The sequence below is a fragment of the Thalia democratica genome, chromosome 2 (assembly GCF_965202585.1).
Source record: "Thalia democratica chromosome 2, ktThaDemo2.hap1.1, whole genome shotgun sequence".
NCBI classification, from domain to species: Eukaryota; Metazoa; Chordata; class Thaliacea; order Salpida; family Salpidae; genus Thalia; species Thalia democratica.
In genome coordinates, this window is record NC_139166.1 from 45751812 (window position 1) to 45812759 (window position 60948).

At 25.8% G+C, this 60948-nt stretch overlaps 4 protein-coding genes across 4 annotated transcripts in view; all 4 read right to left on the bottom strand.

The window, feature by feature from the left end:
- Window positions 1-1304, bottom strand: part of LOC145830245 (pescadillo homolog) — a 10048-nt gene extending 8744 nt beyond the window's left edge. Inside the window, exon 1 of the mRNA XM_082938178.1 lies at window positions 1209-1304. Within this exon, the coding sequence (XP_082794304.1) occupies window positions 1209-1229 (21 nt within the window). The 5' untranslated portion in view covers window positions 1230-1304. The remainder of the gene's footprint in view (window positions 1-1208) is intronic.
- Window positions 1256-2241, bottom strand: LOC145830246 (ubiquitin carboxyl-terminal hydrolase isozyme L3-like). The gene has a single exon (XM_082938179.1). The coding sequence runs from the start codon at window positions 2225-2227 to the stop codon at window positions 1526-1528; it is 702 nt and encodes a 233-aa protein (XP_082794305.1). The 5' UTR covers window positions 2228-2241; the 3' UTR covers window positions 1256-1525.
- A 30397-nt stretch (window positions 2242-32638) lies between these two features.
- Window positions 32639-43593, bottom strand: LOC145830128 (uncharacterized). The gene is made up of 12 exons (XM_082938014.1): window positions 43489-43593; window positions 42802-42891; window positions 41074-41199; window positions 40554-40724; window positions 39065-39123; window positions 38683-38951; window positions 38119-38368; window positions 35428-35586; window positions 35043-35273; window positions 34630-34702; window positions 33964-34008; window positions 32639-33903 (listed from the first exon to the last, which is right to left on the bottom strand). The coding sequence occupies exons 1-12, from the start codon at window positions 43507-43509 to the stop codon at window positions 33553-33555; spliced, it is 1845 nt and encodes a 614-aa protein (XP_082794140.1). The 5' UTR covers window positions 43510-43593; the 3' UTR covers window positions 32639-33552.
- On the bottom strand, window positions 43534-44543 carry LOC145830130 (tetratricopeptide repeat protein 1-like). Its single transcript, XM_082938015.1, has one exon. It carries the CDS (start codon window positions 44532-44534, stop codon window positions 43746-43748), a length of 789 nt encoding a protein of 262 aa, XP_082794141.1. The 5' UTR covers window positions 44535-44543; the 3' UTR covers window positions 43534-43745.
- Window positions 44544-60948: the final 16405 nt, after the last annotated feature.

A 60948-nucleotide genomic window follows, 5' to 3' on the forward strand; every position in this document is an offset into this window, starting at 1 on the left:
AACTTGAGCTTGTCTCACGGCAAATGAAATGTTTTTGTTGATTGTAGTAATTAAGAAAGCAGCTTTAAATTACTCAAAAAAAATATTTAGGTTTATTCAGAAAAACTTAATAAAGTATGAAAAATAATTAACAACTCAAAATTTTTTTTTTAAACACACTTAATTTAATTAATTTTAATACCTCGTACATTTTACTTTTTTTTAAACTGTATTCAATGCATATTGTCTATAGCTTGAATGTACTTTATAATATACTTAATTTTAGAACATTACATAATCTTGATTAATAAAACCAGGAGCAAAATTAATTCAATGTTTGTATTTTGTTGATTTTAACAGACAACATATTGCTGAAGCTTGTTTTTTAAATTCAGTGAAAAAACTCTTGTATATATTTTTAATAAGTAATTTTTTAAAACCTATAAAAGGTTTTAGACTATCTCAAATTTTTGAATTTATGTATGTTTTCAATATTTAATTTTATCAATTTTTTTTAACTAATAAAGTTTCAGTACAAAAATTTATACATTTTTTGAATTGATAAAAAATATCATTTAAGTTTCATACATTTGAGTATAAAAAATTATTCATATCAAGGATAGACAAAAACATTTTTTATCTTTTAAATTTTTTAAAATATATTATACATATTTAAATTTGATTTAAAACAATAAACAACAAGAGTATAGGGAAGATAAGAAATTTTTTTCACATATAGATAAATTTCAAAAATATTAAAGTTAAATACAATTACAGGATACAGTTTAAAATAATATTTAAGATTTAAAAGCAGATAGTTATAAAGTTTTTTAGATTGTTTATGGTCAAATAAAAAAGACGAAAATGACTATTTCATTAAAATCAATTTTATCTGACAGTTTTTAAGAAGCTCTTATAAGTTTATCTTAACTTAGTAACAATCATATTGTGGGAACTAATTTTTTTTTGGTAATAATGTGTTTTCTTAATGATTACAATACATTTTCTATAGTGCATGGTTACCTGAAATTTTATGGTCAACACTTAAAAAATTTAAGAAAATGTATTTTGACATTCTTATTTTCCAAAAAATATGGTTCTTAAGATATATTCTATTCTGTCTAAAAATGACCTAGAGTTATATTTAAAAATTTCAAATAAGACCTTATATTAGATTTATAAAAAAAAAATATTAGACTTAAATTTAAAAATTTATAAAATAACATTACCTTTTTCTTCATCTGCCCCATTTTATTTGATTTGTGCTATATTATAACTGTAATAAATGAAGAGTTTATAAACAAACTATTATTATTATACTTTAATAATCACAATGGTATCTTAAACAATATCACAGAGCAACATATAATTTTTTCAATTCGTAATTAGGTATTTTGAAACATAGAAACAAAAAAGTTAGCTTTTTTAAACACATGGTACTAGAAACTTATGTATGAAAATTTGTGGTATGAAAACTTAAGACCACAAAATATTAACTAGCACTCATAGGAAAAACAAAAAATTATTTCAAAGGTTTATTAGCAGATTACTCTGGCTTGCTTAGAGCCAAAATTGTGAAACGAAGTTCCGAAGGATCTCTTGCCATGAACTTCTTACAAACTGCAGCAGCGTCACTGACAAAATCTACTTCTGATGTTGGTCCATGATTGATTGGAAAGTTTTTGCGGCCATCTAACTCATACAGTGAACCATCCTTGTGCACAAGTGCTACAAAGTGTAAATCAACTGGTGTTTCTGCAGACATGGCTGGAGTTTCTCCACTTTGTGCTGCATCGGTGTGTGCCTTTGTAAATGATGTGTCTGACTCAAGAGTTTTACCAATATCTTCAGGGCTTAGCCCTTTCACCTTGTCAAAAAAGTTCTTGAACACCGAATTGTCAGTCAGCAAGATTTTATCTCTAGAATTTCCTAGGGCATGGATCACACCAATTGTTCCACAAGCGTTTCCTATAGTCTGCTTCATATAAAACACATCAGAGCTTAGTGTTTGTCCATTTTTTTCTATTGTGTTATTTTCTTCAATGCAGAATGATTTATAAGTATCAGTTATAGGAAAAAGTAAAATAAAGGCACAACAAGGTTTAGGAACCATGCACAAAAGTTCAGGATCAACTCCATATACATCACTAAATGTCCAACCATTTTTCACACCAAGAGTATTTATATATGAAGTCATAGTTTCTGGATTAGACTCGAGTGGAGACCAACGAACATTTGTTGAACTCATTTTATGATTTATATACAGCTAAAAATTATTTTATTATTATAAATTTAGATAAGGGATTCCATTTATGAAAATTACCATTAATAAACTGACTTAGTAATAACATGTAATAAACATTTTGGTAGAATGTTATTGTTAAACTAATTCTTATCAAACTACATAAGTTAAATATTTATACCAAACTAATCCAGTTTAATCAAAGATGAACAAAAAGTAGAAAAGGCAGAAAAAAGGCTTATTTAAGTATAAATGCCTAAATATTAGTGCTTTACTAAATCCAAATGCCATTGCAATTATAAATTAGTTTAACCAAATCCAGACCTTTAAACTTAGTTGAAGTCCAAATAAAACCAGATAGGACTTAATTTTTAATCAAAACCAGCTCCTACAGGATTTAAATACATTGTTGAAATTAAAATCTAGTTGGATACTGATCTTGTCAAGCTAGAATCAGATCAGGCATTTGGACCTGGAAATACACAAAATTATCATACAATACTTAACTGACATAATACCTAGGAAAAATCAAAATAGCTTAATATTTACAAAAAAAGTTCGAACTAGGCTGAGTCAGCCTGAGTTTTTCAATTAAGTCCATACTAGAATGAGTTTATCAAAGATTTAAATTTTAATTAACTATTACAAGTGTGTGCCAAAAAAAATTGTCAGATGTTTACATTTTTCTGTGCTTTTTTTATATTTGGGAGTTTACCAACTTTTAAAATACTTTTTATTTAATTTTTTATGTAAAATTTCTAAAAACTTGATGGAATTCTTAATGTTGAATTTTGTTTCAAAACAACATACGTTACACAAATCTGCCAAAAGTGAAAAAAGACTGCTTTAATATAACAATTTTGATTTAAACCCATCAGCACTTGAGATCAACAACTATGGTAGAAAAATTTTCAACTTTCAAAGGTTAGATACATATTCTTTCTATACAGTTGCTACTGTTTGAAGCAAACTAGCCAGAGTAAATCTAAAGCATGTATTCTCTATAATTACCTTATTAATATTAATGGCAAACTAACTACAACTACATACAAATGAAAGCAAATTTTTTGACAAAAAAAAAATTATTTATCCAGGTAAAAGGGAATCTATCAATGTTTATTAGTATTATACACTCTAAAATTAACTTAAACACTAACGCTTTTATAACTTCATTAGTATTTACGTAAAAGTTAAAAATTATAATCAGATTTACATTTAGATTGATACCTAAAAGAGCTATAAATATTAATAAATATATATATTTTATTTTATGAAACTGTTATCATAAAAAACGCCATCATTATAACTTTGAAATATAGATTTAACACAAGTTTTTTAAATTAATTAAAAATTTAAAAAACTTGAAGACTTTATACTATAATTTTTAACAGAGTCTTAAAATATATGATCTTTTAAAAAGTACTAATAATATACACCATAAAATTAATTTTTTCTTTTGTCAAGATTAACTTTATGTTTCTTTTTATGAAAAAAAAGTGTCAGCAATACTTGATTGAGTCTAATTACTACTTCCAATTTTTTTTTTTGCAACATTAAATATATATTGTTTTTGTAACTTAAGTAATATAAATTTAACTTAAGGCCAACAGTGGGGTAAGCCATGTTATTTACAAATTGATCTTATTCTATAGAATTTTTTCTAAGCTTTAAGATGCTTTTTATGGTTTTAAAAAATTCAAGTTATTTTTTGAGATATAACCAGTAAAAGTTGGGCCGCACAATAGGTTCCCTATCCCTATGGGAAGGGAAATTAAAACAGCAAAAAAGACTATTTGGTTTAAAATCTACCTCCTTCTACATTTTTCAAGCAATCTTCTTCGAATTTTCACAGTCTAATCTTTATACAAAAACAAAAAAAAAGTTACTTGTGAATTTAAAAATATTCAAGTAAAATGTTGTTTTTTTTTTGAAAAAAAAATTTTTTTTTTAGTTTTTGTCATAAAATCTTATATTTTTTAATTTTCAAAATTCATAAGAAATATTTTTTCTTATAATGTAAGGAACATTTCCTGAAAATTTGAAGAAGATTGCTTGAAAAATGAGGGAGATAGAATTTTAGTTATTTTTTAAATTTCTGAGAAAATTGACCTGAAAAATTTACAGTCCATACATTTGTATCGGAAACTTTTTACAAACAAATTAAATATCTCATAAGTTTAATGATATTTTTTAATTGTATAAAACCTGGCTTATAGTTTGTAATTAAAGCTTTCATATAAAAGTTTAAGTTAATCTTTGTAAAAAAAAAAGTGTTTTATAGTTTAAAAGCTCTATATCACAAATCCCTTTGACTGTAAAATTTTTACAATCATCACCAAATTCGTCCACTTAGCTATTAATATGTTTTACATTTGTTGTACTCCAAAATCAAAAAAGATGCATGATTGTATTTCTGCATATTCAGAATCCATCAATTTACAGTGGACCAAGGCATTTGGTGAAGGATATGTTCTATCAAAAACCCAATTGAAACAAAACTTGATTTTAGAAGTAAATAATTATTTTTTTAAACTGTATGTGGGGCGATTCCAAAAGAAATCAAAAAAGAAAGGTGTCCTAAGAAACAATATAATTCTATAAAAAAAAAAATTGGAACAACTATCAACTCAGAAAACCTTACCATATTTTTCTTCTATGAATATAGTTTAGTTTAATATTTTTATATTCTTTAACAACAAATTAATTGATAGTTAATATCAACCCAATACCTGGTAAAATGTAAATCTACTATGTGTATGTTATAGCTGTTAGGAAGGTATAAGCTTTTATGTGCCATATACATATAAGTTTATACCCTGTTTTGAGCTAAATCTTGTAAGTAGCATTTATGTGAAGTAAATACAATAATTAACTGCTAGGAGTTTAAAACTAAAAAGGATTTAATACAGATCTTTTAAACTAAAGAATAAAACATTTAAACAAACTAACAAATTTAGCTTTGATTCATTTTTATGTAAAAACTTATAATGTGATGTGAAAATAATAACATATTTAAACCTAATTTAAAAAAAAGTGTTAGAATAAAAAACTACTTTTTAGTAAAAAAAAATTTTCACTTATTTTAATAAATTTACATGCATTTCCTCTAATCATGGTTGCCACAGATCAAGCTGAGAAAAATTTCTCGACTTTTTCTAAAACAAACTCTTAATTTAAACCTATTCTAAAATACATAACTATCTAAAGCTTTTAATATTATTTTTATACAGGTTAAAACAACAGTTTTTTGCTAAATTAAATCATCTAACTTCCATAACATCACTTAAACCATTTGTGTATGATTGATATATTTTCAATAAACAGTTCTACCAGCAAAATATAGTCAGACTTAGCATAAAAGTTGTAAAATAACCTAAAGGTAATTAAATCTAAAAATAAAAAATGTTTATATAAAACATGTGATACTTATATAAATTGTTCACTTAGCTTAATAAAATACTACCTAAACCATGTAACATAAAATCCTTAATTTAAAAATAAATTAGAAAAGAATATACTTAAGTAATTGTAAAAAAATAAGTAAAAATGTAAAGTATATACCTGTTATATAAAATATTTCCTGTTATCATTTGGTATAAAAATTGAAACAAATAAATCCACTCTATTTATCAAAAAATAAGATATTCTACAAAAAATTACAATGGAATATACCTCTTTTTTAACTTATTATTCAAGTTTAAACAACTTAAAAAAATTATAAAGAGGTAAAGTATTTACATAAACTTGTTATATAAGATACTTAACTTAGTGCTTAATTATGAAGAACTTAAATATTTACATAAAAAAAGCACTTTAATTCTAACTCTGCAATATAAACTTTTGTGTATATATCACAGTTACACTGTGGAAGTTTTTTTTTGCCACAGACGGGGTTGCCAAATTTTTTGTCAAATTTCCTCCAGGTTTTTAAAATTACATGTTTTAGGGTCTATTTTTAGTTTAAAATTAAGTTTAAGCTAAAAACTGTGCTGAATAGCAGAACAACATGGAAAAGATATCATAAAGATTCTTTAAATAAGTTTTTTAGTAAAAAAATTTTGTGGATGACAATTTTTTTTCATCTGTATGATAAATTTTTTGAGTCAAATCAAAATTTTACTACTTAACACATTTCAAAATTGTTAAAAATTTGAGGTTTTTCCAGATTTTAAGGTTTTTTGGCAACTCTGCACAGATAATCAATACCAAAATGCATACAAATCTGCTTGTTCAAGTAGGGTAGTTGTTTATTACATTAATAGAAAAATTTTGCAGTTTTATTAAGGATCTATTATTACATAATACCAGATGAAGGCATTGGAATTAAAATAATTTTTTAAACTTCTAGGAAAATTTTGGAATTTTAGTCTGACATTAGAATTTTAAATTGATTTTTACCACTTGAAGGCTTTAAAAAATAAGGAATTTTGTAAATTTGAATTGCAAATATCTAACTTTTTCCTAAATTTTGTTAAATTTCTTGACTTTTCCTGAACTTTTAACAAAAACCCCTACTTTTACCTGACTTTTGTCATTTTTTTAGTTTTTCTGACTTTTTTACTGATTTCCTGACTTTGTGGCAACCCTGTTTAACAAATATGTCTTATTCTTATACTCTTAGTCAGGTGCTCTCAAAAATCATAATATCTACTAAGTGAAAGTGATTTAAAATGTATTATATACATATATATATACCATCAACATGCAATTGAAATGACATTACATTAGTAATATCTTTATGGTTAACTGACTCCATACATTTGACATTCAAAATCAAAGAAACTAAAAATAATAACAGCAGAAGAATTTGCTTTTTATATTAAAAAAAAGTATGAATTTAGAGACAAAATTTGCATATTTTGTGTGATTATGACATCATAATATATCAAAAGCAGTTGAAATGTCTTTGAATGCATGCTTATAATTAAAAAAGATCATTTAAGATGTAAATTTAAATCTAAGACATGTACAAATAACATTATTACCATTAAAGTATTAAAAGAATATGTGAATTTTGGGGTTCAAATCATTTTTTTAACATTCAATTTTATTTTACAAAATTATTTTTTTTAATTATTTATAATGAAGCCTTAACATCTAAACCATATGTTTTAATGTGTGCAGCAAACACCACCTAAGTACTCCTTACCCCTAAATAAATACTACAATATTTTATCAAAATACTAACATAATTATGTTCATGCATCATGATTCATTTAGTAGTTTTGTATAAACTACATAAGTGTTTATATATGTATATTAAAACAAATTCTAGCACAATCATCAATATGTAAAATTTTATACCAAGTTCACAATCTTAAACTTCATAAAAAAATGATCATTTCATTTCAACAGATGAAATTTTCTTGGCCACAGTATTACTTTAAGTGACATATAATTGAAAAACTTATAATAAAATTTGAAATGAAATCATAATGAAATATCTAGGTTTTGACCCTTCAAGTTTTAGAATATCTGTAGTTTAATCCAAAACTTAAATACAAACTTCAGGTGATCTAATAATTATCATTTAAATATTTCCAGAAAACTAAACAAAGAAAAAATGTCACTATAATAAAATTTTAACATAGTTGAAATAGTGTGATCAGATTTCAGAAAATTTAAAGATCAAGAAGTTTAACTAATCAAAACTCTAAAAAATTGTTTGCCACTTTTTGACTCAAAAAAAACTGTCATGAGTGACCAAATCTGTCCAAGTCATCCTGAGTTTTTTCAAATCATTACTTAAAAATTTAACTTTCAAATTAAAAATCAAGTTCTTAATATCATATGGGGGGTAAATTTCTTTTTCACAACTTAATTTTATTTTGTTTAGTTTTAACAAGTAACTTTTTCCAGAATTTTGATATTTTAGGTAAATTTTGAGAGATAACCAGTTTAAGTCCTAGAGTAGGTTTCTTATGGGGAGCGCAAAATTAATTTTTGTTTAAACCCTAGTTATAAATAAGTTATAAACCCTATTTCACATGTAAAAATATTGTTTAACTTTCCATGTTTTTTAGTAACTTTAATTCAAAATTCCAGGTTTTCTTTTACAAAATTTCTCAAATTCCAGGTTTGTTTTTAAGATTCCAGGTTTTTTGGCCACCTTGTTGAGGGCTGCCAAAGCTTTTTTGAAATTTTTTCCAGGTGTTCTAAATTTTTTCAGATCTTTACAAGTACAAATTACTAGCCTAATTTTATAATAAAATTTAAGGTATTAAGTGGTTTTTTATTTGGGTTTTTATAAATATTAAGGCAAATCTGAATTGCCCTGGAAATGACATTAAAAGGTATCCAAGTGGTGTACGACTTGATAACAAGGTTTTTAATTGCACCAGGTCCATTGACCAAATATTTTAAGTGCTCTTTTTTTGTTGTTCAATAAACAATTCAATTTAACTAACAAATTGTAGCAAAAGTATCCAAAAGCTAACTAATTATTTGTAGTTTTGAGAATTTTTCAAGTACATATATATAATTATTAGGTAAGTATTAAGCATATTTGAATGAATATAAAAGGCTTCTAAAGAATTACTAAGATATTAAACCCATTGTGACTACTATTTAATAAATTAAATAACATACAATTTACTCAGACCCACCTTGGTTTAATTATAATTTAAATCAACATCAAATAGTTAAAACTTTTATATATTTAGTGGAGGAATCTTTTAAAACAAACTTGAATATATAAGTTTAGGTAATTGTGTTATATGCAACAAAAAATGTCAAATTAGTATTTTCAGGGTTGCCACTGGATTTTAGCAACTTTTCTCCAGGTTTTAGAAATTTCCTCTGGGTTTTTTAAAGTACTTATTTTTGGGTCAATTTTAAGTTTAAGGTAAAAAGCTGTGTTAAATAGTATAAGAACATTAAAAAGATACTGTAAAGCTATTTATAATGCTTACATGACAATTTGAGTTCAGACAATTAAAATTCTTACAATATATTTAAGAGACCATATCTCAAAAAGTTAAACATATTTAGAAAAAATTATAAGTAGGTATATAGATCTTATTATTATCTACAAGTCATTTTTTTTCTTATTTGCAAAATTTCAAATATTAAAAAAAATTCAAAACTATTGTAACTTTATTCTAAAACTTATTTTAGCCATATCACAAAATATTTAAAAGTTTGGAAAAATAAAAAGTAGCTTTTAGATATTAATAAGATCTAAAAACCTTTTTTTAAATATATATTACTTTTCAGGTTGTGGCCCTTTGGCCTTTTAAACATTTATTTTTAAGAATTTGAACTTTTGAAATTTCAATAGTCATGGATTCAATTTATGTGTTTAAAAAAAAATTTGATAATGACAATTTTTCTTTTATCTAATTGCAAAATTTTTTGTGTCAATTCAAAATTTACCTACTTAACATGTAAAAAATTGTTTTAATTTCAGGTTTTATAGTGATTTTTGTTCAAAATTCTAGGTTTTTCCAGGTTTTTGGCAACCTTGAATTAAGTAATATGCATTTTTAACAAACATTGTTTAACAGACAATTTTTTTTTCAAAACACTGTTGTAGTTAAGATTTTCTCGTCTACTACCACAGAAAGATGTAATTTACTTAATAGAGTAGATTTATTAATTTAAGATTCAGATTTGTACATTCTAACATTTTTTTATTTGAACTAAACATTATTATTTAGCTTACAAGAATTTTTTAGAAATAATGGGATAATAATTTTCAACACTAGCATAACAGGGTCTTACTAAGTGAAAATATATACTTTACACTTTAAAACACTTTTTTTAATATCATCTACTGCTTTAAAAAATCTACACTTTTATCTTTTTTTTTCTATTTTAGTTTTTTTTCCTAAAAGTTTATGTTAAAACAAATAAAATTACCTTTATATCTTTGTTTGATTGATAGTATCTAGATTTAATTTTTACTTATCCTAAAAAAATCATATTTTATTCACTTTTATCAAATTAAATAAATGTTGATACATTTTTTAAAATAATAAAAAACACGATAAATCTTCTTCTTCTTAACATACTTGACAAATTTTGATAAGCTACAGGCAACAAAGTTAGTCAAGCGCTACACTTAAAATTAAAACATACTTTTTTGTATTCAGAGTCAGAGTCAGAGCTCTTTGTATTTTGAATTCTAGCAAATCTGCTGCTATGTCTTTCTGAAAACTACTTTCAATCAATCGTATATATATATTAATTTAAAAACATTGAATTAGTAATAAAACTTAAAGATAAAATAATTTATTTTACATATGATTCAGCTTTATAAAACGATATTACCATATAATATTTTAACATCTAATTCGCATAAAACTTAATGACATTTCTCATTTGTTTGTTGATTTTCTTTAATTTGAATTATTTTAGCATCTCTTATAACTATCATAAATTCTAAAACTAAAAGAAATCTCAATTAAAAGTGTATAAATTTTATTCGGGTTACTGAACTAATTTGTGATCTCAAAATTTTTGTTCTAAAACGGTTTATAAACATACTTCTAAAAATTAAAACTCTAAATAATGTTTTTTTTCAGTATAGATAAAATGTACTTTAAAGGCAAAATTAAAAATATCTTCAATTACTTTATATAAATCTAATTACACCACACTAACTTCTAACACAACGGTCAAATAAAGATACTGATCGTTTAACTTCTGTGATTAAGTTCAAACTGTTTAAAAAACTTCTTTTATTACGCCCAGAACTAAAACTATTAAAAGTAAAAAAGCTACTTAAATTTATTAAGTTAAGTATTTTATACATCATTGTTTTCTAATAAATGTTTATTAAGCTTTTATGTATCTTTTTAAAAATTAGTTCATACTGAAAACAGTTGGCAATTATCATAAAAGTAAATAAAATTTAGCGAATCTTGTTTACAAACTAATGAATAATATTCGTCCTTATTAAAAAGGGTTAGTCATTACTGTATTAAAAAGGTTCGCTTAGTTTTATTTATGACAATTCTTGTTTATGTTTTGTATGAGCCAGGGGCGTGTTGAAATTGCTTTCCCGTGCGCCCTTTAAAAAAACTGGAATAAACGTAAAAAAATGGATTGAGTATTGTTTTCTTTAATTTTTTTTTACTAAGAATACATATCTATATGTTAAGTGTTTGATATCAAGTAAAGTTTAATATTTTTTATAGAACTACGTCAAAAAAAAAACGTAGTATTATAAGTTTTTTCGTATAAAAAATGTATAATAATTTGTAATTATGAAAGTTTTAAGAGTTTTTTTATTCAATTTCAGCCAATTAAAAGTAAAAAAAAACTATTTTTGAATGATTTACAGCTCTTAAAGTTACGGTTATTGAAAATGTTATTATGTAATATGATTAGGATTATACTTATATATTAATAATTTGCAGAACAAAATTAAGTATAAAACATATTTGAATATATTAAGAATCATTTGCATATTTATAAAAAGAGTTCTTTATTAAATTTTATTCAAAAGACTAAATTTTAACTTGTTTATTTACTACAAGAAGAACATGCTTTGTACGTTTAAGAACCTGGATGTTATAAAAGTTATTTTTAAATATATTCATCTACAAAGTTTTACAACTAAATCTAGAATTCTTTTTTCAAAATATCTTTAAGTCTTTTCTCAATACATCAACGGACTTTTATTTCAAAGGTCTTTTAATTCAAATTTTTATTAATTTTTTATAGAAATAAAAAAAATATTTTTACGATAAAATAAAAGTAGATTTGGGTTTGTTGGACTGTTAAAGTATTCTTTTTAGAGTGCACAATTGTATCTTAAAAAAAAATTCTATGACTAGCACTACAAGCAATACTCAATTTTGGTTGAAAGAACATAAAAGAGGAATTTTACTTGTTTTTTATTGTAATATATTGAAGTTCAAAGCATAACAAAAACGTTAATGTAAAACCTACAAGACACAGAACTTGCTATCAGTAGAAAAATGTAAATACTATCTAGTTTTTAGTTGAACGAAAACATCGGCGAAAGTTTACAGAGCCTAAGCCTGGACTTTCGTATGCCGTGAGACAAGCGGTTTCGTCCTAATAAGGACGAAACCGGTCTCAGTCCGAAGACTTGTTGTATGATAATCTAATTGATATGATCAAACCTTGATTTTTAGTCATTAATACAATTAACTTGAAGTCTATTTTATTTAAGTTTTTGCCTAGTAACAATTTTTAAGAGAAAGACCTTTTTTCAAAACAGACTACTGTTAAAGATTGTAAAAAGTAATTTTATTTGAATACGCAATTAAATTTGCATTCTGACGCGTCAGTTTTCAACAATAAAATGTTTTTAGAAATTACTTACAATTGTTTAGAAAAAAAACTTGCATTGTGGAAATGTTGAGACGTACTAGTCTAACCACCATGTACTTTATCCTCAGTCAGCGCAGTCCCAGAAAGGGAAAAAGAATATTTTAAGAAACCGAAAAAGATGAAGATTGAATTCTATTTTTTTATATCTAAAAATATATATATATATCTGTATTTTATTTATAACATCACTGTGTCTTTTAAATTTATTATTATCATTTATTTATCTATATGCACAATTATGCATAGCCGATTCCGGGCATTTATTATACTCTAACTAACAATTGAATATATCAACTTGTACCAAAGCTGAAAATTGCATACTTTTTGAATCACGAACTTGTTTTTAAAACTATGTTTCACTCAATTTATTAGACTAATGAGTTAAAGTTAATTTTCATTACAAGTTAACATATCTCAGTTACATTAAATTTCTATCAACTAATTTAGTAGTTTAATTCATAGTTGACATAAGCTTTTTTACCAGTGTTAATTAGTTTTTTATTGTGTGTTGAAATATTGCTAGTAAACTTAAGCTAAGCCATAACGTCTCCAATAATTTTTTAAAGATTTTCTTTGTAACTTTAACTGATTAATCTAGCTAATTGAGCGAAACATTGCTTTATAAACAGAATTGTAAAACAATAAATTGTAAACTTAGTTGTATTGTATAACTTAGGGGTAAAGCGTACGGCCCGAATGTAAAAATATACGACTCCTGAAATTTTTATATTATAAACAACTTGTGTAAAACAAACAAAAGTGCTTAAATTAAATTTAGTGTTTTAAGTTTTATAAAATAATTGTTTTTGAATGTGTAATTTTTTACCAATGTATAGTTACAAGTAGGTCCAGCAAAATACTTTTCCTAGTATACTTGGTCCCCAACTAGAAAAGCTGTCCAGTCCTACTAAGAATGGCCACTGGTGTTTTACAATTTTCTTCCAAGTTTTACGTTTTTTTCCAGTTTTTTTGAGAGTTTAAGTTTCCTTGAGTTTTTCTAGTACAGAACTAACGTTACGTTTAGAAAGTTATATAAAAAATGAAAATATACTTGTGTTTTTATTTTAACTTTTTTTTAACAAAAAATCTAGCTCGGAGAAAAAGAAGACAAAATTATAAAATTATAAAGGCATAAAAGTTAACTACATACTATAAAAAATTTTAAGGTAAACCTTATAGGTAAAATTTATTCGTTTATAAAAGCAAGTACTAAAAGTAAGCGTCAAACTTTTTATTTTTAAAACTTAAAATGCTGTTTCGTTAATAACAGAAAATCGCTTCGCCAATATTTCCAAGATTTGTAAATGCTGTTCATGATTCTCATTAAACTTGTTTCTCTGATAAAAATATACGAGTATTAAAAAAATCACAATACAATTTTTAACACTATACTATAAATTACTAAGCATAGAAACTTGCTGAATTTTCTTTTATTAAGCAAAAAAACTTTTGAGCTCATATTAGTAAGTTAAACTAAGTATCTTTTAAGTTAATGAAAATAAAAATGCTACAAGGCGGTTATTTTTACACTACAGGGTTGCCACTTGTTTTTCAAAAATTTTTGGTCTATTTTTGGTAGAAAGTTAAGTCTAAGGTAAGAAATTGTGTTAAATAGTATAAAAACATTAAAAAGATAATATGTTTAAATATGTTTTTTAATAAAAAAATCTTTAATGATGACAAAAATTTATATTTGTATGATAGATTTTTTTGAGTCAAATCGAAATTTTACTACTGAACATCTGAAAATTGTTAAATTCCAGGTTTTTTTGTTTAAAATTCCAGGTTTTTCCAGTTTTTTTCAAAATTTGTCAAGTTCTAGGTTTTTCCAGGTTATTTTTGCCTAAATTGTCGAATTCCAGGTTTTTCAAGGTTTCCAGGTAAAGTGGCAACCCTGTACACTAGTGAAAAATGCTACTGAACATTTTATTAAAATCACTTATAATTTTTTACTTTTTATAATTTTAAATAATTTACTTTATTTATCAGAAAAGAAAAATGTTCTGAATAATTCATTACTTGATTGACCAATAGGTAAATTCATATATATATATTAAATAGGTAAATATGCAATAGGAAACTTGTAAATAAAGCTTGAGTAATCCTGGTGTTGATCGATAAAATTTTGGATATTTTTTCACTTCATTTGACTGATAATCCAAAACATTTAAAATATTTTTCAATGCGTCTTCACTTATGTCGTTTCCTGTTGACCAAAGTATTTTAAATGAAAAGTTATAATACATATATTAAAAATTTACTTTTGAGAGTGAATAGTAACGTATAATTTAGAAAAATCAGATTTTTATCGTAAAACTTTTGCAGACATTTTTAAGTTTGTTGACAAAATCTGTAAAGTGTTTTCATTTAATCAGCAAAACCTTTTTGATTTTTAAACCTGAATAAATGTTGAGTATAAAAATTTGAAATAGTTTAAAACTAGGACTTGAATACAATAAAACAAAGAGTATATAAGGGGAAATAAGAAAACTAAAAACTATTTGTGGGCGAACCATTATTAAACTACTTACATTTATCTGCTAAAACAAAACAGAGATTTGAGAAGGTACAAAAAATAAAGGCATTAAGGTCAGTATAAGTACTAAAATAAGTTTAATTTATTCGAAATATTACTACAAAAAAAGATTATGATTGTTCAAGTTTTCAAACATGGTTTAAAAGTAAAAAAAACTTTTAAATGATTATATACACTAGTTAAAAACAAACTTTAAGATAAATTAAAATTTCTTTTAAGGAACTAAAAAAAAATTCTTGCATAATATCTTATACTCATATTAAAAATATTTTCTTGAAACACTGATAGTTTATAAATTCGAAGTATAATAAGTAATTAGTACAATAATATACATTTGAGTTATTACGTCACTCTTTACTATAGTTAATCATATCAACTTGTACAGGCAAAACAGATTACATGGCCAATTTTTTTTTTAATTCTTTATAAATAGATAGGTTTTTATTATTTTTATACCCCAAAAGTACTTAGAAAAAAATATATTACAATTTTATGTGCTAAAACATTTTTTCGGAAACACCATTTAGTTCAAAAAATTCGATATATGCTTTCACTATATTATCTATATTTTTTTATAGTTGTTTACCACACTTTCATTATTCGGTCGTGTGGTGAAGTTCATTGTTTTTTATCTATAGTTTCTAATACTTTATTTTAATGAGATCTTTTTAATGTGAATAAGGGGTGTAGATTTGTAAAATAATATTTGAAGAAATTAACTTCGATAAAACTGTTGAGGACGTAGGGGTAACAACATTTTTTTACAAAATTTAACATTAAAAAATAAACTATAATTAGCTAAAAAATATAAATTATAATTAACTTTTGAGATATAGATATTTTTGTAAAAAGCTTCAGATACAAACGTATAGACCGAAATTTTTTCATGATAAATTTTCTACGACATTTAATACTTTACCAAACATCTATCTTCTCCTTTTTTTTAAAGCTAGAAACCTCCAAATTTCACGAAACAACATTCCTCACATAGTTTAAAAGAATTTGATTGTTAGAATTTTAAAATACTAAAAAATAAAATTTTCAGATAAAAAACCAAAAAAAATGTTTTTTTCTAATAAAATATTTATTTTAAAATTAAAAAACAAAATTCTAAATAAAAAAGATTAAAGTATTAGTAATTGACTTACAGTAAATTTCTTTTTGAAAAATAGTTAAACATGGAAGAAAATTTATATTTTTAGTGAGTTGTGTTTTTTGTGCTTTTGGTTTGCGCCTTCCATAAGGAACCTATTGAGCTAACTGACTTTGATCGCTTATACATCTGAATTTACATTGAATTTTGTTATGGAGCTAAAAATTCCGATAGCTTTGATAAAACTGCACAAAATTAGATCAATTTGTAAAATACAAACAAAGTGGACCCCCATATGCCCTCAAACGTAAAAAATGCATAGTTATAAGAAAATTTAATAGATACTGCTACATTTTCAATAAAATGAGGCTAGAATAAAAAAGCAACTTTTTAAATTAAAATACATACACGGATAGAATTCACATAGGGATTGGGTAGAAATTTATCATACTACTTAGTACACATATTCTAAAAAGAAAACATCGTTACTTTAAAGAGTTTATAAAGAAAAACAAGTACATTATCATTATAACACCAACAAACAAACTTGACAAGTTGAGCATGACAAGGGAAATGCATCCGGGTATTTTTATCTTCCCCTCCTCCAGCACGACGTCCGGGTGGAAATATGCGTGCTCGATCACCATCTCCTCCTCCCCGCAATTCTCGTGCGCCTTCTTCGACTCCTTCCCCGGTGCGGTCTCTCCTCCCTTGAACCCGACTCCTGCCGTGGACTTTTTGCTGCGCTTCGATTTTTCTTCTTTTGTTTCGTTGCTGTTGTTAGGAGCTGGAAATTATGGGAAAATGTTGTTTTTAAAGTAAAGGTCACAATAAAAGTTCGGATTGACTATTCTATTTATTGCCAGGTTTCGGTGGGAAAAAATTACGTCCTTGTCAAATATAAATAAAGTAAGTAGAACAGTAAATGATTGTTATTCTACTTTATATTTGACAAGGACAGAATAATTTTTCCCACCGGAACCTGGTAATAAATAGAATAGTCAATCCGAAGTTTTATTGTTATTAAAGTATACTTTTTACTTTACAGTAAATTGTTTTTTAATCAAGATACATAAACTATAAAGTAAAAAAAAGAGATAAAAAACAACAAACTTTTGTCGGATTTTTTTGAGCTTTTTGATTTTTGGGTTTCAGAATCGTTGTTTTTGTCATTATTGGTTGTGTTTTTTCTTGTTGACTTGCTACTCACTGGTCGTTCTTTATTAGTTGTTTGTTTGTATTTTGTGTTACTTGGTGATCGTGACGATAACAAGTTTTCTTGTTCTGATCGACGTACCTAACAAAAAAGTTACATGAAAAAACTTACAATTTTTTTGTTTAACTTTAATTTTAATGTTTATTTATGTAAGAAGTACAAAGTTAGCTATATTGACTATAAAATGAAATAATTATAGTACTATTGATGTTAAACTTATTTTAGTTCATTACACTATGATATTTATAACTTTGTTGTAATTATTGTTATTTATTGTGATAGTAATTTTTTACTTGACTTAAAAGAAAGTAACTTTTGGTATAGTATAAATTGAACATTGATCCTATATGTTAAAGTAGTCGCTAAAATTTAGATCATAACTTAAGTAACTTCCTATTTTAAAAATATCAAACTTGTAAAGTATTATAATTAAGCAAACAACAAAAGGCATTTTATTTTAACACTATATTGTAACTACTCCTCAATAGTTGTCACATGTAGAAAAATTTATAACTAATTTTAAAAGCTCTTGTTGATACCTTTAAAAAATGCTTAACATATGCTTTAATTTTTCAAATTAAATAATCCCAACGTGTATTCTAGCTCAAAAATAAACTTTTGAGCGACCGAATTAACAACTAACTTCGTTTTGGGCCGCGACCATCTTTCTCCTGTCTACAATTTCTTCATGAGTTAACGTAATCTCGTTTAGCGAGGAAAAAATATGAAGGCAACCCTCATCGCTTATCTGATTGCACGAGACAGAAAGCGACAGCAAAGTTCTATTCAATTTTAACGCCTATACACAAAATTTGATCTACGATTTACTGCAAAAATTTTATAGGGCACAAAAGTATAGTTATGAAAGCGTAAAATACCAGCAATAAAAGTCAAGATCTAACCGTTGCAATTGATTTAGCTCCTTCATCGCCTATTTCATTTATACTCAAGTTTAAATTAACAATAGGGCATTGAGGAGTAAGCATGCTAGCAATACTGCTGGCTCCAATAGAGGTTATTTTATTGTTTCTCAATGAAAAATTTGTTATTCTGGATATTTTTACTTAAAATTAAATAACAATTTTTATAGTTGATTTCATAATCTATATATTAAGCGTTTTGAGCAGTTTTATCAGCATCATCTAAGCTACCTTTTTAATTAAAAAAAATTAATCTTTACGTACATGTCTCAAAATTTTCACACATTCAACTCAGAAAGTTTTCTAAATCAATCAGAAAAAAAACAAATTAAAAAAACCAAAAGTTTTGAAATATTAAGTCTGTATAGAAATTGAACACATTAGTACTCTACTTAATCAAAGCTAATAAAAATAAATTAATCAAGCTTTTAAAAACGATAAACACTATTTATTTTAACTCTACTGCCATAAAAACTCACGACGGGTTATTTTCTATAAGCAAGTAGTAAGGTTCAGCTTCAGGAATTGGATTTGCTTCGAGGGCTACAGTTTTTATGGAAGGTATGCTTTTTAATACGCTTGCTAATGAAATAAGGCAACTTTCATCTATTCCTACGTTCCATAAACTGTTTTGTGAAAAATTTAATTCATTGAAATTTAAAAAACATAAATTAAATAATATTTGCTGTAAAAATTATTATAATATCTTTAATTAATTTTGTAATAAAAAATAACTAAGTTATTTAATTTTTTTTATATGTTTTTAGGTTATCTTAAATTTAAGTAATCTTCAACGCATTTAAATTGTAAAATTAAATACAAAAATAATTGTTGTACAATTAAAGTTTAAGTTAAGTTTACTATTTTGGTAATACTTTTTTTTTATTAAAAAATCACATCAAACTATATAGGATTGTATTAACACAAGTTTATCATTTAACTTTAGGAAAGCTGACATTAGTACACACAATGCTACTTATATACATAAAATTAGTATTTTACAATACTAATTTATTAACAAAAAAGTCAAAAAACTCTTTTTTCTTCACCGCATATGTTTATATATTTAGTACATCTTATACAAAAGGTGAATAACTTTATTGTACTAGTATATACTATATTACCGAAATATATTTTGTTAAAAGATCCTATCTGTTATTGAAATATTTTTAAACAAATTAAGTACTGTTAAAATACTAAAAAAAATTAAAATTAACTTTAAAAAGAAAAGTCTAACACAATTTTCTAAAATTGTGAATCTGTGTATTTAGTCGTAAAACTTAGAAAGTTAAATAACTTTTAAAATAACTGAAAAACATTAAACACATTTGTTCTTTTAAGCAGTATTAAATTTCATGGTATTTAATCTATAAAAATAAGTTAAGTATCAAACTTTAAAGTGGTAAGCTTTTCCATGAAACATTGCTTCATCACAACAAACACATTATCAAACACTTTCCAGTTTTTTATGTAAATTTCTTTTGCGTGAACAATAGGAAGATCAGATTTTTTTTCTTTTACTTCTTCATCATCTTTTTCATACTAAAAACGTTTCAAAATAGACTTGTTATTAAAGTATTATTACAAAAGTGTAATCATAATAGTTATACTATTTTTCATTATCACTAACTTTTAGTATAAAAAATTGTGATTATGAGTTTTAAATAAACTATTGGTAATGATATAATTGTTTTTATTAAGTATTTAAAATAAAAATAAACAGCAAGTTTATACAATCATGTTGTTAAATTATGTTAAGTAGATCTTTTTCGGATAAAATTACCTGTATAGAAGGCTTATATAGCTTGTAATTAGATACAGCACCATAAGTGCTGGGCAAGTTTAATTCTACTTCTGGATTTTCTGTGTTTATAAATTACATTATTTTTTTGTTTATTGTAGTTTTAATGAGTACCTGTAAGTTATAATTGAATTTGAAGCGAAAATAGTCACACAAAGAAAGTCTCACCTGTTTCTGTTTCTTTTATTAGGGGAAATAAAGTTGAGGAAGGGTTATGAAACTTAGCTCTTGGTACAACCATAGGCGGAAGGCGTTTAGTTACTATTTTCTTCCAGTGTTCTTCAAAATCATTTGGAAAATTTCCAGTGTTTAGATGACTGTTTTGATCTTCAAAACAAGAGATTATTTATAAAATTCTGCTTGAAATTCAGAACTAAATAAAGTAATAACATATGTGTTATCAATCTTCTAAATATAATTTTTTTCTTATTTGTTATTTTCTAGTAGTTACTAATTGTTTCATAACGGACCCAAATCGTACTTAATATAAATAGGGAATGCAACTTTGTACAAAGTTTATACATCAATTAAAAAAATAATTTTAATGTAGATCAATATAACATTAATTCGATATTTCAAACTACATTAGCTTAAAAGTTATCATACTTAAGAAATAGCTTCTAAAAATGGTTTTGCTTTATGGTTGTTTTATATAAAAAAAAAAAGGCTTATACTACATTTATAAATGAGAAAAGTTAATATCATAAATTTAATTAGTTTTGTGTTTCAATATTTTGTAAATGATAAGCAGATGTTCAATATAAAGTTTTAATATTTAAAAATAATACATTTTACTGAAAATAATCATGAAAATTTAAAAAAAGTGTTACTGTTTTTTTTATAGAATAGCCTAATAAAAGTTTCTAAAATCTTTTTTAAATATATTTTGTAAATTTGGTAACAATTATTTTATAACTTTATTGAAAACTACTAAACCTATGGTCTATTTTAAAGTATATATATACTGTTACAAGTACGAAAGTTGTCATAATAATTGTATGTTATTAAATTCATAACAAAAAAAAAGATATAAAAAACACTGAGTTAAAAAAATCTATTTAATTATCAATGAAGTATATAAAACAATACTTAATTTTTAACCATAAAAAAGAATTAAAAATATCTTTATGTTAAACCAATTTTTGAATGTTTTTTTATTTATTTGACAGTAGATTTTCCATTTTTAAAGTAATCAAACTTTGATTAAAGCAACAACTATTCAAATGTTTTTGAGAAAATTGGCATTTATTGTGTTGTAGATAAAATTTTTAAAATTGGCTTGGAGATTTATACAAGCTAGAGTCTTGGTATTTTAGTAATAAATTTTCCTAATAATATTCAGTTTATTTTCAAGTTACATTTCACATTGTAACAAACGATTTTAGTTCTATATTTGTTAATTTTTTACTTGAAACATTAAAAAAAAACCAATAGGCTTGTGAAAACTAACTGGTTATTTTTCTTACCTAGAGTAGTAATGCTACCTCTTGATACAATGACTCCAGGGAATGCTTTTCCTTTATCTTTTTTTTGCATTTTACCTCTATAAATAAAGACTACTTTTATAAAAATAACTACATCATAATATTATTTAACACAGCACTGCTTATTTTGTACTATAAAATAATTAACAATGTTTTATACGACTGTCATTCATTAAACTAGTGATCTTCTATATCCGAAAAATAGGATCAGGCTAAATTTTTTTTGGTAAGCAAGATTGATCTTATAGAAAATATTAAAGTTACTAGAAACTCGAATAAATACGAATTATAACAATATTTTTTTAATGTATCAAAAAGAAACATCAATCACTCAGAACTATTAGATTATGAAGTGTCAGAACTTGAATCATAAAGTGCCTAATTCATATTATGTTCTACCTACTAATTAAATAAATTTAAATTGTAGATTATAGTTAATTTATTTTTAGTCTAATTAAGTGGTTACAAAAAAGTGGTAAACTAGAACAGATCTGGCCACAGCGTATTTTAAAGCTCAAAAAAAATTCTGAAAACTATCAAAACTAAGTTTTTATATAAAACATATTTACAAATGTTCTCCTAGTTTGATCGTCTCTAAAGCGTTATACTTTTTGTATTACAATTTTTCTTTAGATGAGATTTTTAACTTTTTATATATAATTTAATAAATGCTTAGCAAAGACTTTTTTTAGTAGATCTGACTTCAAAAAAACTTTTTGTACTACATATGTGGCCCTTTACATATACAAAGCTGCCAGTTGCTGTTATAGAAAACTAAGTGAAGTATACTAAGTTTAGTTGATAAGAACAAAAAAAACATTAAATTTTAAACCAGTACAGAAAAAATGTATTGGTGTGTCGAAAAAAAAAAAGAGGAAAGTGACAATAAATTAAAGGAACAGGAAGTCATACATATTTTTTTTACTAAATTTATTATTGGTTCTTATATTAAAGCTTAAAGTACTTACTACAAGTCAGTTTTTATAGAATATGAAATTTTTATTTAGTTATTGAGATATAGATGTTTTTGTAAAAAAAAAATCTTTTACAAACGCATCAAATTGTTCAGTTCATTGACAATTTTCTCAGAAATTTTAAATTTCACTATAAATCTATCTTCTCTTTCATTTTTTGAGCTAGAGACCTCAAATTTTCAGGAAACGTTCCTTTTATAGTTAAAAAGACTTTGAATGCTGCAATTAAAAAAAAAATAATAATAATATGTTTGATTAAAAAAATAGTAATTTTTTTTAATAACATTTATATTTTTCTAAGTTTAAATAAAAACATAAATTAAACCAATTTAAATACTAGTAATGGACTATCTGTGAAATTTGAAGAAAGTTGGTTAGAAAAATGAAGGATAAGATAGATTTTTAGTCAAATAGTCTTTTTTTGTATTTTTGGTTTGTGCCTTCCATTAGGAACCTATTGAGCACACCAATTTTGATCTCTTATATTTCAAAATTTACTTTTAAATTTATTAAGTGGTTAAAAATGTCTTATAGCCCAAATAAAACTCTAAAAAATAAGAACAAATTGTAATAAAACCAGGTGGACTCCCCTATGCCCTTAATCAACATCTTTTTATTAGTGATCAACCGGATTCATTCACTTAAATTTCAGTTGGATGTCTAATTAAAAAAAAAACTTTGATTCTTAGTTTGTGGATCTGGCAAATCACTAATTTTGGCAAATGCATAAAAAAAAAGCACCCATGCACAGTAGTGTAGAAAAAAATCATTTTTAAAACTTATATTAGATATTCTTGAGTTTGAAATGAATAGTAAAAAAAAAATTTTCCGCATATTTGTGGATAGGTTTGAGCTTTGGGTGTACAGAATATTTATATTAGTGTGCGCATATTTCAACTGTAGAGAGTCAATCAACTGGTTTAAAACATTTTAATTAACTGTATCAGCACCTTGATTTTAAAAATGAATCCAAATTCAAAAACTAGATCTAGATCCAGTTTAAATCATTAAGCAGAAAAATAAAAAATGAATTATGAAGTACATTGATATTTTTGTAAAATTCAAAATTTAAAGGATACACAATAAAAATTTAAAAATCTTCAATCATATAAAAATTAATATGACATAAATATTTTAGCTTTTTGAAAAATTTAATATAATATACTAATATAAATAAATTTTATAATTATACCCAACCTGTAGAAAGCTAAAACTTAAAGTTTAATTTTAATACCAGACAATTAAATAACTTTTATAAATGGCTAAACAATAAATAGCATTAAAACATACACTATGATATTTAGGTGATCAACTTATGAACAGTAATTATAATAATATACAAAACTATTCCAAAACTAACATATTATTTTTTAAATACAATTTTATTACAAACCAAAAAATAAAATCTGAAAACAATTTGAAAAATTAAAAAAAAAAAAAGTATATTAAATATTAACAAAACTACTTGGATGCTGAAAGTCTCATGAAGCTTGCCATATTACTTTTGTTTTCTTTTGTTGTTGCAGTTACTTACTTTTGTTAAACTACTGTAAAACTAAAGTGAATCAAAAACAAAATTTATAATAAAGGTTAAAAAACTATGACAATTACTTATTCTAAAGAAGATAATAATTGGATATTTATTCTAATGGGTAAGTTTTATGGATTATACAACTTAATTTTGTTGCTTTTGCATATGGACTTATTTGAATAATAAATGTAATTAATCAATCTTAGAAAATTAATATTTATAATTTTCAAGGTACATGATACTTTTCAAAACTTTAATTATTTTAAAATAACAATAAAGTTCAAGATTTTTTTTTGCAAAACAGAGCAAACTGCTTAACAAAGTAAAAATTGGAAGTTAAATAAGTAAGAAAATAAAAATTTACTTTGATAAGTGTTTTTGTTTATGTTTATTGCTTACCATAGCTAAATTAATGTTTCAAAAACATAAAGTAAATCAGAAACCTTTTCAATTAGTTTTCTTAAAACATTCAATGGTTAACACGGTTATAATAAGATATAAAGTAGCAAAAAAAAAGTAAAAAGTTTAGTTGTGAAAAACACAAAGGTTGATGTTACTTTTCGTATTGAATGTCTTAAAAAAATTAGTTCTAATATTTTTTTTTTTTTTTAGTACATAACAATATTGGAAATTTGCCGATAAATAATAATAATATTTAATATTATAAATTGGAAAATAGTAAACATTTTGTAGAAGTTTTAAGTTTGCTTTTAATTAAAAAAAAATCTTAAGTTAATGCTCGTCAATTTAATTAACTGTTCAATTAGCTTTCCTTTTTAAATAACTCAAAAAAGACAAGTTAATAATTTTATTCAACACGATACAGAAACAAAAACTCAAACGTTTAGTAGGAGGACCTGAAGTATAAAAGCACCTAATAATTTTCGAGCTTTACATTAATTATTTCTTAAACTACTTCAAGCTACAAAAATAAAAATAAAAAACATGTTTTAACTTTAAAAACATAACGATTCTAAATTTTAAAGAAAATGTTTTAAGGAAAATAAAAACCATTAAACTCCAGTTTTCAATGCACAGTTCTTTGTTTCAATCGAAAATTTTTATTATTTTACAGCAGGGGTGGACAAATTTTCTAGTTAGCAGATCAAATTTACTATAAAATATAAATTACGGATCGCTCTTGTAAATAAAAGATAAAAGGTTATCGAATTAAAAAAAAGTTTTTTACAAAAAAAATTCATAGCTAAAAAAATTAAAAAAAAATGTTAAAAAAAAAAATATTGATTTGATGCAAAGTTAATGTCATTCAGGTCGGCAGGCAGTTGGTGCTCTCGGGCCAAATTTAAAGTTTCAAAATCTTTGCGGGCCGCAGTTTTAATTTAAGTCACATTTAAATAATTTATAGGTTTTAGTTTTAGTCACACACAAAAGAACATGGTTTTGGTTTTATTCAAGGAATTACTTTTATTCGCTTTATTAATTTTAATTTAAATGACTTTTTTCTATACACAGAAGGCTTTTCTAGATTTCACATATTTATTGAGCTAAAAATTACTTTAACTAATATACTTAAGTCTTGAGAAACTATTTACTATTTAAAAAATTTAATCATTAAATACTAGGTAGCAACCCTATGACAAAAAATCAATCCTTTAACAATTCAAGAAAGACAAAAGCATATTTTATTTTAAACTCATAATAACTAATCAGCTGAAAACTGATTTTGTTATTTTAATTTAAGTATAAATAGTAAACAGCATTAATCTTTCAAAAAAAAATTCAAATGAGTATGAGCTAGTCTGATTTTTACAAAATTTAACACAAGTCTGAGAATGTCTTAGTATATAGCAACACTAAAAACTATGATTTTTTTTAAATACTAAATCTATTAAATAGTTAAACAAAACAAAAATCATTTTTACATAATAATAAAGAAATAACAGTAATAAATCTAAAAAATTGTATTAGTTTTACTAGAAATCAGTAGCTTATTTTTAATATTTATCATCTTTTTCTACTGTTTTATTTTGTAAAAGCTTGTTTTTCCTGTATAGTAACCATGGTATATGTATAATAAACAAAAAAACTGTTTTTTGGTGCTACTTTTAAACCTTAAAAAGAATGTAAACACAATGTGTTATTATATATCTTTATTCTTAGTAAATTAGTTTCCAACACTTTTATTACAAAGCTAGGTATTGTTAAGTACAGCGACGTTCTATAAAAAAAAGTTTAAATTGATGTTTAAGTTTAAGAAGACCAAGGCTAACACTCTTTTAAGGCAAAGGAAAATTAGTTTTAGTTACTATAACCTTGCTTGAATCAGCCTGAATCAAAATACTTCAAAAAAGTTTTCAGGCTTAAATGCAATTGCATTAAGCCAGTGTAAAATTATATGTATATAATTAATATATACACTATTTAAATTCATAGCACCTTCAGGACTTAAAGTTTTACATATAATTAAAACTAAAAGTGTAAACTGAAAAAGACATACATCAAAAGTCTTCTTTGCCACTCTTCAAAGCAAAAAAGTCAGCCTGATGATCAAAATCTAGTCGTAGATTTTAGAACTAATAAAAATTCAGCTAAAATTGTTTTTAATTTTCAAAAAATCAAAAAGTGCCACTATAAAACTTACTTTAAGTCGTCTTAAACTGGGCACAAGTGTTATGTGATAATTGCCACTTGTAAAAAACATCTAACTTAAAACTCCGAGGTCGTATTTTTTGGGTCCCATAAAGTTTGTATTTGGGTGATTTTCAGAAAATAGAATTCCGACAAGATGAAAGTTTCATATCATGTAAAATTTTACACTGGGTGTTTTTGTGGTATTTATACTAAAAAAATAGCTCAAAACTTAAAGGTCATCTTATTTATAAGCACCTTATTGTGCATAAGAATAAATTTAAAATGCACAGAAAAATTATTTAAAAAATCAAAAAAACTCAAAATCAAAAACAAAAAATTCTACTTGTGTCTTTTTATTATGATGGTTAAATGTTTCCGTGTACATTTAAATTTAATACAGAGAGAAAATATCTATTATAAAAACTTAGTTATAAATTAATGCTATACAAAACACCTAATTTGTGATGAAATCACATTTTAGTTCATTACTGTGCATTACTTTTGTACAAAATAGAAAACATTCGCATTTAGTTAATTTATTTAATAAATAACTTACTGAATCCAAGTACTTTTAAACTTATTTTTAGTTCACCAGTTGCCGTTGAAAAAAGGAAGTTAATATCTAAACTGATAAAAAAACCGTAAAAAAGCCAATCTGTCTTTTTCACATCTTAGGACTAAGCAGTGAAATTTTTAATGGGTTTTAAACGTTTTTTCCAGTGACATAAACGAAAAATAATCAATTACATTCTTTTACCGAAAAAATCAACTTAAAAAATGTTTTGTTTGTCGGGCCACATTTACATGGTCGCGGGCCGCAAAAACTATTTTTCGCTGCCGCATTCCATTCAAAATAAAAACGTGCTCGTTGGCCGCAGATTTACCCTTTGCAGGCTGCAGTTTGTCCGCGGTCCGCAGTTTGCCAACCCCTGATCTAACATAATCTTGAATTACCATGAATACTTGTTTCCTTGTTCTGTCGTATACGACAGGTTTTGCTAGATCTATCACACCCAATCCATCGTCTCTATATAAACCACAGTTACTGAAAACTTTTCCCAGTATATTCCGATGAGGTTGCAAATCTCTGCACTATGGAAGTTTTCCATAGGCACATCGAAAAAAGTGTCGGTATTTTTCTTTTTCCAAACATTGTTGTCTGAAAAAAGTAAGGAATCGCAAGCACGTAAAATAATTTCTTTATCGGAGTTTGCGAAGTTTGAGTAATTAGAAGCATAATTTAGGGAATTTAAAAGGTGTTCTTTAGTAATAGATAGATAAAATTCAACTATATCAAAACTAGCAAAACACTTATTGGTCTTATCACACATCGACGAAAACCACTTTAATAGCTCACCAGTATTTTCCGTTGGATCAAAACGGTGGCGGCTCTATCATTAATAACACTTGATAAAATTACTTTAGATATTTTACCAATGTCTGTTTTACTTGTATTAACTAATCTGCATTTTATAGTGCTTGGAAGTTATCTTTATGGTCTTTTATAGTTGTATACGATTTAGAAATAGCTAACTTACGGATACGTTTACCAGATATATCATTCTTAGTTAATATTTTTCGGGCACAAGAGTTAATTCGGTCGACGGAGGTTTTATCACATCTTCTGTAGTCTTTTGTGATGGAATTTAGTTTGATAACTTTAGTAATTTTTAGGTCTGACTTTATATAAATTCTTAGTTTTATCTGAAAAAACTATTAATGTGTTTAATTTTTTTATTAAATTTATTAGATTGCTCAAAATTCTTTGAAAATTGTTAAAATTGTGTTTAAAGCCAATGCTGTTAATTAGTTGAAACAATTCCGATTCAAAGACAACTATTTAGGGGTGCATCTATTGATAGTGAATGGTAATCTGCCAACTACGCTAAGTTTACTACCATTTGTAATCATTAATGTAAAGAACAGAATGGAATTTAAAAAAAATTATTTACAAAAAAGTGTTTTGCCATGTATGGCCCTTCTGTTACAATTGAATTAAAAAAACTAAAGCAAACATGTATGAATACAATAAACATTGACTATTTTTTTACTGCTGTGTAATGTAGGTTTGTCACAAATATATATTTTTACTTTAAAACATTTTTCATCAATCTAGCAAAGTGATTTGTACATACTTTTGTAATAAAAAGTAGCTTTTAATTTTATAGTTTTTTTTCTACAATAGTTATATACATACAAGAATTTTCCTGGAAAAGACGTTAAACCGTATCCAAATAATGTACAGACTTGATAACCGAAAGATTTTATTCGTACTTAGAACTAATGAAAAGTTTAAGTTGTTATTAATTATTGTTACAATTTTTAAAAAATATTCTAAGAAAAGTTTTATGTTTTCAGCAATGCTATACCATACTTTCTAAAAAAACTATAAATATACTAAAGTATTTACAATTTAAAGGTAACTTTTAAAAAACACTGAAAATAATTTTAATAGTAACTTAAAGTTTTAAGGTTAATATAAACAGAAAAAGTATTTCTTTTTATATATTTTTACAACTATAATATTTATCATACTTACTTTTATTCACTAATTGTCACCTATAAAACTTTCACTTTTCTTAAGTAGAAAAAATCATGATTTATGAAAATTAATTTAGGCTTTTTTTTTAAGTTCTTAATTTTTCTAAAGTTACTTGCTTAAATTGTTGTTTTTATAGAATAAAATCTAAGTTTTCAGTTCATTATTGTAAAATAAAATAAAAACTTAAAAAAAAAGTTTAAAATGTTTAATAACATAATCAAACTAACAGTTTAGAAAAAATCTGAAACTTTTCAGAAAACTAAGATTTTAAAGGGTACAATAAGGTCAAAATTAATGTTTTTAAAGTATATAAAAAGTAGAAGTTTTTTATTGTTTTTGTAAATTATTTAGCAAGCGTTGGACACAGGCATCAGAACCCGAGCCACTTAAACAAAAACATATGAAGAAAAAATAAATTAAATAAAACAAATAAAATGGAGCGCAAAAAAGTTACAATGATATTCAATACACAAGGTCGTTATTGAAATTAAAACAAAACGAAAATTTAGTTCGTAAAACGTAAACTTTTACGTTTTAATTAAAACTATAGCTTTTAAGGCAAATAGACTTTATAAAAATACTATTAAAACATATAATACGTTTAGTGAATACGATCTGTAGGATAAACTAGTCAAAAATATTTAGAACAATGAATTGAAGCAAACATATTTTTACAAGGTACAGAAAACGATTTGATAATTTTTGAGGGAAGGCGTAGAGAAAAAATAGCTGTAAATAACTTTGAGCAATTAGCAGTATTTAATTTTGATAAAGAATCATTTTTTAAGAATTGTTTAATTTTCGTTTTATTTTTTATTTTTACAGAATTTTACTAATAACTATCCTTTTTTTTTTTACTGACCAATTTTTTAAAGTTTTAAACAAAATTCTGTATTCTCTCACACAAAAATTTCATTTTTTAGTAATTTTTACCTCAAAATAACACTTGTTTTGAAAAAATAATTCAGCTACTTTTAAAACTACTTTTGCAGATTGTTTACTTATCATTTCTTCTTAATGCATACTATTTGGAGAAAAAAATGTCAATAATATTTATATTTACCATTCAAATTTTAAAGTGGAGTATCTAATTAAATTTCCATCTTCTACATCTAGAGACTTCAAACCAACAAATTTAGAGTAATTGTTTAACATTTGATGCAACGGTTGCAATCATGTAAACTTTCTATTTACCGTTTTAATTTTATTATCTTCTTTTTTATGATATGGTGACTAAAATTGATTGTTGAACTCCAGATTAATACGAACATATGATATGACTAATTTTGTCAGAGTAGTTATTGAATCAGGTTTATAGCTTTTTAATATTTGATATGTTGATACTGATGCAGTCTAATAAAGATATTCAATTTGATTCTTTATTTCAAATTTTAACAAATGCAAACTACTAAGTCTTTAAATACTGTGGTTAAAACTATATAAGTATTATTAATTAAAAGATCATTAAGTTTGCTTTTAAGGATATTAAGAATTGTATATTAAATAGGATTTATTTAAACAATTTTTTTTCATGAAAAAGCATTAATACAGAACGAAACTTTTAAAAATTATGAAATGTCTTAAGTTTATTTAAAGCAATTAAAAAATAGTTATAAACTTAAAATGAGTTTTTCATACTGAACTTTACAATAAATAAACTAGTATTAAAAAGTATTTTATGTAGGAGATTTTTTATTTTAAAGACGTCCAGATACAATTCTAAGCTGTGTGTGAAATTTAAAGTTTACAATCAACATCTTGTTACCTAAATTTTACTTTTAAGTTTAATGGGATTCAGTAAACTTTTTATTTATTTTTTAATCTGGTTTAATCCAAAACTTGTGTTTAATTTTATACTTTACTTACAGTTTCTTGTACCCTAATTTTTGTTCTAAAAACTTAATAGCTTCCAGTAAACTCTAAAGTGTTAAAAATATTTTAGTTTTCAATTCGTGTAGTACGGTCCAACACTATGTTTGAAGCTTCATAAATGACAATTTACGTCTTTTTCCCTAACTTTTATTAAAAACAATTTATTGGGTTCAGTAAATCTCTAAAACTTAAAGTCTTTTCATAACTCCTCAAAACATAAATGCGTCAAAAAAAACAAGTAATTTCTATTTACTGTCTTTTTATAAAATCTTGAGAAATAGTTAACATTTTTATTGGACAAAAAAAAATCTAAGATTTTTTTTTAACTGGAAAAAACTATTAGACCTATATGTTTCAACTCAAAAAATTTCCATTGTGTTTTGCTCGTGTACACTTAAGTACAATAAATGAGTTAAAGAAAACATTTAAAAACTATCTCTTAGCTGTACTTAACGAAGAACAGAAGTATACTTTAGCTAATAAAATAGAGTCTTTCTAAGATAAAAATTGATATAAAACCATTTTTATTTCGCAAAAAAAAGTACACTGCTGCAGGTTTGCATAAATGTAACAAGCATGCAATACAATCGCTTTTAAAAAGTTTGAATCACTCAGGTACTAACTGTATATTATAAAACGGAGCTTAGGTAAAACATAGATGCATTAGAATTTAAAGTTAGAAGGTCAAGTTTTAAAAACGAGTTTTTCAAAAATAACTGCACCATATTGCTTTTTGTGACTTTAGCGACTGATTTTTTCAATTAAAAACTGTTCTTTTTATCATGTTATAAAACTTTTATTCTACAAATACTAGATACTAATAAAGAGTTATCACAAAAATTTAGTTTAAGTTTCCCTTCAAGCAAAAATGCCCAACAACATGCTTTTTAGCTTTAACAACTAATTTTAGTTTATAAGGCTTTTTGATTTAAATATTAATAAAAAGATAAGTCATAACTTTTTCCTTATTATGCACATTTGCACAATATACCTTTCTCTTTACTAGTTGTAGTATACAACTACTTATGATAGTTTGGTTTGTAAAATCTAATAAATTTATTAGAATATTAAATTAATTCGTTTAGGTTATTATAATTTATATTCGTCATAGAATATCAAAAACAAGTAAGTTTGGAGGACCATTCAAACAAATTGAAGTATGTTTTGCATGTTATAGAAATAATTAAAAAATTTAGTTAACTAGCTTAAAAAGAAATAAAAATTCACCTTATAGTTTAATGAAAGGAATGCCCTTTTTGTTTTATTATAAAATGCACAAAGATAAAACCAATAGTTTTAACAATCAAAACATCAATTGTTTATCTTTAAAAACAGTATTATGTTCAGATTAATGCTGGCTAAATGACAGAGTTATATTTTTCAGAATAAAGTAGATGGGTAAAAAGGAAAAAACCCTGAACCTAACCTGATAAATTACTTTTGTTAACAAAAAACGTATAAAACATAAAATTTTAGTTTAAAAAACTAGTAACAATAACTAACTAGTAGTTTAAATAACAAAACTAAAAAATCAAAGATTAATTAAATTTTCCAAAATAATATGAGTGTCAAGCCTGTAAAGGTTTTGTCTTAATAATTCATGTTGTATTTCTTGTACAATGAAACATTTATTAACCGAAATGTGTTTGTACACCAAGTCCTTTGACAACTTTTTGAGTGTATTTTTTGTCGTTCAATAAATAATAATACCAAATACTTTTGTATACAAAAAAAAAGTGGTAAATATCTATGAATTTACAACAACTAGTTACTGTTTATATTCTTAGATTAAGTTTTACAACAAATGTCATGCCAATCTTTTAAATATATTCGTATCATCTATTAAGTTTTCCTAAAAAGTTTTAACATGCTACATCCTGATTCATCATACTTATAAAATAGTAACCAACCAATCATAATGTATGAAACTTAAAAATCAGTCAGTTTACGAAATACTAATTATCAGTCAATAAGAAATTATAGTACAAATGTTATAAATTAAGTTATAATATTAATGAATGACAATTTATGACAAAACCAAAACAGTAAAAACTCTGTTACGTATTATACTATCAAATGTTTCTTTTTTTTGGATATTTGTACTGTTATGCTTGATAAGCTTATCAGAATAAGTTCTTTGTTTCAGAAAATAATTTATTCTCTGTTTCGATCAACGAAAAACTCGTCTGGTTTAAACAAATTTCTAACTACAAAACTATATGTCAAGCTACATAAACTACTCTGCCAAAGAAACTTATATAAGTTAAACCTAAATTTATTAAAATAACGAATACAATTTATTTTGAAAAGTTATAACAACCAAGTAAGGAGTAATTATAAATCAAGCATTTCAAAAGTTTTACATTAAAGCTCATGAAAAACATTCACTATTTCAAACTTTAACATAATTAAAACCATTTCGAATAAATACATATAGGTATTTTAAACCAAAATCCTAAAACCCATCAGTTTCTTTTCTTTTGCTTCATGGACGCGAGCGCGCGTCTCCTGTACTCTCCCTCCGAAAACTCCGACGATTCGTCCTCCTCCGAAGATCCCTCCGAACTTTCGGAGCTCTCTTCCTTGCGCCGCTTCTTCTTGGAATGACGCTTCTCGACTTTCTTTGACTTCTTCACCTTCCTCACCGGCGACTCATGTTCCGATGATTCCTCCGACGAACTTTCTTCTTCTTCTGTCGTTTCGTGCCGTCTCTTCTTCTTTTTCAAATCCCGAGACTTGCGCTTTTTCTTTTCGTCTTCTTCGTTGACTCGAGTCTTTTTAGCAGACTTTTCTTCCTTGTGTTTTTTAGAGCTCACCTGTTTTTTATTGCAGTTTAGATAATAATAATAAAGGCTTAATGCAATGAAAATTCTTACCTTGGATTTCTCTAGTTTTTTTGACGATTTTTTCTTCGTCTGAGCCTATTATAGAGTAACAATTTTATAAATTGTTTTTAAGCTTATATTAAATCATAATAGCTAGGATTTAAAAGAAAAGAATGGAAAAGTACATATATTATATAGTTTATAAAAATTTAATTGTAGACAATAACTAAAAATAGTGTAATCATTAATAAAATTATAACAATAAGAACAGGGTTGCCAAAAACATTTGGCAAATTTCTCCAGGTTTTCAAAATTTCCTCCAGGTTTTTAAAAGTACACATTTTTTGGTTTATTTTTATTTTCAAGTCAAGTTTAAGGTAACATACTGTGTTAAATAGTATAAAAAAATTTAAAAGATACTGTACAGCAACTTAAATGTGTTTTTAACAAAAATAAAACATTTTGATGATGACTAATTTTTTATATCTATATGATAGATTTTTTGTGTCAAATCGAAATTTTACTACTGAACATGTAAAAATTGTTAAAAACTCCAGGTTTTTTTAGTGATTTTGTTCAAAATTCCAGGTTTTTTTTGGCAACTCTGTAAGAAACAAAAAGTACAATTATGTAAAACTTAAAATTAGTACCACCAAATAGATGCATCAAAATTTCGACTATTAAAAATATTGTTACTTGTCTTTGAATGAAACTAACATTTTTGACATGAACTTTTTCATCTTCCGAGCTGTCTTCACTTGATTCTTCAACTTTTTTATCCAAACGATGTCTACAAATTGATTATGATATAAATATTTATACTACACATAGATTATAACCTACACACCTACATAAAAACTTATAAATTTAAGGTTTTTCTGAACTTTGTATGCATTATAACTGAATACTTAACCAGAATTGAAGAAACTTAAACCTAAATCTGTTTTTTGTTTTGTTTATCATAAATATAAGCTTCAAAAACTAAATTTATTTACAACAGAAACATTCTAAAAAATTGTGCCTACTTAAGACAAGCAGCATCAATAAATTTACAAAATAGTATAACTACATATCTTAGGCTTAGTGTTATAGAAGTTTTTTTAATTGTTGTTGTGTTTAATTTAACTAACTTTTTGCTTTTTTGCGACTGAGAAAGTTTTTTGATGCTCCTCCTTTTTCGGTCCTTCGTCTTTTTCTCCTCAACTGCGCTCGACTCCGAAGACTCGGATGATGACGACGATGACGTCGCGGAGTCGTCACTCGATGATGACGATTCGTCGGAGCTGTCCTCGGAGGATGACGTGGAAGGTCTTCTCCTCTTGCGAGCTTTTCTCCTTGCCTCCGCAGCTCGCTTCATCTCACTAAAATGCCAACAGGCAACTTAAGTTTTTAACAAAAATAAAAGAAAGTAACAAAATTTTTTTATTTATTTTGTAATTAGTTTATAAAAAATTTTCTTCTTACTGTAGAATTAAATATGATATATATAAATTTTTGTTCTTAATAATTATTTACCGCAATCTTCGTTCTTCTTCCTCTTCCCTCCGTCTCCTTCTGATTCTTCTCTCTTCCTCGCGCCTCCTAATTTCTTCCTCCTCTCTCCTCCTTCGACGCTCTTCTTCGCGCCTCCTCAAGCGACGCTCCTCTTCTGAATCGTAAGATGGTTCGCGGCGTCTGTTACGTCACGATGATAAAATATAACTGAAGTTTAAAAAAAACCTTAAATTCTATGTAGTTTATTTATATAATTTTCAGTTCAAACAACAAACAATCAAGGCTGAAATCAGGGTTAATAAATGTTTTCCAAAAAGTTTTCAAAAGTACAAGTTTTTCGGTTTATTTTTAGTTTAAAGTAGTACCCACATACTGAACCCACAATTTCGGGTCCGGCCGGACCTGGATCTGGACTTTTTTTTCATATCAAGATCCGGCCGTATCCGGACCCGGATAGTGAGTCATATTATGTCAATTATGTTATATTATATATATATCATAAAAATTGGTCCAGCACTAAAAAAAAAGTAAAATCTAGAGAAATCTAGGGAAATTCATGATTTTTTCAATTTTGTTTAGGCAAATTTAGGGTTTTTATTTTTTGGATAATTGCAAAAATCTACGGATATCTAGAGAAATCTAGGGATATGGGAACCCTGTAAAGGTTTTTAAAAACTGAAAAAAGTGCTTTAATCTAATAGTCAGTAGAACAGCTAGCCATAAGGTTGACAATTTGGTAGTAAAGTTTTTAATTTTACAACATAGGTAAAGAGTTGAATTTCTGAAATGTTTATTTCATAGTTTAAATGTAAACAAATGTAAATTGGTCTCGTGTACAAAATGAGCCAATCACGATAAGTGTTTAATTTCAACTGACGAAAATGACTCTTTTTAAATTACACAGGGTTTGTTTTTGAAAAAATACTTTTCTGTATGCTCTTTTTTACTAACTAGATCCGAATCAGCCGGACCTCTGTTAGGATCCGGCCGGAACCGAACCTTTTTTTAAAATCAAGATCCGGCCGGATCTGGATATCAGACAAAGATGGCAATATCCGGCCTGATCCGGACCCGGATAGTGAGTCCGGTACATCACTAGTTTAAAGTTAAGTTTAAGATAAGAAACTGTTTTAAATAGTATAAAAACATTGAAAAGATACTGTGAAGCAACTATAAATGTGCTTTTTAATAAGAAATTTTACGATGATGACTAAATATTTTTATCTATGTGATAGATTTTTTCTGTCAAATCAAAGTTTTACTACTTAACATGTAAAAGTTCCAGATTTTTTTTTCAAAATTTCTCAAATTCCAGGTTTTTCCAGGTGTATTGGCACAACCAGGGGCGTCGCCTGGGGTGTTGCACTGCCGCAATTGCACCACCTTAAAATTGTGTAAGAAAAAATTAAGTATCTATAACGTTTTCGTTATTTTTTAAAACAAAATCTCTTATAAAACTCCAATTTAGAAAACGACCATTTTGCTCACTTCACTGCCACAAACTCTTAGCTGACTGCCGCAAATGAACTCAAAACAGTAACATATCATCAAGAATTACCGCAAAATCTATATCTTGCGGTAAGTAAGCTAAGTTGAAAATTCCCTTAAACAGTACAGGTTTATGTATCATTCCACAAGTTATTGTAAACAAAAAATGAACACAAAGCTAAGTAGAGCACAGGCGATTCAAGCAAAGGGAAGTCCAGAAGCAAAAACAACTCGAGAAGAGGCAACTCGAGAAGAGGCAAATCGAGAAGAAGCAACTCGAGAAGAAGCAACTCGAGAAGAAGCAACTCGAGAAAAAGCAACTCGAGAAGAGGCAACTCGAGAAGAGGCAACTCGAGAAAAAGCAACTCGAGAAGAAGCAACTCGAGAAAAAGCAACTCGAGAAGAGGCAACTCGAGAAGAGGCAACTCGAGAAAAAGCAACTCGAGAAAAGGCAACTCGAGAAAAAACAACTCGAGAAGAGGCAACTCGAGAAGAAGCAACTCGAGAAGAAACAACTCGAGAAGAAACAACTCGAGAAAAGGTAACTCGAGAAAAAGCAACTCGAGAAGAAGCAACTCGAGAAGAGGCAACTCGAGAAAAAGCAACTCGAGAAAAAGCAACTCGAGAAAAAGCAACTCGAGAAAAAGCAACTCGAGAAAAAGCAACTCGAGAAGAAGTAACTCGAGAAAAAGCAACTCGATAAGAAGCAACTCGAGAAACAGCAACTCGAGAAAAGGCAACTCGAGAAAAAGCAAGTCGAGAAGAAGCAACTCGAGAAGAAGCAACTCGAGAAAAAGCAACTCGAGAAGAGGCAACTCGAGAAGAAGCAACTCGAGAAGAAGCAACTCGGGAAGAGGCAACTCGAGAAAAAGCAATTCGAGAAGAAGCAATTCGAGAAGAAGCAACTCGAGCAGAAGCAACTCGAGCAGAAGCAACTCGACCAGAAGCAACTCGAGAAGAAGCAACTCGAGCAGAGGCAACTCGAGCAGAAGCAACTCGAGCAGAAGCAACTCGAGAAGAGGCAACTCTAGTAGAGGCAACTCGAGCAGGGACAACTCAATAGGGGCACATCGATCACCTTTAACTCGGATTTTTTTTTCTGCACCACCTAAGAAAAATACCACGCGACGCCACTGGGCACAACCATAAAAAATTGATATTTTTTAATTAAAAAAAAATTAAGTTTAATTAATTTTATTATGATAAATGACTAAAATGTGCAACCTGTGACTAGACTTGCGCGATTTTTTCTTTTTCTTATCTTCTTCATCATCATCTTCTGACGACACTGAATCTCTTCGTTTCTTCGAAGATTTTTTGTGACGATCGGCGCGAGGCGACAAAGATCTCCTTTTTTTCTTCTTTTCGTCCTCCGAGTCGCGTTTGCCGCTCTTCTTTTTAACATTGAGTCCGTACTTTTTATCCTGCTTTGGAGGCTCAGAATCATCGCTTTGTTGTGGTTCGGTTGAATTTTCTACAAAAATAATAATCTTACTATTTTTTCTAATTTTTTACTTAAACTTGTTTTCCAAATGTTTAGCACGTAACAAATACAATCTTAATTTATCATTTAGTTTTTCTCAAATTGCAGGTCTTCAAAGTTCCTTTGAAGCGGATAAACATCTGAGTCACCAAAAATTGTCCGGAAACATTTTATAGCTTCAGACTGAGTGTATTTAGTTAAAGCTCGTATTTTAATAAATTAGGTGTCATCAAATTATAATGGTTTCATAAATTGAAAAATATAAACACAATTAAAAAACTTTAAGTAAAAACTTTCAAACATACCTTTCTTAGCGACCTTGACATCAAGATATTTCGGCGAGGACTTCTCTTCCTCATTGTCGTGTCGTTGACTCGGGGGAGACGATGACTTTTCTCGGGTTTTTTCTTGCTCCCGCGACAAGCTGCGATGACGCTTCTCACGTGACCTGCTTCTCCGGCTCGACTTGTGCTTTCTCGACGATCGATCACGTGACCTGGACCTTCTGCTTCGTCGGTCACGTGACCGCGATCTCGACCTGCTTCTCGTTTTCCGGCTTCGCTTGCCGCGAGACCTGAAATTTTATTATGATGAATATATATTTATTACTAATTAATATTTTAATATTTAATAATTGTAATAATATTTAACAAACTTATAAGTGCTTTAGGTAAAAAATAAACCAACCGTGATCTTGAACGTTCTTTCTTGAGTTTTTTCATCTCTTCCAATTTAGCATCTTCAATCTAAAAATGAATTTTGTAGTTATATTAATTTACAAAATTACAAGTATACAAGCTTACAATATCGGTATGTTAAGTATAAAATATATTAAACACTCTGTACTTAATCAAACATTGTGTAAGTCAAATTAATGTAAGATAAAAATGGTGTCTTAAAGTATTGTAAATGTTTACAGGGAACTTTTTTCAAGCTCACTTCGAAGAAATGCAGTGGAAATTTGTCAAACATTTACAGCTTTTAAAAACGATTACAAAAGTTTACTCACTAAAAAAAACATATCTTGAAAACTAAATATATATAGTAACTCACATGTTAGGAATATTTATTTTATTATATTTATATTATACTTATTTTGAAATATACTTTATTGATGTAATATTTTTTGAAATAGTATGTATATATTCACTATTAAAAATTTCAAGTTAATCGTTTGCTAATAAAAATCCTAGCGAAGCAAGTTCATTAACATACATAATAATAACAAATTTAAACAGTACTCTTTCTTTATTTAACTAAGACATGTTTCTGTGTGTTAGCAAGTTAATACACTGTAACGGAACTCTGTAAAAAATTAAAAACAGTAAGGAAAGAATAGAAGCCAAAGTAGGTGTGTATATTTGGTTATTAAAAATAATAATAAATACTAAATATTAATGGTTAATAATAGATACAATATAAATGTTAAATCCGACTGTTATAAAACTATATAATATTTGATAAGAATAAATACTATAGATTATTTACATATTTTTTTTTTTTTTCTTTTTTTAATTAACAACATAGAAAGCAAATAACTTAAAAAAAATATATATATACTCAAGCACATAAAATTATTACCACTGTATTTTTTTAAACTTTATGTTTAACAGTTTTTTTTAAACATTGTTCAAATTACTTTTTAAAACTCTTTCTTTTAAGAATATTTTAATTAACTTGACTATATACAAAAAACTGATGAAAAAAACAACACTTCTAGCTATCATAAATGTAAAAAATGATATTAAGAGAAAATATTTTCCTAATACAAAATCTTGAAATTTTTATATAAAATTAAAAAATTAAGCGAACAAGTACCATTCATGTCTTAACTACGTATCAATTAACTTGGTATTTACAACTTGATATTACTTTTTAGTTTGTATTGCACAAAAGCGAATCATTAGATTTCAATAAAAGCCAAAGTAGTTTTGATGGATCAAAAATAAAGAGCTTTATATGTGCCTATGGAAGATTAAATTTATGAGACTAATAAATAATTTTTGTTTACTTCAATATAAATATTGAGATTGAAACATTTTAAAGAAGTATAAATTCTTTACGTGGAAGAATTAAGCTAAATAATAAATTTTAATTGGAACAAAAGCATTAAATAAAAATAAGTATTCTCATTTTCATTCAACAGACTAGATAAAACAAAAGTAAATAAACTTACTTTACGTTGTCTGATTGCCTCCTTTTTCGCCTCCATCATTTCAGCAGGGATTCCACAACCGGAATCCTGAGCTGACTTCAGCAGCGCCCACAACTCGCCCATGAAAATACGCGCTCCTTTGCCGTTAAAAAATCCAGTCACGTTTATTTGCAGCTCCTTTGGGTCCGGAAACTAATGATAAAATAAAATTTTAAATAAATTTATTATAAACAATAGTATCGTTATTTTTCTTTATCTTTTATGCAATTTTATGTAGATAAATAACCAAACTGTTCTTGTTATAAAATCAACTTTAAGTTGCTTTTGTATAAAGAATATTTTGATAATTTATTTAGATGAAAGTTTTACATAGTAACAAAACCACTTGAATGTATCCTAGACCCATTATAGAAATAAATATTGTAAATAAAAACTTTTTTAGTTTCATTAACACAGATTTTTTATTTCGTTACTAAAATGTATATAATTCTATCATAGTTATAAACTGTAAAACAGTAAAAAACTTTTTTCAAAAACTTACTTGTTTTTCAGAGAGAGAGTTGTAAATAAATTCTATGACAACATCATCTTCAAAAGTCAATATTTCAGTTACTCGCTTTTCAATCCAAGGCTTCAGTACATCTAAATCCACTTTTTTCATATCTATCTGTTCATTTATTACACATTTGAAAAAAATTTCCCACAATGAGATTATTAACCGTTTTTGAACCATACAACTGCAAAAAAATAAAACCTCGTTTACTAGCATTTTCAGACAAAGTTTAAATGAAGTTGAAAAAATAGTCGAACCTGTTACTAAAAAAGTAGATATCTAATAACTATTAGAAAAACTATAAACTGCATTGAACAAAAATACAGGATTTTCAGATATGTTTTTTGACCTCTATTTTATGCAAGTTATTTTTACGATAAGATGCATAGTTTCTTGACATTTAAAAAAACATTTTGTAATACAATTACATATCATAAACTAAAAAATTTAAATATAAAGAGCAATACTGTTTTCATAGCCAAAATAAGATAGCGTTTTAGTTACTGAAATTGTTACAAAATATACAAAAATAATTATTAAACAAGTAATGTTCATTTAATAAAATCCCTATTGATAAAAATATATAACTGTTATTTTAAAACAAACTTTAAAGCTTCAGAGGGTTAAAATTATTAAAAGATAATAATAATATTAAAAGTGATAAGAATTATTTTAATCAAACCAACTGACGAATTTGAGTAACCAATAAAAATTTATAAAATTCTTAAAAATATCATACTAAGTTTTATTATAGGTTTGATTGTTAGAAAACAATTAAAGATCTGTACTTTGTAAACCCAGAACAAATTTTTTCTAGAAAATTTATTTAGCAAACTAAGTTTAGCTTTAAGAGTTTGTCAGTGAACTAAATAAATAATTCTGAAAAATAGAAATATATAAAAGTCATAAAAATAAATTGTTTAATATGCATAGTTGGGATAAAACATGTTTATTTTTTGACTTTTTTACAACATTACTCAGTTTTAGAAATGTAATTAAAAACAACTTAAAAAATAATTAAAAAGTATTTTTCAAATTATAGTAAAATTTATACAAAATGACAAAACTTAAATATAATAAGCTCTACAATAACTTTGTAACAACAAGTTTTGTAAAATAAAAAATAAACTTATACCTTTAATATAAACATATCATGTTTTCATCATTAATTTTAAATTCAGCATATAAAACAAATGTTGGAACTTTTACAATAAAGTAGAACTAGCCACTAGGTGAAAAATAAATTTGATGAGTTTCTTAATATAGAATCATAGTTACTTTTGTCAGCCTGATTTTTTCAAAAACGCTCTAAAATATTAAAACTAGCCTGAGTTGGCCTAATATATCTTGAGGTGTGGCAACCCTAAAATAAACTGTTTGAGAAATTCGAAAATGTTTAGCTAAATAGTTAAAAAATTAAAGAAGATGATATAGTTTTAGAATTTCTTTAATTATGAGAAAATTGACTACAAAAATTATTTTTTAATATTGATTTAGTTTTTATAGAAACTGACTGTATCACAAAAATTAATTTAAAATTTCTTTTAAACTTTCTAAAAACTTTTTATTTTATATTTAAATATCTCATTCTTGAAGCATTCAAATTGGTGTCAATAAATTTTCAAAATAAAATATTTGACCCACACCCTTCTGTCTTATTTAATATTTAATGGAAATTAAAATTATCAAAAGTAAGAAAACAATTAAATTACTAACCTTTGCAGCTAAGTTTTCTGAAAATTTCATTGACTTCATCAATTTTTTATTCTTATTGGAGAACCTATTATCTTGTTCAGTAGTAGTACCCTGTAAAAAATACAAACCTTTATATGTACTTCTAAACAACAAATCATATGCATTTATTAGTTGCAGGTAGTGATTTTTTGTTTCAGATTCAATTTAAGTTTTTTATTTTACTTTTCAACTTAAAAATAAAATACATAACTACTCAATTTTCAACTTAATATTTTATAATTAGGTGTTGGCATTGTGCTGGAAATTAAAAAAAATATTTTAAAAAAATTACCTACTATTAACTTATATATAAAAGAAAAAGTATAATTACTTATGAAAGAGATATAAAAATTCATATTTTTAAGCTAATTATTAACAAGCAAATCAACTCGATATAAAGCAAAATCAAATAACTTTTTTCTATAAACATCTCAATATTTTAGCATATCCATTTGATGCTTAACACAATTATACCATTGTTAAAACTTAGTATTTCTTAAAAACTATAAACATGTATGTTGAGTTTTAAAGGTTTTATACTGTAAGAATATTTTCTTTTATATAAATATTTATATATTATAAATATTATATATACGTATAAAAAATATTTAAGCTTTTAGAGTTTCAAAAACCTTAGTCAAAAACAAATTAAAATATTGATGTACTTACTCTGTAAAAACCAGAATCCATTTTTTTATTCTATTTTTAAAATAGTCTGCAGAAATGAATAAAATTATAACATTTTATTTTATATTTTAATAATTATATTAAGATTTTATAACCAACGTATTTAACATGTTAAAAAACGAAATATCCTAAAACAATTATTAAGTATGTTTTATTGCTTGAATACAAGTAATATCAATATTTTTATGCTTCTAAATTGCCATAAAAAAAAAAAAGTTTTGAAGTAATAAAATCAAACACTATGTATTTGCATCAGGATTTTGAACAAATTGACAGGAATAAGAGCCTTGCTCATTTTGTTCAAGTTTAAAATTGTTAGTGGATAATCCAAATGGTTTCAAGCACATGTTACCAAGTTTTTTCAGTTGCCCCATCATTTCAGTTTTCAATTTTTCATTTCTTTCTTCAATCTGTTGTTTTAGCTTAAACAAAGCAGTTTTAGCTTCAGTTGAAAATTGACTAGGGATGTTTGGTATTTTTAGTAGCCTTTCCCAGTCAGACTGAGACTCTTCAAGTTTTTCACTTTCTTGGTAAAGTTTAGCTCTTCTTCTAATAGCTTTAATATAATTATCGTTTAATTCAATTGCTTTTGTGCAATCAACAATTGCTTTTTCCTTTTGTCCTATTAAATCTAAACAGATAGATCTATTGTTAAATAAAGCAGAACGCTCTTCTTTGCAAGTTTTTGGACAAATCAAAAGGCCTTCAGTGTACAAATCAATTGCACTGGAATAATTTTCAGCTTTATAAGCTGAATTTCCTTCAGTTTTAAATTGTAAAGCTCTATTTCTTCTAACTTCAACTTCTTCTTCACTTAAGAACCCTTCTTCTTCATCACTACATTCTAAGTTTTCATTATTGGAGTTTTCATCTGATGATGTACTTAAATTTTTATCTGTGTCTGGTGTTAAAATGCTATCAGTTTTGTCTGCATTATTTGTTTCTTTTAAGGACAACTTTGATTCAAGTTCTTTTTTTTCACCACCAGCTTGATCACAATCATAAAAAATTTCCTCTGTATCACTCATTTTAAAGTAAAATCCTAATAAAATAATTTAATTGATTTATTTCAATTTTTTTGTTTAATAATACAGATCTATGGTTACTGAATAATTTAAAAACTGTGCACAGTGTGGTTAGATAATTGAAAAAATTACATGTAAAAACTAAACTGTATAGATTATTTTTTATATAAATTAACTCTTGCTATGATTTAATTGTCCAAATTATTGGCTATGTAAAATTACATATTAAAATTTATATAAAGAATTGTAATATTAAGTTTTTGTGATAAAAAAAGATTTTAAAGTTAGATAATTTTAAGTTATACAGTTATATAGTTTAAATAAACTAAATTTATATATGTAAAATGAAGACATTCCTAAGCATACTATTGTTTACTCATTAGTAACACTGATATACATGAAGATTTTTTAAACTTTTACATTATTAATACTTAATTCATTTTATTATGAAGCTCTTAAAATGTAATGAAAAACTTTTCTTTTTTCACAATTTAGTCTTATCTTATTGGGTTTTAACTAAGCTACAAGATGCTTTTTACTGATTTAAAAAATTCAAAAAATTTTTTGAGATATAGCAGGTCAAAGTTGGAGCCAATAACAGGTTCCTTATAGGAGGCGCAAACTAAACCTGCAAAAAAAAAATTACTAAAAATCTATCTCATCTTGCATTTTTTGTTACAAATACCTCAAACTTTCAGGATATGTTCCTTGCAACATTTTATAATTCAGAACAGAATTTAAAAAAAAAAGAAACTTTTTTAACAAAAAAACCTAAAAAAAACAATTTATATCAAAAAGCCTCAGAGGAGATAAATTTTTAGTGATTTCTAGTTATTTGCTGTTTTAGTTTGTGCCTCCCATAAGGAATCTATTGTAGTCTCCGACTTTGATCAGCTATATCTCAAAAATTTATTTGAGTTTAAAAATCTGTAAATATCAACTTGTAGCTTAGTTAAAACTCAATAAAATAAGACTTAATTTTGAAAAAGGTGATTAATTCCCCTATACCCTTAAATAGTATATAACATTAAAAAGATACTGTAAAACTAATTTAAATGTGCTTATAATAAAAAAAAGTTTGAATGATATAAAAAACAATTTTTATCTATACAAAAGATTTTTGTGTTATACAGTTTATTGAACAAAAGCAAAAAAAAAAAAATGTTGCTCAAAAATTTTTTGGTTCAATGACCTGGATAGCAAAAAGACCTCTTGGTCATCAAGTTGCATACCCAAACTTAATCAAAATAATAATAAATCAAAATCAAGTTAAATCAAAATTTTACTACAGTAACCTCTCGCTTATTTACGCACATTGTGTCCACAGAAAAAGTGCGTAAAGATACGAAAGATCGTAAAGATACAAGAGGTATCAAATATACTTACTATAATGGCTGTTTTTTGATATTGCTTCTAGTTAAAAGCAGACTGTGGACTTTTCCACTTTTAACAATTTCTTTACTTTACTTATAAACATGAAAACAAAAGATAAAACGATGGGCTGATAAAAGGTTTTTTTTTAGTTAACATTAATTTAGAGGAAAAAGATATAAACAATTTTGTTACAATTGACAAAGAAACAACTGAAGAATACTCAGAAAGTATTTTAGAGGAAGTTGAATCAGCAAACAGTGGAGTTGATTCCACAAACATGCCTGACACTTAAAAAAATCATCTTGAAAATGATGAAGACTATTTTTCAGAGCAAAAAAAAAAATTTGAATTCGAGGGTTTTAAATCAATGTTAATGAAGACCATCAGCTTTAACGCGCAGTTGTGTTCTTCCAAAGCTGTAACTGGTGCTGTTAAGCATTACGAAGAATTGAAGGAAAGCAACGTGTGAAAAATTTCAATGCTTGCTGTGCAAAGCAAGTGTTACAAAAGAAGAACTTAAACTAAAAAAACGTCAAATGAAAATAAGTGATATATTCTAAAAGAACAATTGAGATTTGTATTAAGTGTAAGCTCTATATTTATTAAGTATTACTGCTACTTTTTGCTAGGAAGTTAGATTATATTTCTTTTTTAGCTGCTTGTTCATTTACAGAGCAATAGTGCTGTAAAATTTATTTGTGTTTTAAACTCTCATGATTTCATTATACATTCATTATTTAACACAGTCATTTTCTTTCAAAATTTTAATTTAATCTCTTATTTTTAACAAAATATCTGATATACTGAGGTATAAATAAATGTTTATCAATTAGTCAAGGAACATACGTTTACAAAGTCTAAAAGTATAGAGAGATGAGTTAGGATTTTTTAAACACATCTAAAATTAAATATAACCTAATTTGTGTAATATGAAAAAAAATTAAAATTTTTATTTTTTGAACTTTTTGAATTCTAAAATGTGTTGAGAGTGCGTAAAGATGCGAGAGGTTACTGTACTTAACATGAAAAATTGTTTAAAATTCCAGATTTTTTTTTATTTAATTCTTAAACTCCAGGTTTTTTAGCCTAATTTGTCACATTCCAGGGTTCAAGGTTTTTTGGCAAATTATCACATTACTATAAACTGCTTGCATAGATATTAAAACCAAATTAGACATGTATTACTAGTTTTAATGGTAAAAAAACATCAGTCTCAAACTCCACCCCTTGCAACAATAAACTTTTTGAAAAATAAAAAAAGACACTTTTTTGTTTTAGTTGTTTAATGCAGGAAATACCTTTTAGTTTAATTAGTAATAAAGAATTTAAAAAACTTTACTCATCCCATATAAAAAATGTAAAATACCCTTGTAGAGTATGTGGTATTGCATGTTAAAATTCTCAAAATAGTATAAAGTGTGACTTGTGTAATGTATGGACTCATTTTAAATGTTCAAGTCTAACTCTTAATCAATTTGAATGTCACGTTGTCAATGAGGATGAAACTTTTTTATGTAAAACTTGTTATATTAGTGTTTTTCCATTTTGTAATATTAGTAACACCGAATTACTTCTTTCAAACTATTTTCTCACTAATGAGAATGATATTTCAAACATTGATACTGATCCTATTACTGCTGGTTCACAGTACACCTCTGCAGACACCCTAAAAAACAAAGCTATTAATCAGGAACTTAGCTTTTTACATGTAAATATAAGAAGCTTATCAAAAAACATATCCCTATTAGAAGAATTAATGACTTCCTACAGAATGTTACCTGACATAATAGGGATCTGTGAGACCAAATTAAATAACAACAATATTCTTGATTTGATAATGTTAAACAAATACTCATTCCATTATACAAATTCTTTTTCAAAAGCAGGAGGAGTTGGAATATATATTAACAACTCTATGACATATACATTAAGAAGTGATCTCATTTTCCATAGTGCTAATTACGAATCAATTTGGGTAGAATTATCAGTGGGAGTAAATAGTAAAAAAATATTAGTAGGATTAATTTATCGCCATCCAGGGACCTCAATTACAGAATTTGCAAAACAATTTTCAGACTTTTTATCAAATATTACATTACAAAATAAAGATATTTGCATATTTGGGGACATTAACATTAACTTACTCAAAAAAGATAAGGAACAATCAATTAAAAACTATTATGATGAAATTTGTAGCTTTGGTCTTACTAATGTGATTAATGTTCCAACCAGAGTTAGTAAACTGGGAGGGACATTGATTGATAATTTTTACTACTCCAACCCCCAAAAAATTCTAGACTCAAATGTACTTTTATCAGATATTTCTGATCATTTCCCACTCTATGTAAAACTAAAATATTATAACCAAAGTAAGACTAATATAAATTCTAAAATTAAATTTTGCCAAGATTTTTCTAAAATTAATACTCAAAAACTAATGATTGATACTTCTAAAATTCTTAATAAATTTCAAATATATAAAATAATCAACTCTAAAGACTCAATACATTCAAAGTTTAAATGCTTTACAGATAAAATCAAAGAGATAAGTGATAAAAATATTCCTATGAAAAAACTTTCAAAATTTCAATTAAAACTCAAGTCAAAACCCTGGATTACAAAAGGTATTCTTAAATCTATTCGGCATAAAAACAACCTTTACAAAATATTATGCAGAAATAACTTTAGTAACATGCACCAAGTAAAAGAATATAAAGTTTACAGAAACAAGTTAACAAAAATTAAAACAATTTCAAAAAAAAAATATTTTGAAATAAGACTTCATAGCTGTAATAAAGATTCAGCAGAGACTTAGAAAATAATTAGTAATATTACAAACAGACAGAAAAAAAAACATATTTTTCCTCATAAACTTGAAATAAATGAAAAATCTTTTGTTAATCCAGATGAAATTGTAAATAACTTGAACCTTCATTTTGCCAATATTGGAAAACAGACTTATTTAAAACAGGAAATTCATCCAAAGTCTTCTATCAATAGCCCAAAAAACCACTATAACAGTTTTGTCTGGTTTGATGTACATGAAAATGAAATAATAAGTATTATAAAAAGTTTAAGTTCAGATAAAGCTAGTGGTGTAGATAATATTTCTATTAAAATCTTAAAGAAAATAAATTATCATATAGCTCCAGTTATTAGTGAACTAACCAATCAAGCATTTCATGAAGGTAATTACCCAAATTGTTTAAAATTAGCTAAATTTATACTTATATTTAAATCAGGTTCAAAGACACTCCCAGGAAACTATCGACCGATTTCACTTTTATCAAATATTAACAAAATTATAGAAAAAGCCATATATAGTCGCTTATACAAGTTTTTTACAAAGTTCAATATCTTAAATTCTTCTCAGTTTGGCTTTAGGGAGGGACACTCTACTACCTTAGCTCTTTCAGAGTTTGTGGAAAGTACATTGTCCTCCTTTAATAAGGGAAATGCAGTTTGTGCTGTTTTATTAGATTTGAGCAAGGCCTTTGACTGTGTGGATAGAAAGATTTTGTTAGACAAATTAGAATATATTAATAAATGGAAAAATGCATAATTTAATAAAATCATATTTAACTGAAAGAAAGCAATTTGTTAATTTTGGAGGGCATGAATCAGATTGGGAGGGTGTAGAAGTAGGAGTGCCACAGGGTTCTGTATTGGGACCATTATTGTTTTTGGTATATATAAATGATCTTCAAAACAACACTAGTCTAAATGTACTAAATTTTGCAGACGATACATTATTATATACCACATTTAAAAAAGACAATTACAGAACAGACACTGCATACCTTAATTCAGAACTAGATAATGTATCAAAATGGTAAGGATAATAAGCTTTAACTAAATACTGATAAAACAAGGTACATGCTCTTTCACTCTGGTAAAACAAAAGTTTGGAAAAACACAAGTTTACAAATAAAAATAGGTAATACATCCATATTAAAGGTAGAAAAATATAAGTATCTTGGTTTTACAATTGATAGTAACCTCAATTGGTCTGACCATATTGAAGCAGTAAAAACAAAGCTATTGAAGACAATAGGTATTTTATACAGAACAAGGTACTTTTTGAATCAAAATTCTTTATACTACATCTTTAATTCTCTTCTGATGAGTCATGTAAGATATGGTTTGTTGTGTTGGGGTAGGGCAAGTAAAACTAAAACTACTGAGATCGATAAACTCATTAATAGAGCATTAAGATGCATTCATTCCAAAGGTTGGAATGAAAGTGTTAAAAGTATAAAAATAGAAAAGAAAATATTAGATGTTAAAAATATGTTTAAGTATGAGGTAGGAGTTTTTATGCACAAATTTAAAAAAGATACTTTGCCAGTTAACTTTAAGCCTTACTTTACAAATGTTAATAAAATGCATAATCATCAAACAAGATTTGCCGAAACAAACTATTTTTTCCCAGAGTAAATAGTCTCTTTGGTCTTAAAACATTATCTTACCTTGGTTCTAAACTATGGGAAGAATTACCTAGAAACTTAATAGATCAAAGATATCTTGGAGCATTTCAATATGGAATGAGAGAAAACTTACTTAAAAGACAATCAGAAAAATAGCAAGCATAATCTTTACCAATAGTTAAATTTATATCTTTGTATTGGTTTTGTCTTAAACCTTCTTTTTGGGCTGATTGCTGTTGGTCTTATAAACTGGGTGAAGGTAGAGCTGTATTGGTATAGGTTGGTTTTATTATTTTTATTTTTTATTTATACTTTTTTAATTTGTTTCTTGTACATAAAATTTAATAGTATTGCTTTGTCCTCATTGACAGTGTGATTAAACAAGTAGAAGTTTTATTTTTCTTTTTTAATTCTATTTTGTAGCTTTTTGTTTACTATATATTAATTGTCAATTTGTTTCAGAAGATAGAGGTTTTAAATTTAGAAGTAAAAACTTGATATTTTTTAGACATTCTGGTTATTTAATTTTATTTGTTAAAAATTAGTTTTAGGTTAACAAACAGTTTATTTAACTCAATTAAATACTTTTATTATTACTTTATTTTTTTCAGAGTATTTGTTAAGTTTTATTATTTTGTTTTTTAAATTTAGCTGTTTATTGTTAGGAGTGATTTTATTTTAAGTAGTTTAAACAAATTCTATCAATTATTAGTGCTAGATTTTATTGTTTAAAACTGAATTGTTTACAAATCTATAAAACAGTTAAACAATCTTTTTTTTTTTTGCTCTATTTTTATTTACTTACAAACACATATACTAGAAATTTAAAGACACTATTTTAAAATACATGGTGCTCTATAAGTTTTATGACATTACTAAATATTTTATGTATACTGACATTACTAACTCTCCCCATTTATTCAATTTTGAGATATCTGTTGCATTTTTTGTGGTTGCTCATGTAGAAAGGGCAACAAGAAAAATGTGAATGTACATGATCATAAAAATAGAAATCTAGGGGAGGAGACGGTGTGGAGCCCATGGTAGACTATGGTTTCCATGGTCAATATTGGCAGTAATGGGTTAAAAAAGGGTGCTTACCATTTTTAAACTTAAAAAAAAAATTGTATATACAGTTACTTTTTAAGTTTTTGTTTTTATTTTTTCATTATTGTTTTAAAGTTAGCTCAAAGAATTAGTTACAAGTAAATGGTGTGCAGCTCGATGACCGAAAGGTCTTTCTCCACACCAATCCATTGACCTTAGTTGTGAGAGTTCACATTTTTCTTTCTTTCAAAATATTTGGTCCTAGGACCAAATAGTCGTTTTTTCAAAGGTCAAAATTCCAAATCAACATGCACATCTGACTTTTTTTTCTTACACTCAGCAGACCAGTTTAAATAACTAAAGAATTAGTAATGTCTGTATGATGTGTATTTAGCCTCAAAATCTACTAGTCAAATATGCAAATATTTAACAAAATTCTTGTAAAATAGTAGATTCAAGCTATCTGTTATTTTTTTCACACATTTCAAAACTCACTGTTCAAAACGACAATTGTTTTATCCTGCTATACTGTGTTTAAAAGATTAAAAACTTGACAAAACCGTGTTTTCTAAAAATTTTAGCTATTTTTTATTAGAAATATACATAATATCCCTTTTATAATTTCACTAGATTAAAACTTAAAAACTTAAAAAGCATCAAATAAGTTTTACTAACACTAAAACATTTTTAAAAATTTAAATACTGTAAGTACAAAAACAGAACTAAACTACTTTTAAAAACCATTTTGTTATAAATGGACTAAAAAACTAATTTTACAATTATAAACAATACATTTGCAATTTCAAAATTAATTTTCAAACGTTAGTTTATTAAAAAAAAGAATCATTGCAAATAAAGCCAATCAAAGCCAAGCAATTTTCAAACCATACCCGTTAGAATGTAAGTTTTCGAGTCTAGAGCAGGATTGTATAGAAAATATAAGTTTGTGCTTAAAAATATATTATGCTATATTTTTTAGTAATGAACCATACCCAGCTTTTATAAAAATTAGAAACCATTGTATTTGATCTCACGCTTTAACTTAAAGATATATTGTTTAGTTAGTTACTGAAATTTATACTTAATTTGTTCTAAGTATAAGTTTTTCAAAAGTATTAACCGTCATTAAAAAATTCAGAGGTGATAATTATTTTTAGTCAGCGGGCCAGAAAAAGAAAGTCAATCGCAAGCCGAACTTAATATAAAAAATATTTTTTTAAAGTAATACCTTAAATTCTAAAATAAAAATCGTATTAAGTAAAACTATAATAAAATGATAACTCAGTAAAAACTACTGATTGACTTCTCTTAAAACAAACAGAGTTTATAAAACTCCTTATACTTTACAAATACGTATTAATATTAGAAAATAGCTGCACGAAAATGTTTCAGAGACCTAGCACAAATATTAATAATCTTACAATTTAAGTTTTAAAACATTTCGGATTAAAACAACTTTACCTTCTAACATTGAGTTTAATATATATTTTATGTGTGTTTAATGTTAGATACTATTGTATTTTTTTGGATGCTTTTGTTTAGAAAATATTTAATGTTGTAAAGTTTGATAGTCTCATTTTTCATAGAGTTTTTGGTTTAAGAGTTTAATTTTTCCTGTTATTTTTTTTTTCATGCTTTAGCTCATTTTAATTATGATTAAAGTTTGGTATTCAACTCGATGACCGAGAGGTCTTTTTGTGTACCAAGGTCCTTGAACCAATTCTTTTTTTCCCTTTTTCAATAAACTTTTATTATTATAACCGTTTACACCAGGGCTTCCCAAACTTTTTATTCAAATCGCCCCTTTAAAGAAATAAAAAAGGCTATTGCCCCCTCCAACAAGACTACCATTTAAAACACTTAAGACCTTTTTTTTTGCTCTTCATCTGCAACTCAAGAGTATCTAGTGTAAGCAGTTTCAAAATTTTAAAATCGCCTCCCTTTTGCCCCTTTACTAATTATTGCCCCCCCCCCCCCCCCTTACCGCCCACTTTGGGAAACCCTGGTTTAACCTATGAATAAAATAACCAGTTGAATGCTTGTTGAAAATATGTTGAAATTTGACTGTTCTTAAAAGAAGAAATACTTTATGAAAAAGCCTTAAAGTCTATAAATATATTATAATTCTAAAAATCAGCGGTACGAAAAAGTTTTAGAGACTTAGCAAAAAAAAAATTATTTACAACCTTTTAAAGCAATAATAAAGTAATCAACTTGTAAGCTAACATGAATACATGTTTGAAGTTTACTAGTCCTAATACTAAATGTAAAATCTAAACACGCCCATACTTTATACAAATAGCTTTTAATATTAAATTAGCAATACGATAAAATTTTAGAGACCTAGCATAAAATTTATGTTAGAACATTTTTAATTAGTGGTGGGCAATGTTTGTAGCCGGCAGGCCAGATGTAATAAGATTTAGTTCTTGGCAAGCCGGAGCGTTTTAATTTAAATATGTTCACAAAAATTACTCAATTATCCAATTTATTAAAACAAAATACTAACTCTATGTAAATTTATTACTAAATTATTTGTAAATATTATTGTTAGTTTTTATTTGTTTAAATTATAAGTTTTGACTGTTAAAATAACTTGTTAGCTCATTATAGTTAATTTAAGCATGTGGTGTACGACTCGATGGCCGTGGTCTTTTTTTGTACATCAGGACCGTAGACCAATGGTTTTATGATTTTTTTCGTTTGTTTTCAATAAAATTATAAATGTTTTACTTATGCTAGATATTTTCAATTGAAAACTTTATGAATATTAAAAAAGGTTTCTAATGAAACTAGGCTTTCTGAAATTATAAATTTACTTTGACATCACATTTAATTCTTAATTTTATACTAAAAATAGCCAATCTTTAGTAGTGCATTAGCAGAATGTTAAACTCAAGTTTAAACCTTGTGAAATCAACATTCATCACTTAAAATAATTTGTGAATAAGCACAACCAAATATATTATCATACATGCTTAAAGTTTTTAGTCTAACAAAGATTTAAGTGAAATTCTTAGACTTCTTTTCTTTTTTTTTCGTCGCACAGGCTCTAGAAAACCAGTTTAAACGGGTCTACGACTTTTCAAGTTCAGACAATTAAAATTATTTAAAAAAATTAAAGGGCCACAACTCAAAAGGTATATATATTTAAAGATTTTAGAAATGCGTATTTAGTTCTTACTAATATCTAAAAGCTTCTTTTTTTTGCAAACTTTTAAAAATTTTTTGAGATATGGTCAAAAAAAACTTTAAACCATTGATGTTTTTAGCAATTTTTGAATATCTCAAAACATGTTTAAAGTTTTGTAAATATTAGTAATTGCTTGTAGATATTGGTAAGACTTGTATACCCAATTTTTACTTATTTCAAATATATATTACATTTTGAAATATGGTCTCTTAAGTTTCTTTTTAAAAATTTGAATTGTCGGAGTTTGAATTGCCATGTAACCAGTCTAAACACGCCCCCTGCTACTAAGTTTATAAATTAAACGAAAGTTTAAATTTGAACAAGTACAAAATTGAGTATTATTCTTACACTTCTTACAACATAAATGAATGAGGCTCAACTTTCTTAATTCACTTAATTTTTTACAAAAAAGTTTAAGCTTATTCAAACAACTCTCAACATGGTGCGTGTGTGTTCGAGCTATAGTATGTGTGCTGATCTTCTTGAAACAACGTTAACGTAATTTCTTTTAGCAGAATGTTGGTTTCAACATCAGATGGAATTTACTAATCTGATTAATTTTAAAAAATGACAAAAAAGTTTGAAAGATGAAATAAACTACCCCAGTAAAAAACTTGAGGAAGCAATAAAATGACTTTTGAATCAAAATTTTTACTTTTTACAGTTTTTTAACAAACCTAACTATACAAAATAGTAAACTATGCAACTGTGTTGATTACTTCAATTACATGGTGTATAAATTCGGTAGTTTTTACAATATAATAATTTTGTGTTTGTTCACTAAGTTTATTTTAAGATTAGTAATTTTTATTATTGATTAAAAGAAGTTTGATTGATCTAAAATTAACTGTCAAATTATTTTGCTAAAAAATATCGTTTTTGCAAAATTATTGATTTATTGTAGTTTACTTGTTTTAATTACTATTTGAAATTCGCTTAATCTTCAACTATTATTATTAAACATTGTTAGGCATAAAAAAACTTAGATAGCTCTTTAGTTAAAAGCTTAGAAATATTTGCATATCTTACTGAAATATATGCGTAAATGGTTATGCGTATTTTCATAAAGCTTTTATGTAAAGTATATCCATAAAAAATTAGTTATCTAATCATTATTTCAGTATTTTTGTTAGTTCTTAAGAGGTTTTGTTATATAATAATAAATAAAAAACGTGATCATAGTAATGGAATACGCTAAATAAAAAAACCTATTTCGAAATATTTATAATGTTAAATTTTTTCAAGGATTAAAAGTTTTTTTTCATATTTTTTAGAATATAAACTAGTAATTAAAAATTTTAAACAATGTACTATATATTTTTTTAACGTAATGATTAGATCGATTGTTAGATAAATAAAGTGTTTTGTTTATATTAAGTACTTGTATTAAATATAACTTTTTTCTTTAATTTTTTTTTTTCAGCTTTCCTAAGTTTTAATAACTATAAATAACTAAAGAAAAACTTTAGAAATCTTTGATGAAGAAAAAATGAAAATTGTTACTCGGAAAATATAAGTGATCAATTGAAAAATTCAGACGAAAACTTACCAGTCACAACAGAAAACAAAAAATTGGATAAATTGAAAAGCGCTGATGTTCGTGATATAAACAAAGGTGAGGAAGTTGTGAACAAAAACAATATTAACAAACTTACTAAAACTTATTTTTTTAAAAACTTCTAAGCAATCTAACCAAGAAAAAGTTACTATAGAAAATACTGATGTTAATAAAACAAAACATAGATAAAAAAGAAACAACATCAGATTGGTCTTGGACAAGACCTTAAAAGGTACATAAATGGTGTGCGACTCGATAACCGAAAGATTTTTTGTACACCAGGTCATTATACCAAACTTTTTGAGCGTGTATTGTTTTGTCGTTCAATAAACATTACTATAAAATTAACAAAACAAACACATTTTAAATCTCATGAAAATGAAAAAGATAAAACAAAAAGCACTAAGTCAACTAAAAAAGGTGTGAAAATAAAAAAATTATTCAAAATTATATTTATTTTTGAAAACCAAAGTCTATTTTTTTTTACTTTAATTGAATAACTAACATTGTTTAAAAACTTATGCAGCTTAAATTTTTTAGTATAAAGACATTAGAAAATCAAAATTAGTTGAAATTTTATTTGAAAAACTTATTCGTAATACTTTAACTTTAATGTTGTTTTTATTTGCAGATGATCTACATTCTGAAACTCCTTCATGCTACTCTTTTCCTTTCGAAATCCCTTTATATCCTTCCTACTTTCTAATATCTCTTCATCTTCTTTTATTCATTCTGATACCTCTACATCGATGAGCAAAGACACTCTCACCTTAATCAGTGAAACTTTTGAAACAAAAGATTCTAAATTCAAATGCACAGGAACTGTAATGCGCAGGGCATTAACAGAAGATGCATAAGAAATATATGAATAAGGATAAGTTGCTTGGAGTCGAAGTAAAATGGAGTCTATTTCCTATGTTTAAAAACAAAAATAAAAATTTAATTAAGAAAAAACTAAAAGAGAAATATTTCTTTTATTTTTTTTCTGCTGGTAAAACTTATAACATTTTACATTCTTTCCTGTCTTTTTCAGGCTCAGTTGCCAGCGCAGCTCTTATTGCCTCATAAAACAACTTTTTTTAAGTTTTCTCAATTTTAAGCAGAACATTCAATGGATTTGATTGCTTGAATATTTCTTGTTATTTCTTCCACTTACTTCTTTTGTACTAAAATTAATGATAACGTAAAAAACAATTCAAATAGTTTGGATAAAAGAACAGAAGTTTATCTAAATACTTTTACTTTTCCTACTGCAGACTTATTTTTATACTAAGCTTATAATTAATTTCAAAGTATTCTAAAAACTTACTTTGTAGAAAATAAGTACTGATGGAATTGCACAGTGAGCCAGCGAATAGAAATATGGAAACTTCATGAAAATTAGCCAAGATTTTAGCGCATTTAGAGCTTCAAACCAATTTTGAAAATTCTATTTACAACATAAGTTTTGCCAGTTGGTGCGAGGCAATTTTCATGGATCATATTTTAGAGACTTTAAAAATAGAAAGTTAGCTATTAAAACATTTCTTTTAAACGTATTTTACTTAAAAGAAAAGTTAAAAGTTTTGTATAATAAATAGTTTTATTAATTTTTTAAAGAATTAAAAAAAAAGTAACTTTTGTACTTGCTTATGTCGGTGAATTGTCATAGATTGTAGTTTTTTTGCTAACAATTGAGGAATTTATATACTTTTTATAAACCATAGGTTTATTAGATTTTTATAAAGTTATGATACTGTTCAGGAGTAATCCGCAAAAAATATATTTTTAGATATTTCTGGCCTACATATTCTTCAGAAATACCCTATAGAACTTACTTTTAAAAGTTCCAATTTCAGGAGAATTTCTGTTTAATCAGCTTATTATATATAACACAGGAGTCGGCAGGCATTTGTAAGTCGCGGGCGAAATTTTAAAAACAAAAAATTTCGCGGGCCGTAGTAGTTGCAGTTTTAACTTTTACTCTTCGTTTCAAACTCAAGAAAGTCTAGTGCATATTTAAAATTTCTCGTGAAATGTAAGTAAGACCTTTTTCTTTTACTCTTTGTTTCAAATCCCAGAAATCTAGGGTAAATTTTAAAATCTTCTTTGCAATTTGTTGACCTCTGATTCGACCCCTACTAAACATTTACAAGTTGTTACAAGTAACAACATGAAAGTTAAAAAAAAATTAGTTTAAACTTGCTTCATTTTCAGCATAAAAAAAACGTACTTTTTAAATCCAAAAACAGCATAAAGGAAAAACATTTTAGGAAGCGACTACTTTAAGTTCAATAACTCTTGTTACAGTATTTATATATATTTTTAGACTTAGTTTGAAAAACTCAATTGATATAATAAAAGGCTACATTTGAAAAATGTTCTTGAAAAGGATTATCAATACTGATTTGATACTAAACTTAACTCCCTATGTCAAGTACAGCGCAGTTCTAGCCAACGTTGAGTTATATGCATTATATTTTTTGAGAGTTTTAAATATTCATATTTTATATAATCTAAAGCAGTATCCTTCAAAGTAATCGAAATCTATGCACACTAAACAGTAAAAAAGTATTCAGTGCACCCCAAGTTGGAATCTAATTATTTAAACTATGTTTTTTTTGATGAAATAAATTGTTTGTAGATTAGTAATAGATCTACTAACTGAAACTACCGCCCGCGAAAATCTTTATTTTTGAAATTTGGTCTTCCGATCTCAGAATTTGTTAATGCGTTTTTATAATAAATAATAAGTTTTGTTACTAAAATTAATCTTGTGTAAATTTAAGAAAACTTGCACAAAAGTTACTTAAATAATTAATAATTAAATTTATTTAAAAAAGTTTCTAAAATTAAGTACTTATGACGTAAACCTGAGGCAGTTAGAGTCTGTTACTTTTTGTTATAGTATGTTGTTTTATTTAAAACATAATTTTTAAAATGGTATTTGAACCAAAAAAAACTTAAACTAAAAGGTCAAGTAGTGAATTTTTACCAAGTTCAAGATAAAGATATGGAAAAAAAAAACCAAAGTAAGTATTTTGCTTAATATATATTAGTTTAAATGCTTCTTTTGATATATTTTGTTTACATTAAATGAACACTTTTTTGAAAAAGCAAAGAGATTTTTAGCTTTTCAAAGCAAATTCTAGTTTAGCTTTGTACTTTTTACCAATCTAAACAATTCTATTTGGAGTTTTTTGAGTTTATATAGCCTTATACACAATATAGATAGTTTAAATAAAAGTTTGAAAGTAAAATAAAAAACAGTAGGAAATTTGTGTGCGACAAAAGTGTTTGAAAAATTCTAGTTGTGCTGAAAATTATAGTAAAGATTGTTTATCACAAAGGTTGTAATGAGTTTAAGTTAAATAAACTAAAATTAACGATGAGTTAGTATTAAAAAATTTAACAAAACTAGTTTATTTAATTCTATTACATTTTTTGTGTTTAATTTTTCGGAAATACAGACATAAAAGACATACAGACATTATTACATAAAAACTGCATAAGCTCAAGTTTAAGTATAAAGTTTTCAGATAACTTATGTCTTAAAAATATCTTAAACAAATAACTAGTGTGTAACATTATTAATATAAAGTTTTAACGAGATATCGTAGTTTTTATAATTTAACTATTAAAAATATTTAAATTGTATAAATTTGTAAATGATCAGCACTTTTCAAAATAGATTTAAATAACATTTAATATCTGGATCTGTAAAACTTTGATCATTTTTATATGATACTCACTACAAATATTGGTTAGTTAACGTTAACAAAACTATTCTCCATATCATTTAATTTACAATATGTTTTTAGGTAAAAGTTATTATTTTTCATTTTTTTACAAAGTTGTAATGTTAAATAGAGATAATTGTATTTCAAGTATATTATAAGCTCCTTCATACTAAAGTGTTAAGATAAAGTTAATATAATGAATAAAAAGAAGCTTACAGAATATTTGTTAAAAAGAAAATAAACCAAGAAATATTATACAAAAGTTTTGACAAGACTTTGTTGAGTTCATTGGTAATTCTAAACTTACTGACGAAAATAGATTATACACCTTGAAAAAATAATAATAAAAGATAAAGTAAGGGAAAAGCAAAAGTTTGTTGCTCTTGCTATGTATAAAAAGAGAATTACAGAAAAGGATTGTTAAATAAACTGAATTACAAACTTGTGAAGATTTTGTATTTATTTAAAACTATTTAAAGTTTTGGTTCATACGAAGTATTGGACTTACTTCCAGCTTGAAAAATAATTTGAGCAACATTTTGTACTCACGAAGCTTTTATATGATTGGAAAGGTTGAAAGTTTTAGTACTGAAAGGACAACAAAATTAAAACTGAAACGTTTAATACTCTGAAAAAAGAAGTATGTATTACGAAATTATCTTAAAGCTTATTCAAGCAAAAAAAAAACGATGACGTTTAAAAAATAGAAAATTATAGTTAGTTATTGTATTTTCGAGCTACAACGTTTTTTGTTTAAATACTTTTAGATTAAATAAGTATAAATGTTTTTTTATCCACTATATAAGTTTTAGACATTTTAACTTTATGAAGCTTTAGTTTTTTTTATCTTTTTAAGTCTTGCCTACCAAACTCAAAATAATTAAATTTTACAAATAGTTAACGGAATAAAAAAAATAATTTACGGAATAAAAAATTCAAAACAACACAAGATATAGAAATTAAATTTATATAGAAGGTGAAACCTTACTTGTTGAAACACAACAAAGTTAGTTATTTTATTAATTTCTTCTTTGTTTAAGTTTTAAACAAGCCATTTTTACAACAATTGTAATGATTTTTTTTTCTAGAAGTTTTTTTT

Coding starts and splice junctions, on each gene's coding strand:
- LOC145830246 (XM_082938179.1), bottom strand. CDS start 2,227: ATGAGTTCAACAAATGTTCGTTGGTCTCCACTCGAGTCTAATCCAGAA.
- LOC145830128 (XM_082938014.1), bottom strand. CDS start 43,509: ATGGATTCTGGTTTTTACAGA. Junction 40,725..41,073: donor ACTCTCTCTCTGAAAAACAA/GTAAGTTTTTGA, acceptor TTTTATCATTAG/TTTCCGGACCCAAAGGAGCT. Junction 34,703..35,042: donor CAGTCGCAAAAAAGCAAAAA/GTTAGTTAAATT, acceptor ATCAATTTGTAG/ACATCGTTTGGATAAAAAAG.
- LOC145830130 (XM_082938015.1), bottom strand. CDS start 44,534: ATGAGTGATACAGAGGAAATTTTTTATGATTGTGATCAAGCTGGTGGT.